General features: G+C 39.0%; 1 protein-coding gene across 1 annotated transcript; it reads left to right on the top strand.

Moving 5' to 3' along the window:
* The first annotated feature begins 23,578 nt into the window (after positions 1–23,578).
* TSPAN8 (tetraspanin 8) lies at positions 23,579–55,797 on the top strand. The gene is made up of 8 exons (XM_006732346.3): positions 23,579–23,989; positions 36,534–36,596; positions 40,996–41,133; positions 43,015–43,089; positions 43,187–43,294; positions 47,517–47,651; positions 50,450–50,533; positions 54,440–55,797. The coding sequence occupies exons 1-8, from the start codon at positions 23,930–23,932 to the stop codon at positions 54,491–54,493; spliced, it is 717 nt and encodes a 238-aa protein (XP_006732409.1). The 5' UTR covers positions 23,579–23,929; the 3' UTR covers positions 54,494–55,797.
* Positions 55,798–72,089: the final 16,292 nt, after the last annotated feature.

Genomic DNA, 72,089 nt, shown 5'->3' with positions numbered 1-72,089 from the left:
TTTTGAAAACCAGGCAGAGTATTCTGAATGTCTAGAAAGACTCACATGCCGTAATTCACTGGGTTTTGAGAAGTCAGGATTAGAATGTTGTGTATTCCGTTCTCCTTGCTGCCAAGATCACTTCATTTTGTTTGTCTCCAAGTGCACTTGGCCCTCCTTGACTGGAGTTTCAGAAGAAGAGGTGTCCCCTCTCCTGGGCAAGGTTGTGCTATCTGGGTCAGTTCTTCGCCTCTGTCAAGGCCAGGACCCTGTTCTCTCATTGTTTCCTCTCTCATCTGTATTTTCAACCTCTCTTGATCTTCTGACCCTGCTGTTATCCCTGGCATACATGCTCAAGCCTCTCATAGATAGTTAAAACGCACAAAACCAGTGTCCTTCTTTACCTACCTCTTTGTCTTTTACCTTTCCTTTCTCAGCAAATTCATCCAAAAATCGTGCATGCTCATCTCTCCATTCTCAACTCCTATTCACTTTTAAAAAATTTAGTCTCTATTTTTACCAAAATATAAAATTTGATAAAAGTTTCAGTTTAAATGGTCAATACCCTTTCATTTTCTTTATCTTTGTATTCCTCATAGCCCTTAAAACATTCTACTCCTTGATTTTTCCATTGTCAACAATACCCGTCGATCATTTCTGTTCTATGAAAGATGAGGATTTCTCTCTTACTAACACCGTCCTTCGCACATATACTTCCAAGAACTCCCTTTCCTGTATGGTTATCTTTTAATTTTGGTGTCACATGACGGTAACTGTTAAATGTCATTCCTAGGAGAATCACATGATAGTCTTTCCTTTGCCGCACACCTTTTTTCTATGTCCTGGAGTTAACAATTTTTCTTTCCTTCATTTGCTTATTCTTCTCTGTATTTATTTAACCCCTCCCCAGTTGTCTAAAATTGCTCTCATTGTGTTCCAACACATCAGGGAGTCTATCCATTTTACCTTTTGCAGACTTCTCTCCTGGAGCCTTCTTTTTTTTTTTTTTTAAAGATTTTATTTATTTATTCATGAGAGACAGAGAGAGAGAGAGAGGCAGAGGGAGAAGCAGGCTCCCCGCCGAGCAGGGAGCCCGATGCGGGACTCGATCCCAGGACCCCGGGATCATGACCTGAGCCGAAGGCAGACGCTTAACCATCTGAGCCACCCAGGCGTCCCTCTCCTGGAGCCTTCTGACCTGCTCGAGTTTGGGCTGGCTGTGACCCACACCTGGCACACAGCTGGCCTTCTGGAATCTCTCTTTATCACTCAGGACTTCCTCTGCGTCGCCCTTGAGGTGGATTTCCCATCTCCACACCCTCATTTTGGTAGAATACTCCCAGTAATTTCCAGGGAAAGGATGCATGGGGGGTGGAGGGGTGCAAATATTTTGGGTACTCGCATGTCTAAAAATGTGTGTAATCTATCATCATGCTTAATTGGTAGTGTGGCTGTGTATAGAATTCTGAGTCAGAAATCACTTTCTTGGGGAGCCTGGGTGGCTCAGTCATTAAGCGTCTGCCTTCGGCTCAGGTCATGATCCCAGAGTCCTGGGATCGAGCCCCGCATCGGGCTCCCTGCTCGGCGGGAAGCCTGCTTCTCCCTCTCCCACTCCCCATGCTTGTGTTCCCTCTCTCACTGTCTTTAAAAAAAAAAAAAAAATCTCAGAATGTTGAAGCTAAGAAACCCAAAGCCATGGCTAATTCCTTATCTTTTGCATGTGACTTAATCTTATTTATATTTCAATTAAAAATTTTTTTTCTCTCTAGTTGCTTTTTAGGAACATAGATTTGTCCACAGTATTCTGCAGTTTCTCAGGATGTGCCTGACATGGATATATTTGTACTTGGGGTATTTTTTTCTGGGCACTCTAAGGTTGCTTTCAAGGTAGGAAATTTTTTTTTTAAAGATTTCATTTATTTATTTGAGAGAGAAATAGAGCAAGCATGAGTGGGGGGAGGGGCAGAGGGAGAGGGAGAAGCAGACTCCCTGCTGAGCAGGGAACCCTGCTGATCCCAGGACCCTGAAGTCATGACCTGAGCTGAAGGCAGAAGCCCAACCGACTGAGCCACCCAAGGCACACTGTCAATGTAGGAAATGTTCTTTAATTTATTTGATGATTTTCTTTCCTCTGTTGTCTCTATTCATTCTTTTCCAAAACATCTACTATTTGAATGTTGGGCTTCTTTGATCAATTCTCCAATTTTCTTTTCTCTCTTATTTATCTCTTCATCTTTTGCTCTACTTTATAGGAGATTTCCTGAATATCTTCTTACCTTTTTCCTATTTTGTTTCGGCAAACATTTTTTTTTTCCTGTTCTTCGATGGTTCCCTCTATTTATAACATTCTGTTCCTATTTCAAGGGCATTCCACTTTCTGACTATATTAATGGTAGTTTTTTAAGGTTTTCACTTCCCTGCATCATTGGTTATTTGTTGTTTGTCTTGTTTTCTGTCTTTCATATCAGAGGTTTTCTTTAGTTGTTCGGGGATTCTTGACTGTCTGTTCATGTTTAAGGTAGCAGCACTAAAAAACTGATAGGAAATTCTAAATTCTCAGAGAAGAGGGTACATTCTGATTGTGGACCATGGGCACGGTGGCGGAGAGCAGGTTGGCCTGCTTCTTTGGAGAATCCCCCATGTCAGTATTTTTAAGGTCTCTTCTCTTAGGCTGGCTAGAGTCTCTGAAGAAGATTCTTTTAGTCTGAAGATTACTCATTATTTCTATCCCCACTGTGTCCTGTATAAACCTTTATAATAACCCCCCTCGCACCTTCGTTGACCTCATTTGTTTGCACATAAATTTTAAGCTTTTTGAGGATAGGAACCATGTATGATTCATGTCTCGGTCTCCAGAGATTAGCATTCCATCTGGCATGCAGAAATATTTCAATATACATTTGTGGATGAATAGATATGGGAATAACAGTGGAAAGCATATGTGCCATTTGCACTGTAGGGGAGGATTTTTATACAGCGGAAAAACTTCAATGCTTCAATGGAAAACTCTGCTTTGGTTAGAGCATTCCCTTCTGGGTTACCTAGTTCTGATTTTATGGAAGCTCTGGACCTTTTATTGCCTTTGAGCTACTCTACAATCCTGTAAATTGTAGATAATTGATAGTCATGAATAATAATTCTTGTTTTGGGCATGCAGATAAATTCAGCACAGTAGAGATTCAATTGACTTTTCTCCCTCACTGTGGAAGTAGCTAACTAAGCCTCCATTTGCACATTCATTTCAATATTCTTGACCTACGGATTGTCTTTGGAGTCTTCTTTAAATCACTTATAACTTCTTATCAACTCCTTCATTATTGATGAATTAAATAAAATCTTTAACACATATTCATTTGATATCTCTGTGGCCATCATGACTTTATCTTTTTTTAAAAAAAAATCCTTTCACCGTGCCCCAAACCTGTCTAATGATGATCTTGGATATTTTAAAATATTTTGTGAGATGGTCTGAATAAAACACATCCTAAGATAATCTGAAACCATCCTTCCTATGGGACATCAAGATTATCACTGAAGATTAATAGAACACATTAGTCATACAGGGTCAAGTTTGAAGCCTTTTGTCCAATGGGAGGCCTGACTTCAGGACCTCTGTGCTAAAACTTACACAACTTTCTGATAGCTTTTCTCATCCCATGAGGCAGAGAACAAAGACAATTTTTTTTTTAAGTATGTAGAGAATCATATGGGGCCCTTATGGGGCTCTGGGCATATGGAATCAGAGATGTGGGAATAGTCTTGAGGATTATAGAAAGGAAGATTTGGCAGAATAATAAAGAAAGGAAAATTACGTCTTGAACACCCTTTCAATCTTTATCAAATTGTAACTATTACAAAGATTATTTAACCGTAAAGGAGCCCACCTTAATTGGATCCACTGACTTCTGGGAAATGCAACATATAAATTATGAAACACTACTAAAGGAAAGCAGGTCAATTTAGGACTGGCCATACAGAAAACTCTAATTTGGACTAATTGAAGAAAAGAATCAGAGTTAATGGCATACCTTATTTATGGCAAACTTTGACAAGAAATGTAAGTTTACATAGGTCAAGTGTTACAGAGTAAGAGCTTAACTTGGCTTGCCTTAATGAGAAAATTCAAGTCATTTGTAATCAGCACATTGATTGTATGCAAATGCATGTGGTTAAATCTGCTCAGAAACAACAGGTTTCCTTAATTAAATTAAGCATTTTTGCCTCACATTTTGATTACGTTATTTGTTTCCTTCACAGAACAAATGCAAAATCCCTAATTATCAGCATATGAATTAGTGAGGTTTTGTCATAATACAGAAATCCAGATGAAGGACTAATCAAGGGAAGGAGAGGAAAAAGATGCTAAATTTCTCATTAGATTTTTCTCTATGCTTTATAAGTTTTTCGATATATTTCCTTCTGGATTAAAGATGTAACTAGTGATGTATATTGCTTGAGTGTCTGCTAGAGTTTGAAAGACCTCTCAGTGATCCGTAGGCTTTTATAGGTGGCTACCGGGCATATACAGTCAACAGCCATAGCAACAACAAGAAGGATCACTTGCTGAGAATTTACAAAGGCCAGTTCTGTGCCAAGCAGAACTCTTACAAGAGCGTCCATCTTGTGAGTGAAGCAAAATACCTTTTTCCTCTCTCTGATTAATTATTTCACCCACACTCTTTGTATAGCTGGCTCCTTATTTTTCGTATCAACTAACTCATTACCTCCCCAGAGGTTTCTTTATGGTAGGTTCTTACGGTCCTTGATGCTCTTGACACCCATCTTTTTCTTCATAGCACTCATCATCATTTGTAAGTACAAATTGATTTGTTAGTTTATTTGCTTTATGTTTTTGCCCTGCTAGATTGTGAACTTTACCAGGGCTGAGACCTATATTTGCTCTATTCACTATCATATACCCAAAATCTAGTACTTTATGGGCACTTAAAAAATATTTGTTGACTAGACAAAAGAACAAAGGTCTCTGAGCTGGTAAGAAGCAGATTCTTACTTTTCAGCTCAGGACTCTGTGAAGACAAAACCCCTGCTTTTGCCAAGAGCTTTTGGCTTCCACCTCCCTCTCTTTGGATAGCTCATCATCCCCACCCCACTCCCCAGCCTTTTTTTTTTTTTTTTTTTTTTTGCCGGTTTACTTCACAGTCTCTCTGATGGAGACTTCTTGTCTTCCTTGCAAGCTGAGCTGCCTTGTATGTTACTGTTTCTGGAAAAAAAGTTGTGAACCTTTCATTCTTGAAAACGTTGTGTTATTCTGATGTCAGTGGACACTGTTTTTAACCTGCTGTCTGTGAGCTTAATTGGAACCTGCTCTCATCGTGGGAGGGCTGGATTGTGCAAGGTGACTTCATGATGAGCAATGCTAACATGAAAGCACTCAAAGGATGTCAAATAGGAAAGCTGGAGAAGGATTTTAGTTAAGAGATAAAAGGGATTAAAAAGAGGGATGTTGACAAGTCAGAATGCAGTTTTTGGTTTTGCTTTGCTACTTTCACATTAGGTTAAAATATTATAGCATGTTTAATAAAAGGAAACACTGTGTTTTGTGCCAAAACAACTAGAAAGTCAAAAAAATATCTCTAATTATGGTGATCATGAGAAAAAGTTGGTGAGTTGGGGAATAGTTGTTTCATTGATAAAAGATGGTTGTTTTTAAAAATCATACCTTCTTATCTCCTTAGAAATCCCTTAGGAAAAACAAAAATAAAAACGTTTATTCTTTCATTCATTCAGTATACACTAGACACAGTTCATGGTATGACAGACACAAAGTTGAACAAATATAGACCTTGGTTACCTGCATGCTAGTAGAGAGAAAATACAAATAGACAACTGAATCGAATAGAGAATGCTTAAATTGAATTATGGGGGAAAAGTGCTCTAAGAATTCAGGAGAAGGAAGAGATCTATTTAAAAAAAAAAAGTCTTATGCGAGAGGTATCATTTGAATTAAGAATTGAACAGATCTGGGACGCCTGGGTGGCTCAGTCAGTTAAGCGTCTGCCTTCGGCTCAGGTCATGATCTCAGGGTCTTGGGATCGAGTCCCGCATCGGGCTCCCTGCTCACCAGGGAGTCTGTTTCTCCCTCTCCCTCTGTCTCTTCCCCCTGCTCGTGCTCTCTCTCTCAAATAAATAAATAAAATCTTTAAAAAAAACAAAGAATTGAACAGATCTGATTGTATCATTGAAGTTGTTGATATGGGGAGAGCACTTGAGACAGGAAGAATGGGAGGAATAAAAGGATAGAGCTGGTAAAAACAGGAAAAAGGCAAAAAGTCCATATTGGTTGGCATAAGTGGTACCTGTTGGGAAATCTTAGGAATAGAAGATTAGAAGGGGAGAAAGGGTGATTGGTGTTGAAGGGCCTTGAATGCTCTGCTAAGGAGTTTATATTAAATATTTATATTAAAGTTATTTTTGTTAAACATAAGGAACTTTTTAAAATTGAATTCTTATTCTGACTGTCCACCATGAGAGATGAAAGATTATTTTGGGAGAAAATTCTTCATGGGTCTCACATTTCTGCACAACTTCTGAGCAAAGACATTAAAACGTTTGTTTCAAATATATTTTCAAGAATGTCCTTGGAAGATAGAGGTAGAGGGAAGATTTTAAGGGAGATTGAAATTTGAGAGATTGGAGTTTCTTAAACTCAGAGTTCGTCAGTGTGATATAAAGTCACTATGTACTCAGCATCCATCTGGGCTGCTGGGCATTTCCACCATGGGACACAGGGAACCAAAAAACCCTGCTATAAACATGAAGCTCATAGAACTTGCTGTGCTGTGACTTATAAAGTCATTTGTCTCTGGCCTGGGAGCCTCATGTCTTTTGACAGCAACCATTAAACTGTAGCAACTTAACTTGTTATTTTGAAAGTGGAGTAATATCTCATAGCCTTCCAAGTTCTTGACAGACTAAAATCCTGAAGTTCCAGGAGACAGTTATTATAACAATAAAAAATAAGGCACAATAAGGTATTGGTAGTGGACTGAATCTAAAGTTTTCCAGAGATAAAATTAACAAAATGTGTCTGTAAACTGAGAAAACAATTCATCAAGAATAATGGTTTTTGAGCCTCAGTTTCCCATGGGATGATGCTTATCTCATTAAAAACAAATAAGATTAAGAGAATGAAAAAGCACACCACAGAATGGGAGAAAATATTTGTGAAACATCTATCTGATAAAAAAAACTGAGCTCCAAAAACTTAGCAATAGGAAAATAATCCAATTAAAAACTGGGCAAAAGATCTGAAAACATCTTACAGAAGAAGATATATGGATGGTAAATAAGCATATGAAAAATACTCAAATCATATATCATTAGGGAATTGCATCTTAAGCCAAGAATAAGATATCACTACACACCTATTAAAATGACGCAAACCCTCCCATTGCTGGAAGGATGTGGAGAATCAGGACCTCTAATTCACTGCTAGTGGGAATGTAAAACAATGCAGCCACTTTGGAAGACAGTTTGGCAGTTTCTTACAAAACTGGCCACAAACCATACAATTGCTAAATAGCCAAAGCAGTCTTGAGAAAGAAGAACAAAGCTGGAGGCATCACAATCCCAGATTGCAAGATCTACTACGAAGCTGTAGTAATCAAAATAGTATGGTTACTGGCAAAAGATAGACACCTAAATCAGTGACACAGAATAGAGAGCCCAGAAATAAACCCACACTTGTATGGTCAATTAATTTACAACAAAGGAGGCAAGAATATACAGTGGGGAGAAGACAGTCTCTTCAATAAATAGTATTGAGAAAACTGGACAATTACATGCAAAAAAATGCGGTTGGATCACTTTCTTACACCATACACAAAAACAAACTCAAAATGTTTGACCTCAATGTGAGACCTGAAACCGTAAAAATCCTTAAAGAAAATGTAGGCAGTAATCTCTTAGATATCAACCTTAGCAACATTTTCCTGGACAGTGTCCTCAGGCAAGGGAAACAAAAGCAAAGATAAACTATTGTGACTATACTAAAATAAAAAGTTTTTGCACGGAGAAGGAAACCATCAACAAAATAAAAAGGCCACCTACTGAAGAAGAGAGAATATTTGCAAAATATACACCCGACAAGGAGTTAATACCTAAAATATATAAAGAATGTATAAAACTCAACACCAAAAAATAAACAATCCCATTAAAAAATGGGCAGAGGACCTGAGTAAACATTTTTCCAGAGAAGACATACAGATGGCCAACAGACACGTGAAAAAATGCTCAATATCACTAATCATCAGAGAAATGCAAATCAAAGCCACAATGAGATGTCACCTTATCCAAGACAAATAACAAGTGTTGGCCAGGATGTGGAGAAAAGGGAACACTTGTGCTCTGTTAGTGGGAATATAAATCAGTGCAACCACTGTGGGAAATAGTATGGAGGTTCCTCAAAAAATTAAAAATAGAAATACCATATGATCCAGTAATTCCATTACTGTGTGTTTACCCAAAGAAAATGATAACACTAATTAGAAAAGATGTATGCATCCCTATGTTTGTTGCAGCATTATTTACAATAGCTAAGATATAGAAGCAACCTAAGTGTTCATCGGTAGATGAATGGATCATGATAATGTGGTATACATATATATATACACAATGTGATACACACACACAGTGGAATATTACTCAGCCATAAAAAAGAATGAGATCTTGCCATTTGGGGAAGACAATGTGGGTGGACTAGAGGGTATTTTGCTGAGTAAAATAAGTCAGACAGAGAAAGACAAGTACCATAGGATTTCACTTATATGTGGACTACAATACAAAACAAAATAAGCAAAAACCAAAAATGCAATCATAATACAGAGAACAAACTGGTGATTGCCAGAGAGGAAGGGGCTTGGGGAGGTGGGTGAAATAGGTGGAAGGAATTAAGAGGTACAAACTTCCAGTTATAAAATATATAAATTGGGGGATAAAAATTATGGCATTTGAACATAGTCAATAAGACTGTATTAACATCATGTGGTGACAGATGGTGACTATACTTCAGTGAACATAGCATAAGTGTCGAATTGTTGAATCACTGTGTTGTACACCCGAAACTAACATAATGCTGTATGTCAACTATATTTCAATTAAAAAAAATAACAACAAAAAAGAACTTGCCATAGCCAACTCAACCTTTAGCAACCAGCACCCAGATCAACAGCAGCCATCAACATCGAGGCAAGACCCTCCACCAGCAAAAAGACTTGGACCTGCTGAAAGCTCAGATAATTGTTAGCATCTTTTAGCAATAATTTTTAAATTAAGGTATGCATGTTGATTTTTTGGACATAGGACTAGTGCACTTAATAGACTCCAGGATAGTGTAAGTATAACTTTTACATGCACTGGGAAACAAAAAAATTCATTTGACTTGCTTTATTACAATATTCCCTTTATTGTGGTGGTCTGGAACCAAACCCACAATATCTACGAGGTATGCCTGTATATAAATTCTGGCTGTAAATTTGGGGGTTTCCACATTCCCTCCTCAGTTTTGATAATTTGCTAGAATGAGTCACAAAACTTAGGAAAGTGCTTTATTTATTATTATTGGTTTATTTTAAAGCTACACATTAGGAACAGCCAAATGGAGGACACATAGGAGAAAGTATGGTGGGTGGGGGAGTTGCCATGTAGAGCTTCCACGCCCTCTCTAGGTATGTCACCCTCCCAGCATGTCAGTGTGTTCACCAACTTGGAAACTCTCTGAATACCATTGCTTAGGGATTATTATGGAGTTTTCATTACTTAGGCAAGATTGATTAAGTAACCGGCCATTGGTAATCAACTTAATCTCCAGCCCCTCTCCCCTCCCTGGAGGCCAAGGCGTGGGGCTGAAAGTTGCAATTAAGCCTTGGTCTTTCTTTCTTTCTTTTTTTTTTAAGGTTTTATTTATTTATTTGACAGAGAGAGACACAGTGAGAAAGGGAACACAAGCAGGGGGAGTGGAAGAGGGAGAAGCAGGCTCCCTGACAAGCAGAGAGCCCGATGCGGGGCTTGATCCCAGGACCCTGGGATCATGACCTGAGCCGAAGGCAGGCGCTTAACGACTGAGCCACCTAGGCGCCCCAAGCCTTGGTCTTTCTGGCAATCATCCAATTTCCAGAAGTTGTTTAGGGACCCCTAGCTACCAATCACCTCATTAGCATACAAATGACATTATTATTCCTCCTGAGATTCCAAGGGTTTTAGGAGCTTGTATGCCAGGAACCCTCCCAGAAGGGACAAAGACCAAATATATATTTCTTATTATGCCACTGTACACACTGTATGATTCCAAGTATGTGACTTTCTGAAGAAGGCAAAACTACACAGTAAAAAAAACAGTGGTTGCCAGGAGTTGGAGTGGAGGGAGAGAGGGACGAGTGGGTGAAGCACAGGGGACTTTTAGTGCCACGAAACTGTTCTGTATGGTGCTGTAATGGTGGGTGCATGTCATTATACATTTGTCAATACCCATAAAATGTACAACACCAAAAATGAACCCTAATGGGAACTATGGACTTTAGTTATGAATAATGTATTAATATTGGCCCATCAATTGTAACAAGCGCACCCTACTAATGCAAGATATTGATAAGGAAGAAGCTGTGTGGGGGCAGGGGAGGGAGTATAGAAGAACTCTACTTTGTGCTCAATTTCTATAAACCTGCAACTGCTCTAAAAAAAATGAAGCCTATTAATTAAAAAAAGAAATAAAGAGGAAGATGATGATTGGGAGAACAAATTAGTTTAAATTGATGGTTTTGAGATTGAGGTCCTGAGATACATAAAGATATCAGTATGGTACATAAAGCAATTAAACTAGTCAGGGGGAAAGATTGACCCGCCAAGGAAGGCCAACAAAATGCTGGGGAAAACAGCAACAAAACTGGTAACAGTAATTTATCCTGGTGGTGAGAATAGAGGGACCATCACATTCAGAAAACAGCTAGTATCTGGCTGAACCACCTCTCGAAAGATGAAAGATATAGGGCTCAAGCCCCCAGCATCCTGGAGAGGAACGAGCCCTCTCCCTGTGGTCATCATTAGCTTCCAGTTTCCGTAGAATCCACTTTATTTTTCTTCTGGAGAGTAATCTAACGTGTACCGAATTGGTCTTTATTCTCTGAGAAAAGCATTGAATTCAAAATATGGCGCAAAATAGCCTTGTCTCAGAGTAGATGCTCATAGAACATTGTTCTTTTATATATATCTGCCTGCTTACTGTCTTGCTTACATCTGCCTGATGTAATTATGCTCCCTTTCCCTATCCTGAAAAATTTCCTAAATATTTGATTGGTCCCTGATCTCTGACTTCCCCTTACGTATTTAGACTCTGTCTCTATCCAGCAGGCGATTATACCTTTCAGGTTCTTCTCTGATAAGACCCAAAGCAGATCTTAACCACCATCGCCAGCCTGTCTGCTGAGATCTGTTCAGTTATCTGTCTCCTTGGCTTTGAATTGAAACTCAAATTTTTAAAAAAAAATTTTTATTTATTTATGAGAGAGAGAGAGAGAGCAGGGGGAGGAGCAGAGGGAGATGGAGAAGTAGACTCTGCTGAGCATGGAGCCTGACACAGGGTTCCATCTCAGGACCCTGAGACCATGATCTGAGCTGGAACCAAGAGTCAGACGCTTAACTGACTAAGCCATCCAGGCGCCCGGAAACTTAAAATTAAATTAAAAATTTAACTTTCTGGATAGCTAATGCATTGGTATAGTTCAAAAATCAGAAGAAAATAAAAAGATATACCATGAGAAGTGCTCTGCATTTATGATTTCCTATAGACTTTTATAGAATCAATGAAGAGCTTAATTCTATGTGATAAAACATCATAATTTTAATGGTACATATGGTAAGAAACCCTCTAATTTAATTTACATGGGAACATATTTTCACATCCCTCTGAAATTCCCAGTGGACAGTGGAACTATATAAGCCCACGTTACTCTGGCTTCCACATTCTGAGTGCTTCCCTTGAAACTTGAAATAATGGTCTAAAGGAAATGATTTTGCTTTTATACTTCTCATTCCTTCTTCAACCCTTTCTATTTGGACTCTGTCTTTACTATGTGACTAAGACTGGTCTTCTCTCAAAGGCAGCAGTAATCTCCATGCTGCCCAAACCAGTGGTGAGGGAAGTTCTCATCCTTCCAGACCTCTCAACAGCACTTGACATCTGCCCCATCTCTCCTTATGACATTTTCTTTTTCTCACTTCCTGGACACCACTCTGCTAGTTTTCCTCTAGGTCACTTTTCACTGATTCTTAGTCCTGTGTACTTACTCCTTCGTTAGACTTTAAATATTGGTATGCTGCAGGAATTGGGCCAGGCTTCTGATGTTATCTATGCATGCCCTCTCCTTAGTTAATCTTACCAGTACTTTGGCTTTAAATATCGTCCATGTGGCAGAGATGCCCAAGTTTATATCCAGCTCTGACTTGCCCTCGGAATTCCAGATTCATATTCTCAGTTGCCTACCTAACGTCCCCATGTGGATATTTAACAGGCATCTCAAATCTGAGATGTTCAAAATGGAACTTCTCCTTCTTCCCCGTTTTCTCCATCTTCATGGCGTCATTATCCACCAAGTTATTCACATTAAAATCTTCATAGCATCCATATTCCTCTTTTTCTCTCCCCCTCAAAGTTCATCTCCCTTCTACAGCATATCTTGAATCCAATTTCTTCTCTTCCTTTACACTGCTATCACCCTCAATCAGCCACCATCATCTTCTGCCTGGATCACTGCATTGTGTTGCTTTAAATAAGAAATTAATCTTCTTGCAGTTTTGGAGGTTAGAAGTCTGAGATCAAGGAGTCAGCAGTGCTGATTTCTCCTGAGGTCTCTCTTCTTGGCTTGTAGGAGACAGTCCTCTCTTTGTGTCTTCACATGGTCTTTCCTCGGTGTGTGTCTGTGTCCTAATTTCCTCTTATTATAAGGACATTAATCATATTGGATGAAAGCCCACCTAATGACTTCATTTTACCTTCATTGTCCCTTTAAAGGCTTTATGTCCAAATATAGCCATGTCCTATTTATTTATTTATTATCTTATTGTGATTAAAAAAAACATTATTATTGAAGACAGGCATAATATTATAAAGCAGATCTCTAGAGCTTATTTAATCTTCACTGAAACTTTATGCCTGTTGATAAATAACTCCCCATATCCCCTTATCCCCCAGACCCTTGTAACCACCATTCTGGTTTCTAATTTATGAATTTGACCATTTCATTGTATTTTTTAAAAAGATATACCTATTTATTTGAGAGAGAGCACACAAGTAGGGAGAGGAGCAGAAGGAGAGGAGAGAATCCCAAGTAAACCTTCCCCCTCCCACTGAACATGAAGTTGGCATGCCCAATCCCACAACCCTGAGGCCATGACTTGAGCCAAAATCAAGAGTTGGATGCTTAACCGACTGAGTCCCCCAGGCACCCTGAATGTGACTATTTTAGATACCTCATCTAAGTGGAATCATGCAGTACTTGCTTGTCTTTCCGTGTCTGGCTTATTTCACTTAGCATAATGTCTTCAAGTCCATCCATGTTGTCACATTGTGCACAGTTTCCTTTTTTTTTTTAAAGCTGAATAATATTTCATTTTATGTTTGTATCACATTTTCATATATATATTCATCTGCTGATCAAAATTTAGGTTGTTTCCTCATCTTAGTTAATGTGGATAGTGCTTCAATGAACATGGGAGGGCAGATATCTCAGTGAAAACCTGATTTCAATTCATTTGGATATATGCCCAGAAGTGGGATGGTTGGATCATATAGTAGGTCTATTTTTAGTTTTTTGAAGAACCCCATACTATTTTCCATAGCCGGTGAACCATTTTTGCATTCCCAGTAAGTGTGTAAATGTTCTAGTTTTTCCACATCCTTCCTTGTTGTTTTGGGTTTTGTTTTGTTTTTTTTTATAATAACTGTCCTGACAGGTATAATCTCATTGTGGTTTTGATTTCCATTTCCCTTGTGATTGGCATTTTTTCATATACCTGTTGGCCATTTGTATGTCTTCTTTGGAAAAATGTCTACTCAATTCCTTAACACATTTTTAAATTGGGTCTAAGCTCCAAGACTGGTAGGATCAGAGTCAATCAGCTGGGGAAGCCCCTCAAAAAAGTTGGAGCACTGGATGGACAAACCAACCCTTCCTTTACCCTGGGAGAAGCTGGGAGCCAGGAGGTCTCTTTTTGACCATGTGGTATGGAACCAGGGGAAATGACTCCAGGAAGAGGTGTCCTGAATCTCCGTATTGGCTTCAATACATCTGTTTTTGTGATTCGCCAGCATTCAAGAGCCTTTCACTTAGTTTCTAGATTTCCCATAAAGGGCATTTGTTCATGAATTTCTTAACTGGTCTGTTTGTGGACAAAAGGATGGTCCAGGGCTTCCTACTTTGACATCTTGCTGATGTCACTAATACAGTCTTATTCTAACATATTGGGGATGAGGACTTCAACATGAATTTGGGGGGGCACCATTCAGCCTATAACACCTTACACTTCCAGTAACACTTAAATATATCTGTTCTCTTTTCCCTATCTCACAGCAATCTATAGGACCTGATCTGAAGAGCTTCCTCTGATCTCATCTCTAACCATGCTCCCCATAACTCTTTATGCTACACACACATCAGCCTTTTTTCTCCAGAATGCCAAGTTTGTGCTCCCCTTAGGGTCTTTGCACTATCTGTTGTTTTGTCTGGAATTCTCTTACCCTACATCTTAGCATGGCTTGTGCCTTTTTCTCATGCAGGACTCTGTTTACAGCGTATTCATTTTTACTAATAAGGATATTACTCGAGAGCTTACTTTGCATGAGGCAAATGTTGATAGAAACAACAGAGTTGTTTCTCCAACATAGAGTTTGGAGCTAGACTGCCTGGGTTCACATCCAGGCTTTATTACAAACTATGGGAATTCGGGAAAGTTGTTTAACTTTTCTGTGCCTCAGTTATTTTCCCCTCAAGAGACCATTTATTTTTATTCCAAACAATCTCAAACCTACAGAAAAGTTGCAAGAATGATAGAAAGAATTCCCACATATCCTTGCCCAGAGACCCCAATCATGTTGGTTGATTTCGCCAGTAACGTCTTTTATATAGCAACAGACCTAATTTAGGATCCTATTTCCCCAAGTTGCCTTGTCTCTCTCCAGCCTCTTTGAATATGGAATAATTCCTCCGTCTTTCCTAACTTTCTTTGTCTTAGCATTTAAATGACTTAGGCCAGTTGTTTTGTAGAATACCCTTGATTTGGTGCTTCCTTGTGATTTGACCCAGGCCAGGACTCAGTTTGAATGTCAAGCCCTCGGGGTTCCATCTGATGAAAAGTAGTTGCCTCAGTTACTCTGCCACACAGGATCCTGCTGTTTTTCTCTTCCTGGTGTTTTCTTGCATACTTATTTGTATATTTGTGTGTTTGTTGTCTCACGTTGGTGGAATATAAAGTTCATAAGAGCAGTGTGGACTTTATTTTTCTTTTGCAATGTTGTGTCCTCGCACACGTGCTGATTATAATCTGCCAGCCCCTGTGCGAGGCAGTAGGAATGTAATGGGGAACACAAATAGGTGCTCCTTGTTATTACAAAAAATAAATTAGGAAGGATAGTTAGATAACTTGCTATTTAGACATTCGTTCAATAAATATTTATTGAACACCTACTGTATTCTGAGCCCAAGGGATATGACAGTGAACAACACAGAAAATGCTCCCAGGCTCCTGAAATTTACATTCCAGAAAGGAAGCAGACAATAATACAAATAAATCAATATGTAATACAGTGAGTGGAGATGATGAACCATCTAGCTCTTGTAGATGAAGAGGATTCCAGAGGAAGAAGAGGTAGTGGGAAGGCCTTGAGTTGGGGATACACTTGGCAAGTCCGAGGATCTGCAAGGAATCCACTGCGGCTGGAGCAGCATGAGTGAGGGAGACAGAGGGAGGAGATGAGGCCAGTGAGGCAGCCAAGGACCCATCTTGTGTGGCTTTGGATTTCATTCTAATTGTGATGGGAATCCATTAGAGGGTTCAAAGCATGGGAGTGACATAATCTTTTACTGCACAGAAAATTGCTTTATGAACCATTTCCTTCTCAGAAAGCTCCTGAGGGGATTGGCTGAGAATCTGTGATTCTCAAAAGACTTGAAATCGCTGGCTGATACTGCTTATACATCAGGCCCTGAACTGGTAGCTAGAAATCCTGGAATGTGTTCCCAGATTTGCACATTCCTTTTTGAGGGGCCTCGGCACGGCCAGTCTTCCTGGCTTTACAGTACCTCTTCACACTCAAGGATTCAAGAAAGTGTGAAGAGTGAAGAGGAAAGAGAGCAGAGCACTTACGGGAATTCTCTGGCTATCTGAAGCCTCAACTATGAATATGGTATAAATAAATTAGTATGCAGAGAGAGTCTGGGTCCATTGCACAATTAAAAAAAAAAGTCAGTGAGTGCTCTTTTAGGATATTTTCTTAAGGTTTAATGATTTGTGTAGGCTAAATTAGAGGTCAACATGATTCTGCATAAAGCAAAACAAATCCTCAGCTTTCTCTTACCCATAGACACTTGAATGACCCCAAGAGTAGCTTATTTAACATTTTTTTGACTTCCTCACATGATTGGCTTATGGACGGAGCATTTTCTGAATCAATCAGTGTGTTAATAGTAAAATAATCACTGGGAAAGTTTAAGGAAGGATGCTTTAATACCTGAGTATAAATGAAGAAAGGAACTAGAAGAGAATTCTAGGAGAAATGGTGTATTCCATTTCTGGAAAGATTACATTTAGATATTATATTCTTAAATATGTGTTCTTTTATTTGCTATGGATTGAAATTGGGGTGATCCATTTATACGGGATGATAGCGAAGAAAATGCAGCCAGACCCTCTTGTTTCAGGAACAATGGTGTAGGTGTTTCAGCCATGGGTTTTCTGGTTCTCTCAGCTTCATTTGCCTTCTTGCAGTAAGGGAAAATCAAGTTTTCAAGTGCTCAGGGAAAATCTAAATAGGACTCTCTGTGGTTTAAAAAAAAAAAAAAATTCAAGACAGAGTCTGAGTTGTTTTCTACCTGAGCTTAATTTGGGATACATTTTGTTGCTTCTTATAAAGGTGTGAAATGGAAGTTTGGGATTTCCTTATAAATGACCTTCTACAGTGACTTTCTGTTATTTTATTTTCTCCTGGGAACCAGAATAGCCATGCAATACATTCCCACTGTGTGAGGTTGAATAAACCTTTCTAATTTAGAATCAGTCACTTGTGAGATCCTAATTAGCATTTTGAGTAAAATGTCTATGTTTATTTCTGACCAGTCAGGGGATAAGCCTGTGTTAAATTCAGTGTAACATTTTGTTGGCTCCTTCAGTTTGAGAAGCTTGTGTCTGATATAAGCATTAAACATCCCCACCCTCTCATTTTTTCTTTTTCTTTTTTTAAATTCTGTGTTGGTGGCCTCTACTCATTTCCCTGCCTCTTAATCACTGTCACCTCAGAGCCTAATCATGCCTGGCAGCGAATGTGTGCCTTGTGAACCGACCAAACAAAGGACTGATTCAGAGAGAACTCAGGGCAAAGCAGGTTGGCATTTACAGTTTAAACTTAAAAAGCAAACAGCCAGGCAAATATGCAGCACAAAAATAGAGTATCCAGTGATCCTGGGCTGGTGATTACAAAGCTCTGTTTTGTATTCTTCATTCTCCTGTTGAGTATTCTAGTCTGTATGTGGGCACACGTCCCGATTTGGAGAGAAGGAAAATAAGATTGATCTCTGCGAGATCAACTAGGAAAATCTATAGGCGTGGACCAAGAGAGCCGTCATTTTCAGGTGAGAAATTTTAGAAATATCTAAAATGCAATTCAAGGGGCGCCTGGGTGGCTCAGTCGTTAAGCATCTGCCTTCGGCTCAGGTCATGATCCCAGGGTCCTGGGACCGAGCCCCACATCGGGCTCCCTGCTCAGCGGGAAGCCTGCTTCTCCCTCTCCCACTCCCCCTGCTTGTGTTCCTGCTCTCACTATCTCTCTCTGTCAAATAAATAAAATCTTAAAAATAAATAAATAAATAAAATGCAATTCAAATGCCATCTTGGAAGCAGGACTGAATGGTAATTATGGTCCGGTAAGTGGATACACAATGGTCACATCTCCTTGCCTGGGGATAGACTGTGATCACAGAGAAAGAAAGCACAGACTGAACAGGGTACAGAGAGGGCCACCTGGAGGAAAAGGAATTTGTGATTTGTCATAGCAATATTCACAGAGAGGCTGCTGCCGCCACCAAGAGTGTCATTTGGTGGGTTCGGCTGTTAGATCCGTGACATGGTTCTAGACTCACCAGACTATCAAATCTCATCAGTGCATCCACTGACTCCTTTACTGAATTTACCCTCCAAGAAACTATCTGTGTAGGCTCTGGCTTCTGCTGCTTTCTTACAGGGAGATGAATTTCTGATCAGCCACTATCTACTGCTGGATGGCTTCATGGGTATGTTTCTCATGATAATCTAAGAAATTGACATTCTGGCTCCTGTGAGATCATCTAAAGTGTCCTAAGAAGTAGATCATTTCAGGAAAGGTTGGAAAAGCTGAGCTTCAGGGGCTGCCCAGCCAAGGACCTGACCCTGGACCCCACCCAGCTGCTGGCCTGTTTTCATCTTGCTCCAAGCATGAAAGAAGTAAAAACACTGCAGTGAGGTCTAACAAGAATTCATGGCATCTCTAATCCATCATGGTCAAAAGCTGCATTTTTTAATCACTGTACCATTTTGCCTCAGTCTTCACTAATAAACACTTAAAAGTAGATTTTGGTGTGGCGCCTGGGGAACTCAGTTGGTTAAACGTCCGACTCTTGATTTTGGCTCAGGGCATGATCTCGGGGTCCTGGGATCAAGCCCTGTATCGGGCTCCGCGCTCAGTGGGGAGTCTGCTTGAGGATTCTCTCTCTCTCTCCCTCTCTCTCTGCCCCTCCCCCTGCTCACATTCTCTCTCTCTCTCAAATAAATAAATCAATCTTTTTAAAAAATTGATTTTAGTGACCTAAAGTCTATTTTCTGATGCATATTTTCATATTTTTATTTTTGTAACCTATATGGTTAGTGACTTTATGTCTAGGTACAAATCATGACCATTTTAGAGTAAAAATATCTGTAAGAGAGGAAGAATACTGGATATCCATTGTTCATGAGCACTGTCTTGCTACTTCAGGAAGACAATTCCAAGTCACACTTTATTTCTGAGCTGGAATTAATGCTATAAATAGGTATCATTGTTTCAAAATGTCCTGCAAGGGAAGGAGACAGATCATTCTCACACCAGATGCTTCCCATCCCCAGTGGGAACATGCAAGAGGTTTTTATGAGCTAGGCTCCGTAAGCACACGGGATAGGAAGCATAGAGCATTATGCTCAAATGAAAGCAGAAGAAAAATGTTGGTCTTGGGAATGCTGGAACTGGACGAGAGGACAAGAGCCAAGGCTTTGCTCCTGTAAAAGGAATCATAAAACCTGTAAATGAGCAACCTCCATTTTCGGAAAATAAGAAAAAAGGGTTTTCAAAATGAGAAATGCTAAAGAGTACCAGAACTTTCTCTTCACTCTAATTGCTTAAAATGTATGACCTCTTGTCTTCATGTACTTACACCCACACCTAAGTGGTCATAAGGAAGAGAAACTTCAACATCATTTTTCTTGCTACTGCTATCAGCCTTTGAGGAAATGAATATCCATAATGCCATTAAAAAACCCTTAGAGTGTACAGTGACAGTGATAATGGGAGAATATATAAGATAAAATAGCATAAATCTTTTCTCTAAAACACATGATGAGGGGCACCTGGGTGGCTCAGTCGGTTAAGTGTCTGCCTTTGGCTCAGGTCACAGGTCATGATCCCAGGGTCCTGGGATCGAATCCCGTGTGGGGCTCCCTGCTCAGTGGGGAGTCTGCTTCTCCCTCTCCCTCTGCCTCCTCCCCCCGCCCACCGCCCCTGGCCACCATGCATGTGCTCTCTCTCTCGCTCTGCTCTCTCTCTCAAATAAATAAATAAATAAATAAAATCTTTAAAATAAAACAAAACACATGACTTGATTTTTCAGTACCTACTCCAATGACAAATATATTGGGTAACTAGATTTTGGAAACAAAAATACAAAGGGGAAGTCATCTCCCTTGCTGGAGTGCAAACTTCAGGAGATCAGGAGCATTTTCTGTGTGTTCATTGCCATATCCCCAGGGCTCAGAATATAGTAGGTGTTCAATAAGTATTTGTTGAATGAATGACTAAGAGGCAAGTTATCTGAATATGCTATCAAATTTATCTTTAAATAATAATAAAGAGCATCTGTTTATATTCACATTGTAGTGGGAAGATAACTTCCTCTTTATATTTTTGTTTCCAAAATCTAGTTACCCAATATATCTGTATGTATATTGTATACAATTTCCCATGAGGACTGGATTTTTATCTTGTTTTGGAAACTGCTGTATCTCCAGCATCTATATAGGACAGTGCCTAGAATATTGTATGCATTCAATACATTTGTTGAATGAATTATTGCGTATATCTTGTAGAGGGAAACATGATATCATGGTGAAAATGAACCTCCTTTCTATGTCTGCTTTCTCGTTCAAGTCCCAAATGTATGCCTGATTTGCTTGATGACCTAGAGAAAATGCTGCATTTTATAGAGGGTACCTGATGGTTTTATTCATGCCTTTTTTCCTACTCTGAACACAAGGAATCCCTCTCTCTTTTCTCCCTGCCAGTGTCCCCATATTGCTATCAAAACCTAGTTTACTATGACCGCCTTGTAGAGTATTTTCATGATTAACTGGATTTGAATCCTCATCTAGTGTTAGTTACCCTGTGCATTTACTATGAGTGACAACAATTGGCACAATGGCAGCATTAGGAAAACGTTATCTGATTTATTAGACTTTTCTTCAGCTCTTTTCTTCAGTTGTCATTTCTTGTGATAGCCTACCCTCCATTGCCTCTCATTCCTGGCCTGGCATTTCTCTGGGTCTAAGATATATTACTGACACTCTCCAGCCCCTCCCTACCTCTGCCCTGCCTCCCCCCACTGTTAAATACCTGATATAGAACAACTTCTCAAGATCTAAGGTGGTAACTGATTCATAATCATATTACATAACTCAAGACATAGTTGGTGCAAGTGGACAGAATACTGATCTGATCATCATGAGACCTCCTGTCTAGAGCTAAAGAGTTCTGCCATTAGCCAGTTTTGTGGACTTGGGCTACTCAATCTCTTTGGGCTTCACTTTTTTTTTTTTATGTGTAAAATGTGGATGTTTGTCTAGATCAGCCTTTCTATAAGTAAGTGCTGTAACACTGGTTCAAGGATCTGTCTTTCAAAAATACTTTCTGGGGTCACATTCATTTGGGAATTGCTATGTATTTAGAATAGAATATCAGCGGTTTAGGATTCTGACAAATCCTGAAATAAAGAAACTATTTTTCCTTATTTGGTAATTGATCTTTTGAGAGGGGCGAAGGGTAACATGTTGGTAGTTCCCTAGAACTCTGACATGGCACAGAGTCATAAAATCCCAGGATGTATTCTGGTCCTGTGAATCAATCTCATGCATATGGAGCCTAGGAGTAGAGGCCGCCCAGGGAGAGAGGAATGGGAGAAAGTTCTGGGAGGTGGGTAGAGGCTTGCCTACGCTGTGCTATCAGTGTCATTCTAAGAAGTCTGGAACGTATCCTGTAGGTGATAGGAAACCATCCTTAGATTGGTTTTTTAATCAGGGGAATTACATAGTCGATAAGTATTTGTGAAGAGAATTATGGAACGAAAAAGAAAATCCTGGAGTGTTAAGGCAGATGGAGGGGGAAGAGACTGGCAGGGAAACTAATTAAGATTCTGGTGGAATGAGAGATGATAACAGGTTGGATAATGACAGTAGTTAAACGAGAGATGGAGGAACCAGATTTGAAGGAAATTTAGGAGCTCAGCGGATTGTGAGAAGTGACTGGATACCGGGCAGGAAAGAAAGAGGAATACAAAGGGACTCCACATTATTAGCTTGGGTAAATGTTGTGTGATTATAAAATTTACTGGGATAGGAATTCAGAGGAGTGAACTGTTTCATATTGATTTCGAATTGGACTGTGAAATCTTCTATGAAAAGGAATTTTTCTATAAAACCCATCCATTGATTTTTGTGTTTCAGGGTTCCTTAACGATTTAACTAAATACCATATTTTTTTTAAAAAAATGTATTCTAAACTGAAATTTGGTAAGTACTCGATACATTCTTGTCCACAAAACAGCATTTTTATCTATATATTTCTTTTGATTTTTACCTCTAACTGATAATCATTTCTAGGACTTCAAATCCATTTGGTTTTTCACTCAATCAAAACCACTTTATTCTTTCAGCTTTGGATAATCCTATCCACATTAATATCTCAGTAGAAGTTTGTGAGATTATTTCCATTTTCTAGAGGAAACAACATAGAACACCAACAATTTTCATTATTTAAATATTAAGCCATTATTTTTGCACTAAACCTAAATTTGGCCTTCACACTAAATATGATTGATGCCAATACAATAAAAATACATTGTGTTTATAGTCAGAGAGTGGGATTGTTTCAAGAGCACCTTTGTATGTCAGTGAAAAGTAGAAAAATATTCTTTTAACTGACTCAGTTTCTTAGAGGTCCACGCTTGCTTATTGTATAGAACTTAACAAAGATTTTAAAGAATTATTTTCCCCAACCACATTTTGAAGTATAGGGTTCTTTTCTTTAGGGAGAAAAGAACTCTCTTTTAGACACAGGATGTAGAAACTAGCATAAGCCAAATTGTTTATACAAAAGCAGTCCACACCTCCCTGATTAGGTCAGAGAATTTTGCCTTTTACCTGCCACAGCTGCCTTCTATTAGCACTAGAAACAAATTGTACAATCTATGGTCACTGAACTATGACCACCTTCTCATTTTGAATTTTTTGTCTAAGAGGACCAGGAATCCAGAAACTGAATTGGTGGAGAGGAGCTGTTGCTGGATGTAACTTATCAGGGGAAGGGAAGTTCCGTGCCCGCCTTATCAATAAACGAGCTATCAACATGGCTACACATTATAAAATGAACACAATGAGGCCGTCAGAGAGTGGCTCCTGAGAATTTTATGTTTTTCCCCTTTACACTGTAAAGAAATAAAGATAAACGCTGAATGGTCTTGTAATAGGCAGGGCAGCCTCTCACTCCTCACTTCCCCTATCTATGCTGTATTCATAGCAGCTTCGTGGACTTATTTTGAAATAAATTTAGAAGCTTTGGAAGGCAGGTCCATGTCATGGTGGTTCCCACTACTCTGGGGTTCAGGATGAAAGGTGACAGGGAGTAAGCCTTCAGATTTTACACATTTCTAAACGCATTTTATTGCCCCTGGGAGAAATTTTGCATTGTTGACAACTCATTTTGCATTGAGACACAATGTCCCTTTATCTCAGAGCAAAACAGTCTTGCTTTCCCATAGTGGAAACGGAGGGCAGGGAAGTCAAGTTGTGGTTTCTGAAATCCAACAACCCAGTATCGCTGTGCCACTCTCTCTCCGATCCAGCGCCACTCCTTAACTTGATATCTGTTTACTTTAGAGGAGGCAGTTTTTAAGAAAGGATCATAAATATCCTGGCCCAGTGCCCCAGGAGCCATGACAAGCAAAAGAACATACTCGCCTAGTGATAGCCCTTGTGATATTTAAATGTGTGGTTAATTTTTTATCCACTTTAATAACTGGATTATTCCCCTCTACCCCTCCTTTGCTTTCAATTTCTGCTCCGAAGCCTTGGGCACAGAAATCTCTGCAGGCAAATTACTCCAGAGAATATTGCAGGACAGTCTTACAAGGAACAGTTCCATTCACGGCATTTGGATTCCTGATCTTTTTCTGACATGGCAGGTGTGAGTGGCTGTATAAAATATTCTATGTTTATCTTCAACTTCTTGTTCTGGGTAAGTGTTTTGTTTTTTTTCTAATTATCAATTTTAGGCAAGAAAGGGGACCTTGATACAAATACCATAAACGAGAACAGACTCTGCACTAGAGAAATAGGAGGAGGAGGAAAATGTATTTTCCATTTACTTGTTTGGATTTGTTTGTTCTTTTTTTGGTTATGTCAGTAATTGAAAATGAGCCAATGACTCAAGAAAGTGGACTTCAGGATCTGTGAGGATAAACATTTCATAAATGTTTTGATATTGTTGCAAAACAATCACAGAGGGAAAAAAATACCCCTTAATTAAAGGACAACTATTCTTAGTTGTATATCATGCAGGCCTCCCTAGTTTAAGGACTTTGTGGGAAAAATTTGGTCTGATTCCACCGGAGCCCAGCCCCTGAATCCTAATCTTTACATCTGGGTCTGAAACAGGTGAATGGTGGGGTGTCAGATGAGAAAGATGAGGAAAGGATCATTTTCAGAGACCCAAAGAAGAAACAGTGGGTCATAAAAAACTTGAGAGGGAAACAATACAATTATTTAATCATGGAAAAATGAAACTTAGTAAACTAGGTTTAAAAAGTTACTTATTTTGATGTGCCATCACCCCACCTCTTAATCAACAGGGTTGGTATTTTAGCAGGTCGTATGGGTTTTTTGAAAAGCCTATTGACATAAGACAGTAAATAAATTGATAAGTAGCATTAAATATTAGAAAATGGAAAAATAAGATATGGAAGGCAAAAGGTAAAAGGCAGGCTGGGATGTTGGACAATTGACATTATTTTCAGTAATATAGGGTGCAATTAAAGATTGTTCAGAAGTAAATCAGTAGAAATAGCCCAAAGTCCTTAAATGAAAAAATCATTTTGTATGCTGGATTTAAAAAATGGCTCCTGGGGGCGCCTGGGTGGCTCAGTCGTTAAGCATCTGTCTTGGGCTCAGGTCATGGTCCCAGGGTCCTGGGATCGAGCCCCACATCGGGCTCCCTGCTCGGCGGGAAGCCTGCTTCTCCCTCTCCCACTCCCCCTGCTTGTGTTCCTGCTCTCGGCTGTGGGCTGTCTCTCTCTCTGTCAAATAAATAAATAAATAAAATCTTTAAAAAAAAAAAGAAATGGCTTTTGCAGAATGGGCAGGAGAGAGTTCTGGTTTTGTTTTTTACCTGGTTACCTTAACCAGGCAGCTGGTATCTCTATGTTGGTAAACTTCTGTCCTGTTAAAACAAGGATGTACCTAATTAAGTTTAACTATAGGAATACAGTCTTGTTGTACAGAATGACTTTCCATTCAATGTCAGCAGCCCTAATGAGTACAGATGAAATATTGGTGAAGTAAATGAGTATGTAAATAAATAAAATAAAATAAAGAAGATCTGTCCCTTTACTTCCTCTTTTCCCTAGAAAAACAGGCTGCTTTTGCAAATATTAAGTATAGGTCATGAATATATGCCAGTTTTTTAAAGTTAGTCCTGATAAATTTCTTCGCTTGAAATATTTAAAATTGGGGGCGCCTGGGTGGCTCAGTCATTAGGTGTCTGCCTTTGGCCTGGGTCATGATCCCAGGGTCCTGGGATCGAGCCCCACATCGGGCTCCCGGCTCAGCGGGAAGCCTGCTTCTCCCTTTCCCACTCCCCCTGCTTGTGTTCCCTCTCTCGCTGTCTCTCTGTCAAATAAATAAATAAAAATATTTAAAAAAATATTTAAAATTCGTTAAACCTTGAGAGTAGAATGTAAACAAAGGAATGCCTATGTACTTTGATTGATTTTGTTTGTAGCTTTTTGTTATGGAGAATTTTGAACATTCACAGAATAGAAAAGGGTGATCAACCCCATCATTGAGCCCCAACAGTGAGGATATCAAGGCAATTCTGTGTGCATGCTCTCATTCACTTTCTCCACCCTATATCAATTTGAAGCAAACCCCAGATACATCATTTCATCTGTAAATATTTTAGCATATGTCTCTAAAAGAGAAGTAATTCTTTTTTAAAAATATAACCATAATGTCATTGTCACACTAAAAACTTAATAAGACTTCCTGAATTGATTATCAAATATCCACCTAGGGATATTTCAGAATCTAAATAAGGTTCACGCCTTGCTATTGGTTGATATATCCTGTATGTCAATTTTCATCTTTAGGTTCTCCTTCCATCCTCATCTCTTTTTTCCCCCCTTGAAATTTTATGTATTGATGTGTGTTGTCAGTCTTACCACATTTCCCACAGTCTGATGTTTGCTATTTGCACACCTGTGGTATAGTTTATCATGTTCCCCTGTCCTCCGTATTATCTCTAATCTAGTGATCACATTTGTCAGCTTGAAGAGATTCAGATTGTTTTTTTGGGGGGAGCACAACTACTTTAGAAGTGATATTGAGTTCTTTCATCAGGAGGCACATACTGTCTGACCGTGTCACTTTTTGTGATGTTAGTTGCCACTCAAGAACCTAAGAAACAGTCCATTAAGAGTTCCAAATTGGTGATATTCTATTTCCATCACCTTTTGTTCATGTATGAGCTGGAATACTTTAAATAAAGAGAAACCCAGCATTTATTGATTGGTTACCAGTAGTACCCAGTTTTTATTAAAAAAAAAAAAAGGCAGCATAAATGCTTCTTACTTTTTACTTAACTGATTTCAAAATGATGAGTTAATTTTCTGGTATCATGCAACAGTAATAAGCAAGCATTTCTTATCCTTTTCTTTGTTGATATGCAATTTATTTTATCTTTGGCCATTGGGGAGCATCTTCAAGTTGGCTCCTGAGTCCTTTTGACGTGATCTTAATAGCATAACTTCTTCCCCATTGGTATGACAAGATGTTCCAGGCTTATTTCCCTAGTTCCTGTTGTATAAAAACAGCATACAAAGTGCATTCACAAAGATTGTGAATACATTAGAAGTCAGTGTTTCATTAAGGAGCTACCCAGGAATTTGAAATCTGAATTTTAGGCTGAAATGACAAAGAGAGATTAGGCAAGGGGCATGTTATAGGTTCAGGATTATATATTTAAGATTAGAGATCTGTACCGTGCTGTACCCAGATATTGTCACTGCTTTCCCCGGATTCTCTGATTATTTTATGGTCCCCATTATCTCTTTGTTTTTCTGATAATGAAGACAAAGTCTTTCTGATGCATTAGATTTCAGTTAGATATTTCTAACTTCCCTGGGGTAAAAGGCCTTGTTCTTCCCATCCGCATATCAGTGTGACCTACAATCTCTATATGACACATCTCGAAATGGAGTCTTTGAATAAGAGCAATGGCGGTAAAGAACAGTGATGACTTCTCAGCCAACAGGTGACATCAATAGTTTTATTCAAAATTTAGACAGCAGGAGTCCCTGAGGTTAGGGAACCTCTGCTATTTCTACTCTCTCCTCTATCCCAACCCAGAGTTCTCCATTGGAATTTTATGATCCTTCATAGGAAATTAGCAATTTGTCACATTCCTAAAGTTTACTTAAGCAACGAGTTTAACAGTCCCACTGTTGTGGTTTCCTTATAGATATCCATGGCCTTATGTGTTCAAATACATTCTTTCCGGTGTAACTTGCAAAACTAAGCCTTTGCAAAGTTGGGCCAGATGTTGAAATATCTCTGAGATATGCATATGGTCATGTAAGCTAAACATAACAGTTTCTTTTGGGAGAGAACTTGAGATGTGTCACATAAATATGCAGCAATTTCCATTTGTCAGAATTAGCAATTGAAGAAAAACATGTGAAAGTGGAAATCGTTCTTAATCACCGAGGCTAGCGTTTGATGTGAGTCACAGTGAAATTGGAGGTTTCATACAGATGAAATATTGGTGAAGTAAATGAGTATGTAAATAAATAAAATTCCAGGTACAAAATCTATTCTCCAAGTCTTGTGTCAGAACAGATGAGCCGCCCGTTTCCTTATGCTCCTCTCAGATAGATTAGGCTGGGGAGTATTGCAGATGCTGGGGTATGGCAGTTGTTCTGGGTAAGCACTGGACACAGAGCCTTCCGCTGGCCCAGGGTTGCAGTGGAACCGCCCGGAGAGGCGAAGAGCTAGCTACCGAGAGGCCAGCCCCGTGGGAAGGAAGGAAAGCGGAGTGAGGTCACATGACTGATCCCAAATGCGGTAAGGCGAGAAGAAGGAGCCAGGTTGTAAAAGCCGAATGTATCAGCAACTGCAGGATGCCCGTGCCTGAAGCCCTCTGAAGAGAGCAGAAGGAAGTCAGAACTTGGAGAGAGAGTCCAGGAATCAGAATTTTGATGTTCCTCCTTGTATTTTATGCCGTGCCTGGGTCGCCTGGGTCGCCTGGGTGGCTGGGCCGAGAGCAATGAAGAGAGTCAAGGCAGACATAACTGAGATAGGGGAAGCTGAAAAAAAAATCAGGCCCAATGATACTTCATCTTGTCGGTTGATGAAATCTCCCAGGACAGAGACCTGACTATGACTGTAACGTGTGAACTTGATAAATACAGTGGTTTCCCTTCACTCTGCAGTCCGTGTGGAACTGTAACCATGACAAAAGGCATCTAAGCCCAGGGGTTGAGAGTTCAGGCTGAACCTCCACTCCTTCCTCACTAGCTGTGTGACCTTGGGGAAATGTGTTGATCTCTCTGTGCTTTAGAGTTCCTCATCTATAAAATTGGGGTAGTAGCAATATCTACTTCACAGAGTTGTTGGGAAGGTTAAATGAATTAAGGCATAGAAAAGAATTCAGAATAATGTTAAAGAAATGTTTAAGAAACAGACATTTCCACCAACATTGTATGACATTTTTATGAGACAAAAATATGAAACTACAGTGCATAGTGAGAAATCAGTTCCAATGTTGAATTCTGAAATAGAGGAGGAAATAAGATGGCAAGAAATATGATGGAGGCAGAAATTCTTCTAGCACAGATGAGGGGAATGGAAAGAAGGAAAGCGTATTTTGTAAGCAGACAGACTTGAGATCCAAATCCTGACTTCACTCCATATTGCTCTGTGGCCGGAAACATGTTCCTTGACTTTTCTGTGCCCCAGTCTCTGTATTTGTGAAATGAGGATGATAATTTTATCCAGCAGAGTTAATTATGAAGATGAAATAAAATACTTTCTGAGAGCCTATAACCAAGGACTCACATGCAATAATAGTTCAGTTAATGCAATTTCCCCCAATTCCAACCATCATATTGCTTTTTAGTTTAAAAGTATTAGAGTCCGGGGCGCCTGGGTGGCTCAGTTGGTTAAGCGACTGCCTTCGGCTCAGGTCATGATCCTGGAGCCCCTGGATGGAGTCCCGCATCGGGCTCCCTGCTCGGCAGGGAGTCTGCTTCGTCCTCTGACCCTATCCCCTCTCATGTGTTCTCTCTCTCTCATTCTCAATCTCTCAAATAAATAAATAAAATCTTTAAAAAAAAAAAAAAGTATTAGAGTCCGGGGTGGTAATATTTTATACGTAATTGGCTTTAAAAACTGAAATATAATTTTAGCCCTACTCCGGCCCTCCTCTGGCCTCATGGGTCAAGGAATCTGTGGGGCTAGAGAACTGTGTTCACCCTGAGCCTGGCCTCCACGCTGTGGGACTTGAGACCCCCAATTTCCCTGCCCAAATGGCTCCAAACCTGTTTCCAGGGTCTGCCCAGACACTTCTCCATGGTATGATCAAGGGGGCACTGTTTGCCGGAATGGGAGCAGGTTGGACCAGGGCTGGCTTGCAGGCTGACGGATCCACAGCCATTCCTGTTTTATCCCTCGGAGTTCAGGACAGAGCCTGGAGTGAGGGCCAGTGGGCAGGCTGGCTCTCCCCAGGCCTCCCCCTGCTGATAGCAGACTCCAGACTGGAAGGAGTCAGAGAATTCAAAAGCAAATCTTGTCCTCCAGGTCATTAAGTGGGCACATTTGTCAAGGTCGGATGATAGGAAACATTTTCTATATGTTTATTACCATGAATGATAACTTCTCAATATAGAGACCTGTAGTCTGTGGACTGTTTGTTCTTTGTGTCCTTGCCCCAGGCCCTGCAAATGTATGTACAGGTCTGCAGGTTGTACTTTTGACTCAAAGTGATAAAAACATTCCTGAATTTGCATCATTTTTTTTTTTTTTAATTTGAGAGAGCGAGAGGGCACGAGTGGGGGAAGGGGCAGAGGGAGAAGGAGAAGCAGACTCCCCACTGAACAAAGAGCTGGACATGGGGCTCCATCCCAGGACCTTGAGATCATGACCTGAGCCGAAGGCAGATGCTGAATCGACTGAGTCACCCAGGCGCCCCCTGAATTTGCATCCATTTTATGATTCAGAAACATTAGGATGCTAATCAAATGCTGAACATCCAACTCTCTTTCCCTAATTTGAAGTTATGTACATTTTAGTGATTTTATACTTTAGTGCAGCAAAGATAACCTGAAGCACATTTACCCAGACCCTATTTATGTCAGAAAGAAATGTGGTTGATTTCTTTCTCCTAAATTTAGAGCTACTTAAAATTAGAATTTGCAGCAGTTGTACTGGGTGTTTGGCTTACTTACTGGGTTCAGAAGAGACACATGAAGGCAACTATAGAGACACTTCGCTGTGTGCTTACCACTCACTGATACAGCAAGTAATCAGTCATTTGGGGCTGAAAAACCATGAGGGCAGAGCCTGCTGAGAATTGAAGTTTTTAATTAACTCCACTGGTGTAGAGCATCAGAAAAGCAGATAGTGTGTGAGTGCTAGGAGGCCAGGTCAGTAAATCAGCTGCATTAGGCCATACCTGTAGAGAGAAGGCCCAGCAAGCTCTCCTCCAACAGGTCTGAGAATCACCGTCACGTCATTGAGTGAGGCAAAGTGCAAACCCTACTCTCCATGAATACATCAGAATGGGTCTCATCTTATTCAAGGACGAATAAGAGAAAATCCAGCCTAAGTCCTAATAAAGACTGCTGAACAGTGACAGGGAATGTCACTCTGAAACCTCAGAGGACAAGCACACATCCCTGAAAGAAACATTCCAACATCATGGAGCAAGGATCTGGGAATTGGCATCCGCAGTGCAATGGCAGAAAACAACTCCCTACGAAACAGAGGATGGAGACCGGGAGAGAAGAAAAAGCTAACTGGAAAAGCACAGAATGGGATGAAAAGAAAAATGGGTAAACTAAAGAAGTACCTCATATAAACCAGAAACCAAATGATAGAGTTAAAATCCACTCCAGAAACATTAAATGGAGACCGTGAGATAGAATCCCAAATTGAGAAAACCTCCCAGAGGAAAATCAAAAAGAGATAAGTGAGGTGGAAGAAGGTAGAGCAGAGAATGGAAAACCAGAACAATTTGTATTCCTGAAGAAGACACAATAAATGGAAAAAAAAAAAAAAAGATAATTTAGTATAAAAAACAATTCTCACAGGCAACAATGGCGTGCTCTGCTTCATCTTACCACAATGCCATGGAACTAGACTTTCAAATAAATGTTTATTAAAAAAAGAAACTTGAAAATCAACAACAGTAGTACGGTCCTAAATTGTTAGGGCTCTTGGAATCCTTCCTTCCTGCATTCATGGCCAGAGGTGTGGTGGGGTTACCATAAAAACAAATCTTGGAGTTATCCAGGTTATGCATTTGGATATTTTCTTATTCTTTTATTTTTTATTATTTTTTTATTTTTTATTTTTTTAAAGATTTTATTTATTTATTTGACAGAGAGACACAGTGAGAGAGGGAACACAAGCAGGGGGAGCGGGAGAGGGAGAAGCAGGCTCTCCACGGAGCAGGGAGCCCGATGCGGGGCTCGATCCCAAGACCCTGGGACCATGACCTGAGCCGAAGGCAGACGCTTAACGACTGAGCCACCCAGGTGCCCCTTATTCTTTTACAACCTTTCAGGAGCAGTACAGGAAACTTTCCCTTAAGCTTATCCAAAAAGTGTCCATTCTGGGCCAATAATGATAGAGCTCATGATCCACACTTCCCCCTAGCAGAGTGCTACGCACTTTCTTCCATTTTCAACATCCTTCAAATACACCGTGATAAAATCAAAGGATAGAATTGAGAGGGAGGGAGTAGGGATGATTGGCGGACGCCGTATCCAAGAAGAGGACAAATCAGCTGGTTCTATACCTTTTATCTTTGCTCTAGATGGTGCTTCCCTTTTTCTTCCTGACACTTTATAGTTGTCAACTTGTGCCCTGTCTTAGACTGCTTGGGCTGCCCTAACAAAATACCCTGGGCTTGGTGGGTTAAACAACAGAAATTTATTTTCTCCTAGTTCTGGAGGCTAGAAGTCCAAGATCAAGGCACCAGTCGATTTGGTTTCTGGTGAGAGCTCTCTTCCTGGCTTGCAGATGGTTGTCTTCTTGCTGTGTCCTCACATGGTTTTTGTTCCATGCATTGTGCAGAGAGAGAGAGATCTCTTCCTCTGTTATAAGGTCATCAATCATATTGGATTAGGACCCCACCCTGATGGCCTCATTTAATCTTAATTACCTCCTAAAAGCCCAAACTCAAAATACAAACTGCAGGTGGGGCTTTGATTTGTAAATTTAGTGGGGATGTAATTCAGTCCATAGCATGCTCATAAGCAAACATCAAAATTATTGCCTAATTTTTTAGAATGTTGGCTCAGACCAACTGCATCCTAATTCCATAAAAAGAAAGATATAGGAGCTGACTGATAACCACAATGACTGCCTTCAAGGAGGAACCGGAAGGTAGGCCTTGGGGACAGTAGGCCAGGTCAGTTCTGCAGTGTCCACTGTCTGCTGAGTTGGTGGCCCAAAGTATCAACTCATTTCCTTTTACAACCTGGTCAACAGAAAGTAGGACAGAGCTAGATACTTATATCTTAATTTATACTCTCAATTATTTAAACAGTATAAGTAGGCTGGGCGACAAGGACCTAAAGCCAAACTGGAAAAGGGCTCTGAGAACCATTATGATAGCCAGTCTGGTAACAGTTGGGATAAAATAGGTTAATATCAATCATGACTCTAGAATTATTATTCTAGATAGAAAATCCATTTACTTTTAAAGTCAGTATAACATTTAATAATTTAAATTAAGACTGATTTTTATACTAAATTCTTCATTAAGATGAGAATGGCATATTCTAAACATGCATTTCTTTTGTTTTTAAGATGAAGTTGGAAGAAAAGATAGATAGGGATTGAAATGAGAGTTTATCCAACTTGAAAATTTCTAAGAAAATTTAGCGAATTGTAAAGATTGAAATTGGACAAAATATTCTTGACTTCTAAAATAATTGGATATTCTTTATTTTTTTTCCCTTTCTTTCTTTCTTTCTTTCTTTCTTTCTTTCTTTCTTTCTTTCTTTCTTCCTTCCTTCCTTCCTTCCTTCCTTCCTTCCTTCCTTCCTTCCTTCCGTTTTTAGAGAGAAAGAGAGCATGTGAGCAGGGTGAGCTGAAATCAAGAGTCGGGACGCTTAACCAACTGAGCCACCCAGGCGCCCTTCTTTCTTTTTCTTTTTAAAAATTAATTTTTAATTACTAAAAATAATTTTAAAATAAATTGAATTTTTCTAGAGCAGTTTTAAGTGTACAGCCAAATGGAGAAGAAGGTACAGAAATTTCCCATATACCCTACCCCCACACATGCATTGCTTATCCTGTTATCTCTATCACTCACCAGAGCAGTACATGTATTTCAACTGATGAACCTCCATTGACATATCATAACCACCCAAAGACCATAGTTTTCATTAGGTTTCACTCTTGGTTTTGTACATTCTATGGGTTTGGACACATGTATAATGACATTGACATGTATCCAGAATTATAATATTGTATAGAGTATTTTCACTGCCTAAAAATCGTCTGTGCTCTATCTATTCATTCTGTATCCCCTCTGGCAACCCCCAATCTTTTAAGATCTAAAACTAATCCATAGTTTGGCCTCTTCCAGATTGTCATTGAGTCATAATCATACAGTATGTAGGCTTTTCAGATTGGCTTCTTTTACTTAGTAATATGCATTTAAGGTTCTTCCATGTCTTTTCATGGTGTGATAGCTCATTTTTTTTTTTAGTGCTGAATAACGTTCCCTTGTCTAGATGTACCATAGTTTATTTATCCATCCATTCACCTACTGGAGGAAATCTTGGCTGCTTCCAAGTTTTAGCAATTGTGAATAAAGCTGCTATAAATATCCTTGTGCAGGTTTTGTGTGGACATAAATTTAGATAAATACCAAGGAGCATGATTGGTGGACGATAGGGTAAGAGTATGTTGGGTTTTGTAAGAAACTGCCAAACTGTCTTTGAAAGTGGCTGTACCATTTTGCATTTCTATCAGCACTGAATGAGAGTTCCTGTTGCTCCACATCCTTGTCAGCATTTGGGGTTGTCAGTGTTTCAGATTTTGGCCATTTCGATAGGTGTGTAATAGTGTGTTGTGGTTTTGATACTCCTTCTTTTAAAGTTAGTGTTACAGATGACATTGGTGGCTGAGAAGACTAAAAGTTACCATTTGAAGGGAAAATATGGTTGATTTCATTGAAGTCAATGAAATATGACTTTGAAGTCAATGAAATATGACTTTGAAGTCAATGAAATCAATGACTTGATATCTGAAAGGATTGAAAAGTTAAACTAAAGCACACAGAGATGAACAAAAAAGTTAAGGGTTTAAAAAACCACAGCCTTAGTCTCTAGGAGTTTCTACAGTTTTCTCACTGATAGTCTCATAAATAAATATCGGATGAGGATAATAATCATAATAGCTATTTGGATAATTAGTGCTATGTTCAGTTAAAGCTAAAAGCCAGAGCTACTATTAAGATAATCAATGTAAATATACTTGAGAAGAAAAAGAAAATACCAGTGAACAAATGAAATAACAAACAAAAATCCAACTGCTGTAAATTCTGAAAATCTCTGGGGGTCTCATTATCATTCAACATAAATCCTTACAGACTTATTTATTAACACAGAACTACTAAAATGAGCATTTATCTCCATCTGCAAGTGAAATTAGGATTTAGTGGAAAGGGGGAGAAAAACTGAGGGTTTTCAGGCTCTAAAGCTGTCTTTACAATGGTTTGTATTTTATGGTGTATGCCAGTGTGTGCTTATAAGATAATTAAATTGTGTAGGTTATTTTGGTGATTTGAGAAAAAGCTTTGGTTTTCCATTGCCTTTGTTATTTTGTAAGAGTTGAAGCATGTTGAGGGGCAGGATTGGATTAGGAGTGGTGCTGGATTTTCATGACGGGACTGTTATCTCTCGGGGTTCTAGCTCCTTTACCTGAGATGAAGGGTTTGAACCTAGATGACTTTTTTGAAATCTTTTAGGCAACACGGATATTCTCTGATTTTTCAGCTGCTCATGGTACTCCCTATTCCTTAAAAGCCTTTGACTCTACATGCACGGCAGACTTAATGAGAAGCCGTTAAAAGTGAGCCGGCCGTTTTTGTTTTTTTTTTTAAAGATTTTATTTATTTGAGAGAGAGAGAGCAAGTGCATGAGCAGGGGGAGGGGCAGAGGGAGAAGCAGGCTTCCCGCGGAGCAGGGAGCCGGATGTGGGGCTCGATCCCAGGACCCTGGGACCATGACCTGAGCCGAAGGCAGACGCTTAACGACTGAGCCACCCAGGCGCCCCTGAGCCGGCCGTTTTGAGATGGCAGGCATATCGCTCAACCAAGCACAACAGCAATGATACGATAAGGTCAGCGAGCTTCCGAGGACTCAGGAATTTCTCTGTCAGAGCACCCCATGGCCGGAACAGTCTAGAAAATCTTGCAAGGGCTGCTGTGTCTGCTGTTATCAAACTTGTTCTCAACATCTCTCTTTAATAATAGATCTTTTATTTTTTTTTTTTTGAGGCTATAACATATATATGTCTGAAATGAAACAAAACAAAATCAAATCTTGAAAGACAAGGGTTTTCCTTACACAAAAGTAAAATGTGTTTCACATTTTATGTGCTGGACTTGGTCCAAATTAAATAATCTGGGAAAGTCATTAAATGCATTTAAGAGTTTAAATACTGTTGCCCATTGTTCCTCCTCTCTGGGTAAGCTTTACGACCTAAAAGAGCTTATTTTTAAAAGAGTTTATTTGGGTACAAAAAGTGTTGTAAACCCTTGTTGCTTACCTGCAGATTTTGTCCAATGTACTACTGTTCCCTGTCTATCCCAACTTCTTGCTTCTAGAATCTTGAAGGAATGTTTGATAATTAGTTTTTTTCTTCCTGTTTGGTCCAAGACAGCTTCTGAGACAAACCCAGGGGTCTAGTAAAGATATTTTGTCTTTAAACTGTTGTAACTTATCTTTCATATATTTTAATCTAGCAAAAACACAGAGTTAGCATTGAAACATGAAAAATCATTGTTCCCCTCCCCCGTAAGGGTGATGACTTCTTGTCTGTAGACCCATGAATGGACTGTGGACGGGAAACACAATTATTCTTAACCAATTTACCAATTTTAGTGAAATGCTTTAGCAGTTACCTACACATGAATATGCCAGATTTACGTCTTTTAGGTGGTAATGTATAATAAATGGTAAGCCACGGTGACCAGACGTCCAGGGATGTGTTCAGAGTCACAGTTTGTCTCTGTTGTCCTCTAACATTTTTTTTTTTTCTTTCTGCAGCTATGTGGCATCTTGATCCTGGGAGCAGCAATTTGGATACGAGTTAGCAAAGATGGTCAAGAGGTAAATAAATAGATAGAAGCTTCTCTGCTCCCAAAGTAGTTTATTTCTCTTATAGTGATGAAAGTAATGACAATAATAATATAAATATTTCCATAGCCTTTTCCTTAACTGCCTGATGTAGTCCTTTGTGCTGGTATATGATTTTATAATTTAATTCAATTTAATTAATCAAAATTACTCACTATGTGCCTGGCACTCTGCTAGGCATGGATCAATCCTTCTGGAGAATGGAGAGGTGTTATTTCAAAGATAGGAAGATTGCCATGAACGTGGAGGTCAGAAGGGGCTAGAGTGGAAATCCAGCTCCTTCGTTATTGGCAGAAGGCCGGCCTGAAGTGTAGCTGGAGGATACGGGGTACCATTCCTCCACACCAATGTCTCTAGTACGAGGTACTGACCATCATTCGGCTGATCCCAAGGTGGGAGGGTGGTCCAAAAGTAAAGAAGATGAGAAGTTCTCTTGGAGAAGAAGAATTTGAATCTGTGTTTTAAAGGCAACAAGGTACAAAGATGGTTGGTAATTACCTGTGCCAACCGGCATCGAGGGTGACTCCTCAGAACAGTAAGGGGCTGGTCCCGCTAGGGTGACTCATTGGCTGGGGGTGTCCAGCCTCTTGCTATCGATTAGCACGAGCCCCTTCACCACGCCCCATTCCATGCCCTTGGCAAAGCTCTCACCAAGATGTCACAGGTCAGGACGAAGTTTAGTTCAGAGAGTTAATTCTGGCTCCAGTGTTTGGATCGCACGCGTGCGTGCTCTTTCTGTTCTGCACCACATACACCTTTGCGGACGTGAGAGAGTGCCTGAGGGAAAAAAGGGGAAGGCGCGAGCTTCTCCTTTGGTTTTACCCAACACAACAGCTGGCATCATTTCCTGGCTCCCCTGCTTCCGTTCTACTCTCCCCCTTCTTCTCTGGGGCACTCCACCCCCCAAATTATTATTCTTAACCGCATGCACGGCACTTCCCTTATTCTCTGTGGTCTGGGCCCTTGCCGCTATTCAGGATCCCATCTTCCACTGCTAGAGCCTTTTCAAGGTATTTATTTGCCCAAATAAAGTTTCTGCCTCTAAGAGGAATTTTGATCCTTATTTGATAATTATTAAGATATATTAAGCCAGCAATTAAAGTAATGTATTTTCTACAAAAACTTATTATGCCGTGATGAAGCTAAATGCCTTTGGAGACAGCCTTGTTGTCAGAAAGATTAAAAGCAAATTAACATCTATTCTGATTCCTTTCCTCAACTGGGTGGCTTTTCTGCCTCTTCCTCCCTTCATGCCTGCCTGCCTTCTTTCCTTCTTTCTTCCCTCCCTCCCTCCCTCCCTCTCTCTCTCCCTTCCTCCCTCCCTCCCTCCCTCCTTTCCTTCTCTGTCTCCTCTTCTCTTTTTAAAATCGGCTTTCTACCCTTGGAGAACCCAAGGAATCACAGTAGCCGTTACCAGCTTCCTCATTGTGCGCCTACCCACGGTGACGAAATTGGGTGGGGGACAGGTGTGGCAACTAGTTGCTAACATCCTAGCCCATCTGGATTTCATTTCTGATTTTGTACTGATAAATGTTAACTGTGACTTCCTGGTGGCCTTGGGCTCTGGGTTTGAACTCAAGAAGGGTATTTGAAGATGTGCTGAATCTCTGGTGTCTAGAAGCTGATGTTTGACTTTCGGACGCATAATTAAGCATAGACATTAAACAGCCACCTATTCAGAGGGTGCTTTGGCCTTTTTAAGATATGTGTGCAGCCTGTCTTTTATTTTATTTTATTTCTGGTTGATATGGGAACACTTTCTTTCCCCCAAGTGCTTCTGGTAAACAACTTTGGTGTTTAGTCTGTTAAGAAATTCCACACATTGAACGTATTAAAGGAAAATTGTTGTCCTTGAGAGGGTGGGGCTCCACGTCTGGGGACATGGAATGAACTCAGAGTGAGGAAGCATCTTCGGGTGCATTTTGACTCTTGTGCTCTGTCAGCCTCGAGCCCTGGATGAAAGTCTGGATCTGCTAGGACACCCCTAACCAGCTTGACTTCTGTGAAATTGGCTTGATTTATCTTTATCTGAAGTCAGTGACAAAGAATCGAGACTGCAAAGAACTGAATTTTAGTAGTGGAGAGACAGAGGCAACAGTTTTAGAGGGAAAAGCATTGAGCATGAGGGCAAAAAGAAAGAATGTCAGGGCGGTCTTTGTGCACAACTTTTAGCATATCTCTTTGTGCTGAAAGGGTCTCTCATTAGGACACTTTGTTTTCCCTCAGGGAAACTCAGTGACCCGAGGCAAAGCCTTTGGCGCAGCCATTCTAGTCTCAGGTGATCTCTTAGAATCCACAGAACACCCTGAGCCCTCTCCCTCAAGGTTCAGCCATTAGAAATTCTCCCTTTGTCTTAACACACACAGACACTGTTCATCCAAGACAGCTTTTAAAACTCTGCTGTCCTTTTCCTGGAGCAAACACCTGAACTCAGATTTCCATTTCTTGCCTGTTGGGCTGGGCTTGGAACAGCAACCGCCCAGGCATCCAACACACTGCCTCCCGGCCAGTCTCTGGCAGGGGATCACGCTGCCCACACCAGTCTTATAGAACTGCCTCATTGCCTGGCTGCACTCTGCTGTCCCACCTGTCGGTATTTGACCTGTTATTTCTGTGTGGCCTGTAAGCCAAGTTCTGACAACGCACACAGTGACTTACCCCTCTCAGACGCCTTCTGGTTTACCTGCAGTGGCCATGACCTTCTAGGGCGGTGTTTGATGGTGAGTGGGGAGAGGGGGTTTCCTAATGCTGCTTTTTTTGGTCATTATCTACTTTGACCCAGGTGCCATGCATGTTTATTAACAAAACCGATTTCTTAGCTCCAATATGAACAAGCAAACAGCAATCAAATAAACAAAAAACCTGAAAAACAAACAAAAAATCTTTAGGACAGAACCAAGCTTTCTAAATATGTAAGTTGAAGCATTACCTGTAAGTATAGACTCTTAGAGACAAAGGGGGCCTCAGCGATTACAGAGGGTGACCCAGTTTCCTTTCACAGGATTAGTTGACTAGTCCAGGGTTAGAACCTTAGTTTATATATAAGGACGCTGACTAGAGTATAAATCTTTGTTTTAATGCTTTTACAGTTTCAGCACATTCCTTCCTATTGATTGTTGAATGAAGCTTTCCTCTAGGCTATGAGCTGGTTTTTAAAGTCTTTAAAAACGTACACATCATTATTAGTAGTTTGTTTGGTTTTTTTAATGTATTTCCTGTTAAGGGAGCTGACCCACATGCTGTGCAGCAGAATCTAGGAGGCAGAGTCTCTGAGTTAGTTTAACAACGAGTGTTCTCCCTGGAAATAGCCCAGTAGATAGAGATCAGACAAGATGGATGAGGTTCAAGGAGCGCTCATGAACAGTATAGGCACGAGGCTTCACTTTTCGCTTGTGATTTATCTGGAGGACAAGTGGTAAATTGAGGCTAGGGATCACGAAGGTGATGAAGCAGAGTATGTGTATTGCTGGAGAGAAGAACTGAATTACGCAGGAAGGGCAGCCCAAGCCCATATAAGGAGCCCTAGGATGTTTTCCTCAATATCCCATTGATTAACAGGCAAAATAAAGAGTTTCTGAAGACTCTAAAGACCCTACCTTCTGGGGACAAGGAGATAGAATTCTGTGGAATATCAAGATCTAGACTTATTTTCTTAGTTTAAATATTTTAGTTTGTTTTGACAAATGTATAGACCTGTGTGATTACTATTACAAACAACATGCAAAGCATTTTTATCAACCCATAAATGTTTACTCATATCCCTTTGCAGTCAGTTCCTTCTTTCCTTCCTGTCTTACTCAAAGTCAAGCACTGCTCTGATTTCTGAGTTACCTATTCTTGAATGTCATATAAATGGAATCATACAGCAATCACTCTTTTGAATATGGCTCATTTAGCTCACCATAATGTTTTTTTAAGATTCATTCATATTGTTGGGTCTCTTGGTAGTTTGAGGAACTTGCCTTTCTAATTTAAATAATTAAATTGCCATAAAAAACACATGCTTTACTATGTGACTCTTATGTATAAAACACAAAATATGCAAACCGAAGGTCACATCACGGGTGAAAGTACCTATCCTTCTAAGCTTTTAAAAATAATTGGCATTTTAAAAGCCTATTGCATTTCTTACATACAGCATCCAATATATCATCTTAGAAAAATATAAGTTGGAAATGTTATTCAGGTAAGTAACACCCCAATAGAATGTAAGTTCCTTGAAAGCAGGGATTTTTTTGCTTCTGTAGATCACTGAAGTATCTCAAGGTGCTAGAATGGGGCCTGGCACATACTAAGTACCCAGTGTATATTTGTTGAACAACTGACATTGAAGAAAGGGATTTTCTGTCATTAATCTCTTTTTTATTTTCAGATTCTCAACTCTGGGGATTTTGCCACTAGCCCCTATATTTCTGTGAACATCTTGATTGCTGTGGGGTCTATCATCATGATTCTGGGTTTCCTGGGATGCTGTGGCGCCGTTAAAGAAAGCCGCTGTATGCTTCTCTTGGTGAGTTCTCCAGACAAAACGCAATATCCAGCCTTCGGACTTCTGAGGATGGTCTGCCATTCCCATTGTCTGTCAAAAGGACTTGCCAAGATTGATGAAACTCTAATTTTCATTTAGGGAAGTTGATTATAGAAGCTAATATTTTTTAGCTTAGATTAGAGGATGCCCTGAGAAATTTTAGTCCTTCCTTCCTTCCTTCCTTTCTTTTTTCCTTCCTTCCTTCCTTCCTTCCTTTCTTCTTTCCTTCCTTCCTTCCTTTCTTCCTCCCTTCCTTCCTTCCTCCTTTCCTTCCTTCCTTCCTTCCTTCTTCCCTTCCTCCCTCCCTTTCTCTCTTTCTTCCTTTCTTCCTCCCTTCCTTCCTTCCTCCTTTCCTTCCTTCCTTCCTTCCTTCCTTCCTTCCTTCCTTCCTTCCTTCCTTCCTTTCTTCCTTCCTTCCTTCCTTCCTTCTTACTGAGTACCTGCTGTATATCAGATACTGTGCTAAAAAGATACATAGACATTAAGACAATTAGAACCCATTAGGGAAGACTGACAAGCCAACTATTAGCTACAGTGTGAATGGCCCAAGAAGAGGAGGACAAGGGGAGAGGAGAGAACTTTCAAGCTGGAAGCAGAAATGAGAAAGGTGTTTGTGTGGGTGAGGGGGTGATGGGCTTTCCAGCGAGCGAGGCTGGCCGTATGATGCTGGCACGTTTAGGGTATGACAAGGCCTTGGGTATGGCTGGAGTGTGACAGAGGCTGTTTTTAGTAAATGATGGGAGATGGGTCTGAGTATGGATGGCGCCAAATCATATTCCACGTTAACAAAATTGTAAGAGGGAGGTAATCAGATTTGTCGCTTAGAAAGCTTCAAGGAAGATGGATTGGATTGGGATAACCCACAAACATTTACTTTTAACATGTGCAGTAGAAAATAATAAATGGATGTAGAAAAAAATATTAGAAAAAGATCATGACATATTTATTAGCTAAAATCTAACATTAGCATTTACAGGGCTCATTTAAGCTTGTTTCTCTCATAAAATAAGTATTATTGTGTCTGTCCCTGAAAGATATTTTGTAACAGTTTGTTTATTATGAGGGAAGGTAAAGACAGAGCTTAACAGGATTTTAATAGTATCCCTAGTGGTTGCCTTTTGGTCTATAAGGCCTCATTTCTAATTTGGGAGATTTAATTACTCGAGGAGCTTGTTTTAAAGAGAGAAAAACCAATTTATGGGCTGCATTCTTTAAAGTTATAATTTGGTAGGGTGGGAGGATGGGTTGGCCCGGTGGTGGGTATTGAGGAGGGCACGTTCTGCATGGAGCACTGGGTGTTATGCACAAACAATGAATCATGGAACACTTCATCTAGAACTAATGATGTAATGTATGGGGATTAACATAACAATCAAAAAATTTTTTAAAAGTTATAATTTGGTAGATCTGAGACAGGTTTCAGGAGTGTACACTTATAACGGGATCCCAGGTGATTCTGCTAGCCGTAGAAAACTTGTTTTGAACTCACTCTGAAGTTTGTTTTAAAGTTTGTGCGAGTTTGTGTTTGATGAAGAGAAAGAAGTGGAAAGATAATATTCAGATAATTGCATCTAAATGTTCAAACTTCCCTCCATTCCACATCACATTGATGCCTACAATCCTATCAATAAATTTTTGTTCTAACCACTTGGCTTGGTCAGTGTTTGAAGCAAATGTTTTTGACTACTAATGGCCCCCAAATTGGCTTTTTGAGGCAAAGGGTAGAATAAATGAAGAACGCGGTTATTATTCCAACTGTAATACAATCCCGACTGCAGAAAAAAGCGCTAAGCCCAAATGTCCCAAGATGTGACTGAATGCCCTGGGGATAATATGTATTCCATTTCTTTTTTTTTCTTTCAGTTTTTCATAGGCTTGCTTTTGATCCTGCTCCTGCAGGTGGCAGCAGGTATCTTAGGAGCTACTTTCAAATCTGACGTATGTACACATGATATTTGATAATTTTGGAAAAGTCTGAAAAATCAAAATACTACCTTCTGGCACGAATAATTTAACAATGCTTTTCAATTTTCAGTCTGAGCGCGTCCTGAATGAGACTCTCTATGAAAATATAAAGCTCTTAAGTGGAACAGATGAGGAGGCGCAAGTATTCCAGAAAGCCCTGATGAAATTTCAAGAAAAGGTAATTGGAACTTATAGGCCATCTGGGTAATTGGGCGTCGGTTTTATGTTTACTTAATTTTTAACAGGCGTATTCCTTAACATAAAAACATGTCTCCATTTTGCAGATTTTGACTGACTATTCTGTCACTGTGCAATAAAAGAAATCCAAGAATATTTCTAACTTTGTTTCCAGCTTCTTATAAAGTTCTGAAGCAGTTTAGAAGGACAGAGATTAAGAAGATATGTTTATGACCAATTAAGCCTCAATTGGACCAAATCAGTAGTTGTTTCATATTTACCATTTAGCGGGGTAGTGTGTTTGGGGCATTTGGAAAGTCTCTCTCTTTCTCTCTGCCTCCGTGTCTGCCCCCCTCTGTCATAAAAATAACTACAGGTATCATTTATTGTTACTTACTATGTACTGGGCCTTACATTCAGTAGCTCATTTAATTTTTATGACAACTCTTTGAGATGGATCGTATTATCTTTACTATCCCTCTTTTATAGATAAGGAGGTCAGGTCTTGGAGGGCTCTGACAGCTAATGAGTAATGAGATTGGAATTTGAAACCAGTTGTCTGACTAGTTATTTTTTTATAATTGGTATACCAGCCCCTCCCTAATTTACTTATTGAAGTTGCTTCTCTGTCTTTAGGGTAAAGTCAAAACTTGGGCAGGCGTTGAAGGTATTATACTCTCTGGCTCTTACCTAGTATTTTAATATTAGTAAACACTACTCCATAAAAATAAAACAAACAAAAACAAAAACAAAACAAAACAAAACAAAAACCCACCACTCTAGTCCAGTCAGGTTCCTCTACTCAAGATCCCTTAAACAGTTCTGTCTTCCTATCTTGGCATCATTCTCTATTGTGGAAAATACTAATACTTTTCTCTTTCTTCCCAAATACTACATGTACCTCAAGACTTGACTACAATATTACTTACTCTGTGAAACTCCTAATCACTCCTTCTTTATTCAGAATTCCCATCGTATGAACTACATGTAGCATTCAGTTCACAAGTTAGGGAAATTCTCAGAATCTTAGAGGACAGTTGGACTTTGTAGGGCCTTTAACTTGACTTCTCACTGATTGAAGTATTTTATATTTATGTTCATCCACTCTCTAAACATTGAGGAATTGAAAGTTCATCAATTTTTGCCCATCCTATCCCATTTATATCTAAGTCTGATGATTAGTATGTTCTTTCTTAATTTGAAACAAAACCTGACTCCCTAGGATTTACATCATTTAGTCCTAGTTCTTCCTTCTGGACTTTCAGAGGAAAAAGAAAATCTACTGATGCTTCAGCACATTGCCACTTTTACTTTGACAGTGGCTATCGTATGACTTCTAAAAGCTTTGCTTTTTAAGTTGAAACATCCTTAGTTTCTTGAACTATTTATCAGATGACTTTTTTTTTTTCCAGAGCATTCCTAGTTCCTGTTTGAATAGACTCCAGCTTGTAAAAATTCTGCTTAAAGCATCATTTCCAAGAGCTGAAACCTGATAGGAGTCAGTCTCTGTTTCACTTCCTCTGTGGTGTGCTTTTCCCAGCTTCCCCAATAGCAGCATTTCTTGATCCTCTCCCCTCTAGCATCCTACTCTGGAGCCCAGATCAATCGAGGTTTAAAGCAGGAAGAATTTAAGCAACTCAATTCTTCCCCTGGGTGGGACTGAGCATCCTTGATCCTCCCTGGTGGTTGACCTAAGACAAAATGTACTATAGGTGACCACTGGATCTCTGGACTGAGTCCTGAATCACACTTGCTGCACATTGTCCCTGATATCCAAGGTCTCAGTACCAACCACGGAGTTCTAAATGTTGTTTATTGTAGCACAGTTCTGAATTACTTCCATTCTTGTACACTAATTCTATGCCTGAAGCTTCCTATGTTCATAGAACTACAGTTCTTTTTTAATGTCCATTTTGAGTTCCTTCCTTCCTTCCTTCCTTCCTTCCTTCCTTCCTTCCTTCCTGCTTTCCTTCCTTCCCTCCCTCCCTCCCTCTCTCCCTCCCTTGCTTTCTCCCTCTCTCCCTCTCTCTCTTTCTCTCTTCTTCTCTTCCTTTCTTTCTTCCAATGCATGGGGTCAGAGTGGGAGTGACAGGTGGGTAGGGCGCTGGGCTCATTTCTACAGAGCTGAACCATGTGCAGTGAGAAAGCATCCCGGATTACATCCGCTCCTGATGATCCGCTTTGTGCATCCCCCTCCCTCCGTCCCTCCCTTCTTCCTCTCTCCACCAGGGCTTTTCCTTTTTAGTAATGCTTTTTTTTGGAAAAAGAATCCTACACCAAACTCTGGCTGGATGACTTGGGGCCCCACCACACATGGATAGAAGTTGTAGATACAAAGTGGTTTTCTCTTTGGATTTCAGAGAATTCCTCCCATGAATTCTCTGCTAACATACTAATGGAATGTGCTCCTCTTGGATTCTTGGTGATGACTCTTTGTCTAGAGGTTGTTGTATTATTCATTGCACAGTGCCTTGTTCATCCAGCTGTGATAACACTTTCAACAAATCCTGACCAACTTCTTCCTCGACTTCTCTCACATCTGATCCGGTGACCAGATACCATACCAAGTTTAGCCTTTCTACCTCCTACCATGTCTTCTGTTTCTAGGCCTCCCTAAGGAATCCTGAGGTATATTGGGTGTCAGATATGGACTGATCTGTGAGTGCATATAATGGGACTTTAAAAAAAATCTGGCTGTCTATATCAATTAATATTATTCAAGATTATTTAGTCAGAAAGCATGAGCAATTAATCATGTCTACCATGGAAACAGGAAAGGAAGTTATTTCAAGATTGCCCTCTTTGCTCATATTGATTGACTCTGGGGCCAAATGAAATCTTTCACTCTTTGTCATATGAATGTCTGCTGAGTCATGTATTTGTATAATTAAGGCTTTGAGCCGAAGTGCAAGACTTTATATCTGCTTCCACTGAACTTGTTGGTTTGAGTCCATTGTTTGAACTAACTTTGGAACTTGATTCCATTCCCCAAAGCGTTAATCATCACTGCCAGCTCTGTATCAACTACAGAGTTGAAAAGGTACTTTCCAAATATTTATCTGAATTATTCATATCAGTGCTGAACAGAGCATAATGGAAATGGCAACAACCACCACAAAATAACAACGACAATAGCTAACACATACTGAGGACTTTCTACAAGCCAGGCACTGGGCTAAGCCACTTCATATCTTCACAAGAATTTTCCCATTTTTTTTTCTTTACAACAAATCTACGACTTACATATACTGTGAGCAACTACTATTATCTGCATTTTACAGATGAAGAAACTGTGGCACAGAGAGGTTAAGTAATGGGGGTAATGTGGTCACCCAGCCAGTAAGTGGAAGTTTTCTCAATATCCTGGCATTATAATGCATCTGAGCCTAGAAAACCATGTAGTCTTGGTTCTATTTTCTCCAGCAATTTTTTTCTACCTTTTCTTCATGAAGAGTTGTCTTTCTAATAGATTAAATAGAACAAGATGAGGGACAGTTACTTCTTTCTTTCATCTAATCATATGGTGTGCCATATACCCTGAATCATGATGTTTATTGCTTCCTTGTTTTTCCTTCCCAAAACATGACCATAGATTCCTTAAGTGTTTCCCCACATTTCAGTATATTCTGGGCCTTCCTTGACATTATTTTAAGAGTTTCATCCTTCATTTGCATCCCTCCCCCATTTTGCGGATGTCCATGTAAAATCCAGCTTTACGGGAGGCTCACTAATAGGCATCTTCTCTGGCCTTTGAGAGACCTCTCACTCTTTTCCTCCTCTCCTCCAAAAATGATCAAAGATCATGAGATGGAAATTTCATCTTTTAAAACCTCTCATCTCTTTTGAACAAAAGTTCTTTAAAGAGAACTTGATTTTCTCATGAACTCTTTGGAAGCTTCTTTCCCCAAATCTAGGATACATAGATCTGATTCATCCCCTCTCTTTTATCATTTAAAACTAGGTGAGTTTTTCATCTTTTCTCCAACTTCCTCAGACTTGTGCATCTGCAATCCTATTTTTCCTTCATTAATATTAAGACCAAAATGGAAGATTCCTTCATTTTTGCTTCTACATCCAGAGAAGTTGGTGAGGTGATTTACACGACATTTTAGTATAGGAAACATCTTAATAATGGTTCCAGAAAAATAGGATTCAATGTATTGACAATGTTTTTTTTATCTTCTTTGGTGATTGTTTTTTTATATCTACTTTTCATTAAACAGTTTAAATGCTGTGGTTTGGTCAATGGAGCTGCTGACTGGGGAAATAATTTTCAAAAGAATTATATGTCATGTGAATGTCCAGGTCCGTCAGAGTCTTCTTGTGTGATGTATGAAGGCAAATATGTTTACCAACAGGTGAGAACAAATCAAATTTGACACAGTAAATAGATCTGTTAATTTTTTTCCACAATGAGTCTTTACAAAAAAAATTAAATTGCAAGCAATTACAATGGGAATAATGATATAAGCGTCCCAGGAATTTCCCCCCGCCAAAAAAATTTAAAGATAAAAGCAGATATAAAAAAGTGAAAGTATTTCATTTTTTTCTATGAGTCTGATATCATTTAAAGTCAACATTAATAGATCAAAGAAATCCACTGCAAGGAGAAGGAAAGTACAAGCTAAGTGATGAAAGTTATCTCATCCTCATTAATAATGATTAATGACTTTAATCATTATTCTTCTCTATTTTTTCTATTTTAACATAAATCCTAGAAATCTATATTTTCACTTTAGTTTGCAAAATAAAGATTTCTTTTTCTTATCAAAGGTTCCTTTTCTCAAGTAATTGTGTAGGTATAAAGACTTGACCTTTAGGGATTTGGCTCTGGATGTTAAGTGTATCAATCAACTTGCCTAATTATTGCTCCAATTGAGAAGTTGCCTCAGACATTTAAAGTCAATTGAAAAAGCTGGGTTTGTCTTTTATGTACTGTAGATGTCATATTTATGTCACTTGTAGATGTCAATATGTGAATGTTATATTTCTTGTTATTGCTTAATTCATCAAATATGACTGACCACCTCCTATGGGCCAGGCCTTTTACCAGCCACTGGAAATCCATTCCTGACAGGCACAAAGTCTGCACTCATGGAGCTGTTGCTCAAATAATGAAGAGAGAAAGAAAACTAGGCAACTTCATTTCAACGAATTATTGGTATTTCTTAGATAGGGACAAGGTATTACGGGACCCTATCTAACACAGTCTTCAGGGTTCACGGATTTAATATCTGTCCCTTACCACAGGGCTTTACATAAATTGTTCCTTCTGCTTGGGAGGAATGCATAGGAAAATGATAATTGATATTAATGTTTCATTTATTTGCTGTTATTCTTCAGTGCTCACTATGTATCAGACAGGCCCTTGCTAAAATCACACATACTTCTGGACCCTCCAAGAGATTATAATCTAGTTGAGAGAAAGATGCGTAAAAGCTATTATATGTCAATGAACTAATTTCTGTAATACCTGAAGATTATTTTCATTTTGACATTGGTGTAGTAATGGCTATTGAGGTTAATTATATAGTAGGAAGTAGAAAGTATCTTGGGGGATATCTCTCTCCCGCTGGCTGTCACATTCCTTTTGCTAATCTCATCAAAAATCAGGAGACTCTGTTCTAAAGGGGAATTGCTGTTACTAGTACTTAACATAATTCACGGGGAAAAGTTATCCCAACCAGACTACAGAGCAACCATGTTTTTTATTGTCAAAGTAGTATCATTAAACAGTTTCATTCTTACTTTTTATATTCCTTCCGACCTAGTTTAGAGATGTGATATCTGCGAGGAAAGAGGGGAAATAAATATGGTGTAAATGAATGCAGTTACCACTTAGGGTGATGAGGACATTAGTAAATTCAGTTGCAGATTGTTATCTGTTGCCTGTTAAAGATTCCAATTTGAAGATGTTTTTCCGCAGGATAGATTTTTTTATCCTAAAGAGTAATAGACATTCCCTCCAAATTCACACATAATTCAGCAGAAGATAGGCTGAGAGCTGCACCAGTTTCCCAAAAGGAGGGTCATAAATTCATAAACGACATCCATCTGCCTTCTGTCATTTGCAAGAAGTCTGGAAAAGTAAGAAATCTGGACTGGCCATAATTCACATTTCTTCCCCCCCCCCCCCCACCCTTTTGCCAAGATAACCTGGTTATCTGCAGGGGAAAGGGGGAGAAAACTCCTCAGATATAATGAATGTGACTCAGTAGATAAGATCATTAATCTCATGGTTAACCCTAAATGACATAATAATTTACTCTAATATTTACCACTTTGGATCAGATGTGAATGGAGAAACCCATTACATTCAAGAATGAGAGGGAAAAGACTGTTTTACTCAGCCTTATGGAGAACTTTTATTTTATTAACCATAGCAATATTTTGTTAGCCCTCTGTGCATGTAAGACTATCACAGGGATGATCTATTTTCTGGCAATACAGATAATACCACTATTACATTGTGTAGTATTTTTCCATTTTGAAAATTATCCATATAATTTACAATTGTTAGAATTTCTAGGTCTGGCCTGAAATGTTATAAGCTTGACATTGCATGCTAGTTTGACTATATTTCAACAAATGTGGCAGAGAGGCTACTTTCTAAATTCTCGTTTTTATCTGAAGTAAAGACAAAATAGCGGACATAATAATTTCTTTCTTTTTAAAGTAAAAATAACCCTGATACAAATTATTAGGGGATTTTTTTTAAAAACCTTGTTTTAAAAATGAAAATTTGTGCTACAATTAGCTGAAACCCCAACCAGGGAACTCTTTGCTGCAGATTACAAGCCTAAAAATACACAAAGTGATAATAGCTCTAAAATGAATAATTGAAAGTTAGGATAAAATTATTACTTATACCTAAAGATCCCTAGATTTAGCAATGAGATAGTTGAAGCAAAATTTTACTTCTTGGTGCTTTCTAACATATGAACAAGCCACAATTAACAACCTTTTGGAGCAGGGTGGAGTGTCACATGGTGGAATGGCAGAGTGGAATAAGCCAATTCCTTTTTGTTGACTGTGTTCCTCTGTAGCAATATAAAAAGTCAACCCAAAGTGTGTGTGGGGGGGAAATCTTAATTAAAATAAGGTCAAAATTTTGATTAAATGTAACTTTTTCTGTTTTGTTTTTTTTTTTTAACAGCCATGCATTTCTTTCATAAAAGAAATAGTTGCAAAACATTTTCTCATAGTTATTGGAATAGCATTTGGACTGGTGGTTATTGAGGTACAGTATAACCTTGCATTGTTGACTCTTCATTCATTCCCTTGTTTATTCATTAATTAATTCCAACAAATATTTATAGTAAGCCAAATATAAACAAGGTGCTTGAGAAAAACACTGGGTGCCAACTGCGCAAGGTCTAGCATCTTTCTCTAGCAGTCTTCGGTCTGGGGCGAGGATTATAATCTATCAATTCAGCAGGGCTGAAACCATTATTTATGAATAATCTCTCCACTGGGAAACAAAAATTGAATTAACTTCCACAGTTCTTAGTCCCAGATATCCTTTTCCTGTTGAAAACTAGCCCAAGAGTTAAAGTTTCCTGAAGTTAGAAGAAAAAGTACCAAACAAAACCAAAACATGAGCTTTACAATTTCTTATCTCTCTTCCCGATTTTGAAGCAGAAAATAAAAATTCAACTCAAGAGTGTGGGGAGCTCTTTTCCCGCTGTTCCGTCTAGAGAAATCTAACAATTTTTAAAAACTAGAGACATGTGCCTTAAAGACTATGGGCTCACTTGAAGAAGTTTTAGAGGAAATTTGAGATTTATATATTTACTCTCATCATTTTGATTATTGGTGTTGAAAAAAAGTCCCGTATAGGATTTTTATCTTGATGGATTTTCTTGACATGACTTTTTTAAGAACCTGAAGATGCTTTCTACATGGCCTAAAATTCTTTGCTAAAAAGATGAAATAAAACTATTTCAGAGAAGCATTTTTGGAATCATTCCAGATCTTGGCTAATTTAGATATCAAGTGAGTCAATTCACTCTTGATCCCCTGTCAGGACATTGGCAAGAATCCTAATGACGTGTAAGGTGCTTTCCTGTTTTTTACCCCTGAGGGCAGGTTAGGTCAGATGAGTTAACTTCTGCTTCACTCTCGTAGATTGCTATACAGTGTCCTCCCTGGGATTTCTGGTAGCTTTCTACCTCTTACTTGTGCTACTTTACCGAACAGAGAGGAATTTTAGCTGGGATTGAAGCAATTTAGTGTTCTAAGTGGTCTTTTAGGTTACTAGTAGAGTTTGAACAGCAAGTTGGGCTGTTGAGTATGACTTCCTTGCAGTCCAAATTAATAGGTCTAAGTATGACACATTCTGTGTCAGTAGATATGACTAACTTTCTTTTTGTCTGATATATGATGGACGTCAAATGGCGCTATGCACAAGGTCTGTTTCTCTTTTGATTCTGCCTTTTGTAAAATGTCCTTTGCTGCTTTGCCTTGTATTTTGGGTTCATGCAAGTTTAGAAATAATGAGCTAATGGTTGTAGAGATGAGTAAGGAATCACACACAGATGTACTCATACATTTATAAGCATAAAACACATGTACGTATATGTTGGTGGAGTATACTTTAAGTGACTGAAAGATCAGGCTTTGAATGAGGTGTTCAGTGTAAGTGTCAATAGAAGTGTCAAATCCATGTTAGACTTGAATTCAGACAATTGACTATGACTGGCTATAAACCACTGATGCTTTTAAGAAACTTCTTGGAAGCAAATCTGGAGAAAATAAGGACATAATCAACTGGGAAGATCAATGTCTCTCATATCATAGCCAAAGGCATTGCCAAGAATCTAAGTACATCTAATGGAAAATAAGATTACAAGAGGAATAGCATTTCAGTATTTTGTGAAATTGGTATATTCCATGTGTTTGATACATATTTAGATATTTTACTGGTTGTTCTAAAGACATGTATAGGAAAAGACCTTAGTAGAAAACTTCCATTGAGTAATTTATAGGTATGGAATTTATACAGTAGTATATAGCAAAGAGTTGGTTCAAAGAACTGTTTGCCATTTTGTGTGGTTCACTCCCTCAATCTAAAACCTGCCTTCCCTCTAGGATTTGAAGAGAAAAAAATCATTTTATATTCCCTCTCTTTTAATTCAAAAAGGAGCTTTGAACATATCCACTCTATAAAACTATATCCAAAAAATGTGCATTAGTCTGTCTTATAGGCATTAATACTAGTTGCCTAACAGGCCTTTATCCATTCTGTTTCCCAAATTCAAATTCAAGAAAACACAAATATACATAGAGAGAAAAATCCCTCTAATAACTATTTTTGAGAAGGAAATAGAAACAAATATCTTCCTGCAGAAAATATATTCAAACTATTTCCATAGACAAATATCACACACACAAAAAATCACCCTCTGACATTTAGACCTCTGATGATAATCTGCTTAGGCCCAGGCTGGGCCAATAGTTATTTTCAAGGCTCTGTTAAGACCACGTCCCTGAGGGATTTTTCTCGGATAGGATGTCAGGCATCTATGCAAAATGCTTTATTTTGTAAGAAACTTTTATCTCTAGGCACTGGAATTCTCATTATTCAGCATTAAATAACCAGACTATCGTATGTCTCCTAATTTGACTACACAACTTAACAGCACAAAAAATGAGCAGCCTTCCACTCCTCATTTTAATTGCGGGGGGAAAAAAAGACATTGACAATGATCGTCATCACTGTGTAAGATAAACATTATCTTGACAGGAGGTCCTAGGAACAGAGAGAGAGAGAGGGAAATGAGAATTTTATAACATTTTTTGGACTGCCTCAGAATACGGAAACTCATGCACACTACTTAGCACGTTTATCCCGAGTCTTAGCATACATCACTATGTGATGAATCTCTTTTAATTATTTCTGTTTTTATGAACAGTGGTAAATTATCTTTTCCAATGCAAGAAAGTGTGATATTAACTGTCTACTCTGCTGATGAATGGTGGACTTCTATTTCAAGGATGTGACAGTGAACGACAATAGAGAGTTGCCTTATCCCAATATTTTGGCCATTTTCTTTCTTTCTTTAATTAATAATTAATTTATTTATTTATTGCCCATTTTCTTTCCTCTTTCCTGATACTTGTCTCCCAGACTGAAGGCTTGGGACCAAGGCAAAAAAAAAAGAAAAAGAAAAAAAGAAAAAAAAAGAAATTTCAGGGCTTTTCCAGGTCATTCTAAAAGAACATTATGGATGAAACTTATTATTTTTGCAGAGAATTGGTATCTACTGTTTTATTTTTAAGAAGGAATAAATATTGGGCAGCAGTTCTAGTTTGAAATGCATTTCCAGGAAAGAATTAGTAAGCAGGATGCCTCAGTACAGTGGGAACACTCAGGATGACTCAGCATAAATGGCGCCTCACTCCCTCCTGCCTCTGGTGGGGAGGAAACTTTCCATCTGTAATACACACGGGTCCTTTCCATCATTTCTGCATCGAAGCCACAGCAGGGCCAGGCACTGACTGCAGAGTCAAGGAGGGCACGTTTTGGGGCCCCTCATTCTTGGGAGAGCCGTTTAACGAGATGGAAATTATGCCCCAGGTTTTCAGCTGTGCTTTTTCACTTCAAAGGAAATTCCTGAATTAAGCTATTCCCCATAGATTTAGAAGCATTTTAAGAAAAAAAAGTGACTTTCTTCATTCCTCTTGGCAATGCCTAAAAATATGGCAGGAGAAATTCTAGACTCCTTGATTTTATGCACATGATCTAAACCAGATGATCATATAACCCTTTCATGGAAGCAGTAGGTATATTTAGCCCCCAGAGGCCTGAGTTCTCCAGAGCTCCAGGGTAGATGCCCCACAGAAGGGTGTGTGTTCGAGAAGGATGGGGTGCTCTGGGGGCAGCCAGTACTGCCCAAACAGGGCCAGTTAGAAGTGGATTGGCTAGCTAAAAACTCTGATTAAAACACAAAGATACTCAGAGAGCTTTCCCAATGCTCTTTTGTCCCACTGGAGGCTCCAGTTTCCCAAGCAGAGAGATGACTTAGATAAATAAGATTAGAACTGTCAGGAGCCAGAATCTTTTCATGTGTAATGTTCTTTCTGTCTATTTATAATGTCTCCAGCATTTTAAATTCCATGTTAATCTTGTTCCTTTATTTTCTAGGTACTTGGTCTGGTATTTTCTATGGTCCTGTACTGCCAGATTGGGAGCAAATGAATCTGTGGATGTGCCGAGCTATCATCCATCAAGCCCCTTTAACATTTTGCTTTGACTTTGTAACTTTGAATATACAAGTGCTGTACACATTAGGAGCAGCTGTCTTATTAAAATGTTTCATTTAGATATATCACAGGTATCTTCCAGACATACTGAACATATTTAAGATGTGAGTGACACAAGGAAAATTATATGAATGTGATTTTTACTTAAGATAAAAGTAACCTTGTTTATGCTGGTGTATTTCTGTGTCTGATCATTGTGTTCAGGTGGTACTGTGCTTAAAACATTCATCTGGGGCCACCCAGTGGATTAATCTTCATTGTTAAGTGACAGATAGTGCCATAGTTAGTTAAAGCAGTGGATCTGGGCTTTTCAGAAGCAACACTCTCTTTTGTGTGGTATATCAGCCATTGGTGATAACATTAAGTTGAACCTCAAGTTGAAAAAGTTGAGAGTGGCCCAGCTGAAAAAGTCAGCATCTCTTTTCTATTTGTGCTACTGTTTACTAATGGTATCTCTTTTTTCTCCTAGCTATTGAGGCAGGGGTGGGGCAAGAAGATCTGAGTGCTGTCTTTTAGTCTTTGAATCTCTGGTACCTCTTTGGATCTTTCTCTGGGACATGGATATAAGTGCTTTTATCTTTCTAGTTCTTACAGGCATTTTTACATTTTACTTTTTATTTAGGTATAATATACACACAATAAAGTGAACAAATCTTAAGACTCCAGCCGTGCAAGCACTTTCCAGATCAAAAGATAGAACATTTTCAGCACACCAGAATGCCCCTTCATTCTGACATGCGGGAGCTGGCTCACACCAGCTCTCCAGGGCAGATTGTATATATAACATATGCTCAGTGACATCACGTTGGTAGCTTGAAATCCACCGTGGTGGGAGGATTGATACCATGGAAATTGGAAAATGCTGTAAAATCAGGATTTTTTTTTCTTTTTTTTGAGAGTCTGTTGGTAATCATTTACCAGTATATCACTGCTCTCGGCAAATACCTCCCCAAAGGTAACCACTCTTCTGATTTCTATGGCCATAGATTCATTTTGCCTATTCCTGAGCTTTCTATAAATGAAATAGTAAAGTAAGTAGGTACTCCTTTTACTCAACATTTTGTTTGTGAGATTCGTCTATATTATTGTATGCAACTCTAGTTTATTCTCGTTGCTCTGTAATATTCCATCGTATATGAATATAATTACAATGTATTTACCCACTGTCCTCTTGATGGGTGTTGGGTTTGCTTCCAGTTTGGTGCTAGTATGAATAAAGTTGCTGTAAACATTCTTTTATATCTTTTGGTGCTTATAGGTACTGATTTCTGGATAGGTATGCAGGGGTAGAATAGCTTTGTATTTGTATATTTAGATTTAATAGGTTCTGTCCAAGAAATTTTCTGAAGCAGTTGTGCTTATCTATACTCATACTAGACAAGTAGGGTAGACTTAATCTCCTCTTCTGAGGAGGAGGAAGGGAAAAAAAGGCAGTCATTATCAAATGGATCAGAGTGGGGAAGGAGTGGGAAACGGGCGGCAGGGGGTGCATAGTGGGCTGGGTTGGGCAACCTAATTCTGTGCTCCCCTGTTGCTGATAAAGATAACTATCCTTTTCTGAGCACCTGTCATCACCTGAGAACTATAGCAGAAACTGTACTTTTATTGTCATATTTCTTCTTAACCACATGCTTATGAACTAGATACTATTATCCTCATTTGGCAGGGGAGAAAATAGAGACGTCTGTGAAGTTAGGTAACATGCCTAGAGTAAAGCCATTAGTGATCAGCAGAACTGGGATCCCAACCTTGACAGTTGCCTTCCAAACCTCCCAAACAATTGCCTCCCAAATGGATCATGCTCTATTTGGCTTTCCCATATGTCTATTAATGTACTTGCCATATTTTATTTTAATCACCTGTTCATGTGTTTGTCTCTGTTAGTATACTGCAACTTTTTGAGGGCATTGATTGTTTCTTATTTTGTCTTTATGTCCCCTGTACCTATCACAGTGCTTACCACACAATAGGTGCTCAGTAAATTATAGCTAAAACTAATACTTAGATTTATTGAGAGCATGCTGTGTGCCTAAAAATAATCAAATCACCTTGCATAGAGTAATTCATTTAATCCAGAACAACCCTCGTAGGTTAGTACTATTGTTTGGCCCACTTTACAGACAAGGAAACCAGAGATGAATGGGCTTAACTAACTTTTCTTAGATCGTGCAGCCAGCAACGGCAAGAGTTGTGATTCAGGGCGCCTGGGTGGCTCAGTTGGTTAAGCGACTGCCTTCAGCTCAGGTCATGATCCCGGAGTCCCTGGATCGAGTCCCGCATCGGGCTCCCTGCTCGGCAGGGAGTCTGCTTCTCCCTCTGACCCTCCTCCCTCTCATGCTGTCTCTCATTCTCTCTCTCTCAAATAAATAAATAAAATCTTTAAAAAAAAAAAAAGAGTTGTGATTCAGTCTAAGTGACTTGAAACCTGGGCTCCTTATGTCATGTCATTTTGCCCAGTGTTGGGAGAAATAGATAAGGAAATGAATATGGAAGTGCCTTTTGCACAGTGTCAGGCACATATTAGGATATTTTATGGTAAACTTTTTTTTTATGGTATCAGTGATATAAAGAGCTGTGTCAGGGTAAGCAGGAAAGCATAAAACTCTCTTAGCTATTTCAAACAACGGAAATACAATGCAGGGAATTGCTGTATTAGTCAGCCAGGGCCGCCGTAACAAAATACAACAGACTCAGTGGCTTAAACAATGAATATTAGAGAGAGAGAGAACTCTCCACTGTCTTCTTTCATTAAAACACTAATGCTAGCAGATCAGGGCTCCACCTTTCTGACCTAATTTAACCTTAATTACTTCCAAATAGAGCCACACTCAGGGTTAGGGCTCAAACATATGAATTGTGGAGGGGGAGGGACGGGGGGTGTGTGTGTGCAAAATTCAGTCCATACCAATTGCTTACACAGATGAAGGAAGAAATAAGCAGCCAAATGGGAAGGCAAGGTAAACCAGAGATTAGCAACTGTGGGGAGTCATTACCACCTTTAGAACTGGAGGGCCAGAGATGGTGTTACCAGATGCCGGGATCCAGAACCACCTGGCAGAAGATGGAACCATGGCAGGGACCGCAGAGGAAGGGCTGGTTAGCAAGAGTCAGAGCCACGGAGGTGACTCAGCAGCTATCATCACAACAGAGAAAGGCAGAAGTGCCCTGGATTCTTTCCTCTGGCCCACTCTTTTGCCAGTACCTCCCGTTGGCTGACCTCATCTAGAAACCCAAGAACAAGGGAGCCTGGGAAATGTAGTTTCCTCTGATACAAAGCCAAGCTAAGAATGGCAAGGACTGGATTGAGCAGATGGAGAAGACTGTCATAGCAACTGGACATTTAGAAAGCAAGCACAAGAGGCCGAACTTTTTGATGAGAGGGTAGTACAATTGTGCAAAGTATAACTGACATTAAAATTTTCATGAGAAATGGTACAGAATTTCCTGATTTCTTTCTGTTTTGATCAAAGTTCAAAGCATTTTAAGGATAGGGAGGACTTCAGAGCAGTTGTTCCTTACTGGGGGCCATCTGTCCCTCAGGGATTATGTGGCAATGTCTGAAAACAGTTTGGGTTGTCACAACAGGTGGAGAAGGGGAACATTACTGGCATCTAGTGGGCAGGGGCCCGGGTTGCTGCTAAATATCCCATAATGCACAGGAATGTGCCCCATAACAAAGAATTATCAGTCCGAACTCCCCACAGTGCTGGAATTGATTGAGAAAAACTGCTTTAGAATCACATCTGAATAACAAAATATCCTCTTTCCAGGGGACAGTAAAGTGCGTGTTACCATGGAAAGTGAACTGGAGTGGAGTCAGGAGTCATCCTAGACCAGGCTCCAATAGGTTGCTGGCTTTGGGATTTTTGCAAATCACTTAACTTGAAGTTTCCTCCGTTGCAATTAAGAAATTTTATCTAGAAGAAGATATTTATCTGCTTGTGATAGTTCATCAGAGTTTTAATTTTGGTCTTTGGTACTGAAGGTGATTATGAGGGAAACTTTTATTCTCTTGTAGTATATTAAAATTAGTTTTAAGAATAAGCTCATACTTTACCTTCATTCCTCCCAGAACAAACCACCATATTCAAAGACATATTAAATTATTTAACAAACATAAAAGAATAAAATAAAAGATAACTGTCGTCAAACTGATTATTCAATGTAGATGGAAATGTTTCTTCCAGTTAAGAGAAATGTAGGAATTATGTTCGTTATGCTTAAGACTCTACTGTTGCACTTATTTAGATACAGGTAATTATATTAGATTTTGGCAGATGCTTCCCAAATCTGTCCATTTCTCTGCTTCCCTGTTGCCACCATCCTATGTGATCTTTCTTACTGCCTCCTGAAGTAGAAACAAGTAATGGTCTACTCAACATCCTTTGTTTCTTTGTCTACCTTACTGGTATATCTTGACTTTGTTGGTGTATAATGAACCCAACTAAAATATTTTGTTTCCCATCACCTACTGTAGTGAAACTCCTCTTTCACACACCTAGCAAAGACACAAACTAAGAACACACATAATTAGTGAGTGTTTCTCATTTTCCGTGGTAGCAGCCTGATCCCATTTTTAATTATTCTTACAATAATGTTAAGAGCATCTTTCAAGAGACTGAATTTACTAGACCAAACTTAGAGCATTAAAGTAGGATTTTATCATTTTGATAAAAGAGATACTGTCTGTCCAGTGCCTATAATCTAAATTGACCAAGAGTCACATAATTTGAACTGTGAACAGTTGGACAAGTGTAACAGGATGACTGTCTTGGGTGATAATGCAAGTCTTTCCCAAACACTTTTCCTTAAGAGCTAGCTCTCTACTAGACAAACACAGCCAGCTGGCAAAGGTGGGATATTGTTCCAGATCATCTCAAGGTCTGTTTCTGGACTCTTCGTTTGGTTCTGTCCTTGGACTGATACCATAACTGTTGAATGTTATAAGCCTTGATATAAAATAGAATAAGCTCTCTTACTTTGTTGTTCTTCTTAAATGTTGTGGTTATTCTTTGCCCTTGCATTTCTGTAGAAATTTTAGAATCAGCTTGCCAATTTACACACACACACACACACACACACACACACACACAGAGAGACCTACTAGAATTTTTATTGAGATTGTTCTGAATTTATAACTTAGTTTAGGGAGAATTGACATATTTATAATATTAAGTCTCCCCATTCGGTATAGCTATCCACTTATTTAGATTTTCTGTAATTTCTCTTAATAATGTTTTAGAATTTTTCTGTTAGAAACTATTCAATTATTTAAATTAAAAGTAATGTTAGCAAAGTTGTTGGATTTAAGGTCGAGACACACAAAATTGTATCTCTGTATAACAATGATAAAAATTACACATTGGGAAATTTTTAAGAAGGTATAATTTATAAAAGAATCATGAAACGTCAAATACGTAGGAATAAATCTAATAAATAATTGGAAGACTTCTAACAGAAAATTCATAAAACATTATTAAAAGAAATTAATGTATATAGAAATACAATTTTTGTGCATTGATCTTCAATCCAATAACCTTGCTAAACTTATTAATTAATTTTAATAATTTACCTGTAGATTATTTTATTTAAGGATTTTCTATGTACACCGTGTCATTGGCTTATAATATACAGCTTTGTTTCTTTCTTTCTTTCTCTTTCTCTTTGTCTTTCTCTTTTTCTTTCTTTCTTTCTTTCTTTCTTTTTTTTCAGTATTTACACATTTTTATTCCCTTTTTAAAAATTTTATTACATTGACTAAACCTCCAGTGGAATGTTAAATAGAAGTGGTATCTTGCATGGGTGTGCAATGTAGATACATAGGCTTTTTACACATTCTAGAATTAAGGTATACTTCTGCTGGTTTTGTAATTAACCAAAATTATGCTAAAATTCAGCATAGCCCTACGGACTTATGTAAAGAAAAAACCATTTTAAGTAACATTCTTGATCAGATGGCTCATAAGAAAAAACAAAGAGGATGGTTTGAAAGAACAAAGAAATTTGGAGGAAGAGCTTGGATGGAGGAAAATAGGAACTAACGACATTGGAGTAGCAACAGGGGCCAGCTCCCCAGACAACTATTTTTCCCCAAGGAAGATGGTAGTGGGCATTGGACTAGAGAGAAACACATGATCCTAGACACATTTATATTTTATATTAGCCGCATCCACATTTGTCATTACATGAGCATTCAACCACTTGCTAAGCAGCTTGAGTAGGAACATGACTTCCAAGTAAAAAGAATCAGGGTTTAAACTCCAGCTCCACCATTGTGTAACCACAGGCCATTTGCTTCATCCCTTGAAGCTCAGGTTCTCGCCTGTAAACTGGGGATAATGATTCATACTTACTGGGATCTTCATGAAGACGAAATGAGGTAATACATGTGTGTCATTGGTTATATAAAAAATGTACAATAGATGTTAGTTTTCTGCCCCTTTCTTTTGGTTTAAATTCTTTTTTCTGTTGTGTTCCATACTATTTTCTACATCTTAAGCTATATTTTTTTATCTTGGTCTTTCTCTCTTTACTGTCTCATCACCACCCCCAAACGTCCACACTATTCAGGCGCATAGGACCCTTGAGGAGGAAGTGATAAGGTGGAAAGCAGAATAATCTGCCATGCTTCTAGCTTTTGCATTCAAAAGCTTAATATTTTAAGGCAGATGGGTTATATTCATGAGTTCTGGGCCTCTTTGCCTTCAGATGTGTTTTGTATTTCTTCACAGTGTTTAAAACATTTTTAATAGCTCCTAGCAGTTAAAAGTTGGGACACTTACCATAAAACTCTGGAAGATCTGCCACAGCTGGATCTGCAATTCCAAATCTGGAATTTGCTAAAACACTACAGTGCCTGCCCATTGAGATGAGCTGCTCGAGCTCCAGTTTGGCAGAGCCACCATGGGCCTGCTTCATTCATCTACATACCCTGTCAGCTGTTGTAAGCAGTCAAGTTTGTGTGTCCTACCTGGGGACATTTTATGTATTTGGAGTATAGGCAAGTATTTGGGAGAAGCAAGGGGGAGAGATTGGGGCACTGTTGACCTCTCCCCATCTTAGAAGAGGTGTCTCCCAGACCCCAACTGAAGGCAAGAGAGAATGAGAGGAGAAATATATGAGTGTGACTGTGTGTGACTCTGTGTGTACGTGTGTGTGTGAACCTAAGTAAGACTTGGCTAAGCGTCTGGGGAGGCAACAAGCCCTCAGAGAAGAAATGGCAACATGGTGTATGTAGTAGGCATGTAAATGTTCCGAACAGTCTCATGACCAATTTTGGGACCAAAGTAATGGGAAAAATCTTGTCCTCTACCTCAGGTATGGATTTGTCTCTAAAGGGGCCATGAGAACTGAAACAAGGTCTTTCTCATGGTGTTCTGTGTGCAGTTCTGGGGCCTGGTGAGCTATCATCAGATGGCTCCTCCAACATCCTCATGATATGCTGGCACTGAGGCTTCCAGAAACACGCTTAGATGAAGTTTCTACCTCTATACACTCACCAAATCTCTTTCTATACTCCTCCTCACAGCAGGCACTTAAGTAGAATTTGGTTACATTTCTTTCTATTCATTTCTATGAATTGAAAGGACTGACTTCTACTCTTCTTGACCTCTTTGCCCCCAGGTCACCACAACTTTCTTGAAATCTTGTCTTGTAGCTTCCACAATCCTACTGTCGCTGTTTCTCCCTCACTCTATCCTTCTGCTTCCAACTCCCTCATCATTCCTCTAATGGACACAGTCAGACACTCATTGCATGGGCTGCTCTTTCTATGTCTGTTCTATATTTTATTACTTATTGTCTTTCTTCTGGACACCTCTTTCATTTGGGACTTTCCCAGGTTTCTAGTCTTATTCTTCTTTTCATTCCACTCCCCTCCTTGCTAATGGTAACTATTTCCACAATTCCTAGCAGACTCCCAGGACTTCAAGATCCATAGCCTCATCAGGACTGCTCCCTGAGCCCCTGAGTTGAAATTTTTAGGTGCTAAATAGAGATGGTTTAGACAAAGCTGCTTCTCCTTCTGCCTTTCTGATTTTGGTTATCAGGATTAACAAATACTTAGTCATCCAAGCCAGATAACTCAGAGTCATCTTCAACACCTCCTCTTTATCTACTGTATCTAACTGGTCACTCCATCTTATTGACACCTCTACTGTACCTTCTCTCTTCCTCATCCTTGGTCATGGCCCAGGCTCAGGCCACCTGCATTTCTCTTTAGGATCATTGCAATAATATTTTGATGTTTTTTTTCTACCTTTATTTTCATTTCAAATCTATTCCCCATGGTGCCACGGGAATATTTCTAAAATGCAGATGTTACCATGTTACATTACTCTCTCCCAAGTTTAGAATTAACTACAAAGCTCCTTGTAAGAACTAATTTCATTTTTCCCTGCACATCTCTAGATACTCTTCCATAAGCACTTCACAAACCTTCAACTTTCTGTTTTCCTCTTATCCCTTTATATCTTTGCCATATTGCTCCTTATGACTGGAATGGCCTTGATATTTATTTGGTTGGATTTTTTCAAAGTCTGGCTCAAATGTGACCTCCTCAATAAAGGTTTTATGGGTCCATGGGGACTGAATTAATTTTTCCATTCATCTGCATTTTCCCATAGTACATTAAACTTAAATATTACTTATTCTAATGTATTGTGGCTAGTTTTGGTTGCCTCCATTTTATTACAAGCTCCTTGAGTATTCCTGAGCTCTTGAATTGCATTTGTTCCCCAGGCCCTGGCATGGTACCTAGAATATCTTAGAGGCTTAACTATATGTTGTTGTCATTAATATCATCTGGTCCATTTGAAGAAAGGTATCCATCCTTACTTTATAAAAATCTTTCATTGAATATCAGTATTTTTATTAACATTATAATAACAATAGCTAATGCATATAGTGCTTATTATATATTAGGTATTGCTCCAAGGAATTCACATATATTAACTCATTCAATTCTCACAATGACTCTATTATTAAAATTATTATTCTTGTTTTATAAACAGGGAGGGAGGTAAGTTGCCAAAAATTAATGGAGTCAAACTTTAAACCCAGCCACCCTGGCTCCACAGCTTACATTCTGAAACCACAACACTATAGTATATCTCTTGGGAAAAAAGCTGATTTGTTTAAGAAACAGAGTTTTAGATTTTTTTTCCAGGGTAGCTGAATTGCTGAGGGTAATACTTGAACATTAGAGTATGTTGACATATTGCCATAAGTCTCCTTTTCCCCACCCTCATACTTTGTGTACACCTCCATCAGAACCTTTATCACGCTATATTTCAAGGCTTTGTTTCCATGTCTACGTCTTTAATCTGGTTGGGAAAAATTTGAGGCAAGAAATGTGTCTTTTTAAACTTAATGCCCTAACCACACATAGCATGGCACCTGACTGATAACTTGCTCAACCAATGTTTATTGAATGAAATAATAAGAAATAGTGCTTACATTTTTAAAGGCATTAAAATCGCCACATCCATAAATGAAAGTTGACAAGTCCTATGACTTACAACCAATTAGCTTGACTCCAAGAAATATCTGCAGATTAGAATATCCTGTCCCTTTTAATGAGAGGAGTTTGTTCACTATGACTTTGATATCCTCTATCTATGGGTGGTGATTAAGATCTATAGAATCTGGAATCAGATTTGTCTGGGTGTCTTTACATGACTGCTATGAAATTAAACGAGGCAATACATGCAAAATATTTTGAACATACAGTACAGTTAGTACTCAGTAGATGTTAGCAGCTATAATATCATCGTTATTATAAGAATGAATAGACAGCATTGGTATTTAAATATTCACTTATCAAGTTTTGGTTTTGATTATGAAGCTTCTTCGCACTTCAAAGAAAGCTTAAGACCATCAAAGACTTCATCTTCAAAGATCTGAATTTTTGAAATGGATTTTGACACCAGCTCCCCCACAGAATGATAAATCTTCTCAGAATCTCCGTCCAAGATTGCTTTCCAGCAATCATGTTGAGCAGTGAAACCAAAAAGACAGGGAAGGGAGAATGGGCCAGGAACTGAGCCGCATGGAATGAAAGACAGTAAATGAAAAGGGATGTAATCCGGGAATCATCGTGATGTTAAACAGCATGCATCAAGCCAAGTGGAGAGACAGCTCTGTCGGCGTTACCAGCAAGGTGAGACCCTAATAAGTCATGTCTACTTAAAGAAATCTGAGCATCAACTGTGGCAAAGCCAAGAGCAATAACTAACCAGGGTGAACACGACATTGCACCTGGATCATGCTATCTCCAAGAGTAATTTGTGACACTATTTCAAGTGATTCCAATAGAACATGTTGTTCTCTGCAGAAATTATGATTTTGGAAAACAGGTTAGGGTTCATGGCAAATTTTGAGATGGAAATAGTCAGGAATGTCATAAACAAGCAAGAAATCATTAATAAGTTCATAACTGGAAGCCATAGTAACTGGCAATTGGACTTCTTTTTTTTAATAATCCCAAAAATGCTTAATATAGAAACAGGCAAGTCAAGAAAACTAAGCCTAATAACTACTCAGAAATAAAATGAGAATCAAATGTGTATAATCATTAGGATGTGGTGAGTACTTGTTGACTTGGGAAAAGCAGAGTCTCATGGGTCTGGAAGCTGGAGCCGTGGTCTGTAAGCCAGGCTGTGCGCCTGGCTCTGTGTGATGCTGGCTAAACTCCCAATACCTTTTTTATCCTTGTTAATTATCCCTCAGTGGCTTAAAATTCTGGACTTTGGAAAGCACTTTCCAAAGATCTAAAGATCTAAAAATCCTTAGATAGAAAGAGCAAATTTCTGATGGAAGAACCAACTTTCTTTCCTGGGAAGCATCCAGCCATAAAACGTCTAAAAATATCTTGGATGGCATATATTTGAGAAATATAAAGCAGAAATTCTGTTTTCCCTATGACCCAAATTATTCTCATATGCAATTATCCTATATCTTTACAGTTAAATGGTAGTAATGTGTGTCTGGTGAGAGAACTGAGAAACTTACATTTTTCACTTCAGGGGAGCAGGGAAAAAAAAGGAATAGTGTTCGGATTGTGAGACTTTAAGTCTCCAAAGAAAAATGACTATTCGAATGAGCTTTTCTGAGACGGCCGGATTAAATTGCAATGTTGGATGATCCGTTGTGAAAATAAAATGTTGATAACATAATTAAGATTCCTTAGGTAACTTATCCTAGGACAATGAAAGACCGCATCATGTACAAGAGGAAACTGGGCAGGGTGCCAATATTTATTGGCTAGATCCCAGCTCTTTGTCAGTCTTGAGGCTAGATACCCCAATTTAGTATCTCAATACCAATACCTGGGTCCCCTTTCTAGAGGTATGTATGTATTTATTTATTTTCGAGCTTATGAATAATTGGTTATTACAATGTGCACCTGCAGCTGAGAACCATACCCTCAGAGGAGTCCAGAGAGAACTGGTTCTTGCTCCCCAGTAGCTCTTTCTATGGTGCTATTGAATTCCATTAATTTTCTCAGGCATGCTTCCTCGGAGTACCTGCATGATAACAGGATCACCCTGAAACACATCAGGTAATTAAATATTTTCCACCCTTAAGCCTGTACAAACATAAATTCAACATTGGGCCTTCCATGGGTTCCATCTTGGCCCTAAATTCAGAGTGGAATTTGAGGCAGCTGATGCAGACCTGCCTTTATAGAGACTGGCTCTAACAATCTTTCACCATTATCTCCCCAGGGTTCTGTAGTGTGCATAATATTCAGCAGTCTTGCATTGAAAGCAGCCAACATTGTTCTTTTTTTCCATTGTCTAATGTGGAATTGTTGTCTTTTCTTTAGACTTGAATCTGTGCTTCAGATGTGCCTGCGGAGTAAGATGCAGTGGCCAGAGTGATAGAGCCTCTGCCATCTGGCTTGGAATGGTCTAGAGGCACCACCTTTCCTGAGATTTGAACTGTACCTCTGCACCCTCACCCAGGTCTTAACCACCCCCATGCCTTTGTTGAGGCCTGAGTGGTCCGAAGATCTGTGTGATGCTGCCCACATATATAGTCCTGCCTCTACAAAACAGCAAATGCCCTGTGGACAGAATGGCCAGGAGCAGCAATCACCTGCCAAGATCAGGCTACGGCAGTCACATTCCAATCACACAAAGTAAAAACCCTCTTGGCTTGCTATGATCCAAGTGAGACTTTATGAATCACCAAGGGGGGGGTCCCCCCTCCCCACACATTCAAGTCCATGGTCTGCTAATCCAAGCCTTGTGAGAATCCTCTTGACAGGCTACTTTGGTCTATCATTCTACTCCCAATTTTATGTTTCAGTGTTCAAAGCACATACACCAAATGTTGCATTTGAGATAATACTCCCTAAACTATAAAATCCTACCCTAGAGTGAGCTACCCAAGAGATATATTGGCTTCCCAAGGGTAAAAAGGAGGAATTAAGCCAGGCAGGCCCAGTTTATGGCAGGCTCCGACTTACCATCAGATAAATCATTCTACCTTCTCTGGGGAGGAGAAGACCACGGGATAGCGAAACCTGGGGAAATTTTTTTTTTATTAACATATAATGTATTATTTGTTTCAGGGGTACAGGTCTGTGATTCATCAGTCTTACACAATTCACAGCGCTCACCATAGCACATACCCTCCCCAGTGTCCATCATCCAGCCACCTCATCCCTCCCACCCCCCTCTACTCCAGCAACCCTCAGTTTGTTTCCTGAGATTAAGAGTCTCTTATGATTTGTCTCTCTCTCTGGATTCATCTTGTTTCATTTTTCCCTCCCTTCCCCTATGAACCTCTGTCTTGTTTCTCAAATTCCTCATATCAGTGAGATCGAATGATAATTGTCGTTCTCTGATTGACTTATTTTGCTTAGCATAATATCTTCTAATTCCATCCATGTTGCAAATGACAAGATTTCATTTTTTGATCGCTGCCTAATATTCCAGTGTGTGTGTGTGTGTGTGTGTGTGTGTGTGTATACCACATCTTCTTTATCCATTCATCTTTTGATGGACATCTAGGCTCTTTCCATAGTATGGCTATTGTGGACATTGCTGTTATAAACATTGGGATGCACGTGCCCCTTTGGATCACTACATTTGTATCTTTGGGGTAAATACCAAGTAGTGGCAATTGTTGGGTCATAGGGTAGTTCTATTTTCAACTTTTTGAGGAACCTCCATACTGTTTTCCAGAGTGGCTGCACCAGCTTGCATTCCCACCAACAGTGTAGGAGGGTTCCCTTTCTCCACATCCTCGCCAACATCTGTCGTTTCCTGACTTGTTAATTTTAGCCATTCTGACTGGTGTGAGGTGGTATCTCATTGAGGTTATGATTTGTATTTCCCTGATGCCTAGTGACGTTGAGCACTTTTTCATGTATCTGTTGGCCATTTGGATGTCTTCTTTGCAGAAATGTCTGTTCATGTCTTCTGCCCATTTCTTGATTGGATTGGGAACAAATTTTTTTTAAAATGTATTTATTTAGAGAGAGAAAGAGAGAGCATGAGTGGGGGGAGGCGCAGAGGGAGAGGAAGAGGGAGAACCTCAAACTGACTCCCCACTGAGCACAAAGCCCAATTCGGGGCTTGATCCCAGGGCCTGAGATCATGACCTGAGCTGAAACCAAGAGTTGGACACCTAACTGACTGAGGCACCCAAGCGCCCCTGGGGAAAATATTTTTAAAAGGACAATAATACTAGCTTATAGACTGGTACAAAGTTGAATGAAATATGGTTGTAAATAAGATATTTATTGGATAGTAGATTTCAGGTTTTCTGCTTCAAATTATACCCAACTAAGATTTTTTATTGAGACTTATTTTTAAAGAATTATTTGGCATTAATTACATACTTGGAGTAAAATGGAGCAAGGCAACTAACTATGGAAATCTCTTATCAACATGGGTTTGGCTTTGATTTTCTATCCTTTTTGCTTTGTTTCAAATTTTATAATTTAAAGCATTTAAAACATACAGACAAGAAAAGGACAAAACAGACTCTTATGACTAAAATACGTTACTTGATTCAGCTGTCCCATACAAAAAAGAAAAGATATAAATCTTACAGACACAGCTTAAGTCTTATTTTCCTCTGCCTCACATAGCCTCTCTCCTCCTTACCTCCTCCGAAAAAAATACGTTCTTCAGAGGTTAAAGTTTAAAATTCTCATATATTTTTTATGCTTTAAATAACCATATAACTTGAGTTATACAATTTTATTTACTTTTTTTTTATTTAGTTCTTTTAAAACTTTATTTTTTTTGACACAGAGAGAGAGAGAGCAAGAGAGCCCAAGCAGGGGGAGAGGCAGAAGGAGAAGCAGACTCCCTGCTGAGCAGGGAGCCCAACGCAGGCTCAATCCCAGGACCCTGGGATCATGACCTGAGCTGAAGGCAGACACTTAACTGACTGAGCCACCCAGGTGCCACTTGAGTTTTAAAACTTTAGGTGAATGGTGTCAACCTGCCCACATCTTTTTGTAATTGACTTAAAAAAAAAATTGAACACTGTGATACTGAGACTTGTTCAAAGGGAGCGAATTCATTCTATGAGATGCTGCATTCTTGACCCCAGTTTATTCACCTCTTGAGAAACAGCTCATTCATTTCTACTGCTTTGGAATTATCAACAGGCTCTACTCAGCACCCATGTGCATACTCGTCTCTCCTGGCACACGTATATTATAGTTTCTCCAGGGATGATGCCCAAGAATGGCACTGCAGGGGCACATGGAAATGCCCGTCTCCAAACTGACAAACCGCTTTCCAAAATAATCATCTTATTGTCACACCAACCAATATTGATTGTGTGTTTTGACTTTTGGTTGATTTGTTCTCTGGAATTTTATTATTTAATTTCCTTGAGTTTTTTGAGGTCTCAAATGCAGTCGTGTCTCTCCAAGACAGTTTGTGTTTGCTTCTACTAGTTGCCTGGAGATAAAACCAATCTGAGTGGTTTGGGGTTTATCAGACCTTCTTGGTCACAGGAATTCAGACCATAAACCATGTGAGTGATGACTTGTTACAAATCCTTAGGGGAGATTTTGGTTTCTACTTTCACTCAATGGAAAGTTTCACACAGGTGTAGACCTACTGTATAACAGGTTTATTTCCTTTTCATTTTGATACAGAGGGTAAAAGGCCCTTTGGGTAACCAGCTTTATGCAGAGGGTTTTTGTTAGGTATCCTATATTAGCTAGGCCCAAGGCTTATCCTCTCTCCTTGCCCCATGCAGACATCAAAGTAGAAGCTCAAGGTCTCCAGGACCTACCTAGCCAAATTCTGTAGGATGAAAGCTGGATGTGGTATACATTGTATCACAGAATTCCAGTATTCCATCATTTTTGGTCCCTGTGTGATTTTTTTTTCTTGCCAGCTTAGCAAAACATTCAAAATGATTTTTAATATTTATTGTCTTAGAAATGTAATAATTTAGTTCAAAGTATCTACTCTGTAATGTGCCCAAAACAGAGATCACATTTAGGTCTTTGATCTACCTGTAATTTATTTTTCGTGCGTAGAAAGTAGAGAGACACATTTTTCCTTCCCAAATGAATAGCCAGTTGTACCAGTACCATTTAATAATTAAACCATCTTTTCTCCATTGCCTTGTAATGTACCTCCATCACATGCTAAATTCCAGTATAGATAGAAATATGTAGCTATGTTCCTAAGCATTCTTTTCCATTCATTTAATTTTCTTATCTAACTTGGTAGAGTCTCCCTCTGATTTAATTTCTGAATATTTGTAATTGTAAGATTAGTAAAATGTGAATCTTCCCTTTTAAAATTCTTTCTTTGAAATTGTTCTGTCTATTTTTAGGTTTTAATTCTCCTGGATGATTTATAGAATGAACTTGACAATTACAACAAAAGAAAATTTTTAGGCTATTGATTGATCTTGCATTTAACTTACAGATTATTTTGGAAAGACTTGCTATCTTTATGATATGAAATCTTTCCATCTTTCTCTCTCTCTCAATCCATTTTATATCTTTCAATAAAATTCACCAACAAGACATAATGATTCAAAATGTGTTGGCCCCTAGGGGCACCTGAGTGGCTCAGTCGGTTGGGAGTCTCCCTTCAGCTCAGGTCATGATCCCAGGGTCCTGGGATCAAGCCCCGTGTTGGGCTTCTTGCTCGGTGGGGAGTCTGCTTCTCCTTTCCCTCTGCCTGCCACTCTGCCTACTTGTGCTCTCTCTCTATCTCGCTGTCAAATAAATAAAAAATAAAAATCTTAAAAAAAAAAAGTGTTGGCACCTAAATAACAGTGAAAAATTCAGTAGAACTTTAAAAAGAAATAGACAAACCCATTCAAAATTGCATATCCTAAAACATTTTTTCAGTAATTAACAGAAGAAGCTACAAAAGATTTATAGAGAACTCAGGTAACATTATTACTTATCTTGCATTAATTGACATTTATAGAACATCACACCCAACAACTGCAAGATACACATTTTTTTCAGCCCACATGGAACAACGGCCAAAATAGACCATATGATATATAGTAAATATTAATAAAATTTAAAAGACTGAAATCATACTGTAAGTTCTCTCACCATAGTGAAAATCAACTAGAAATCAATAACAACAGCAAAAGTCCTAGAAAATTCCCAAATGTTTGGAAATTAAGCAACATGTTCTAAATGACTCATAATTTTTTTTAAAAAAGCAAGATAAAATTAGCAAATGTTTTGAACTAAATGAAAATAAACAATATGACATATCAAAATCGGAGGGGTACAGCCATAGCAATGTTTTGAGGGATCTTTCATTTTCAAGGAGCTATAAAAAGAGAGCAAATTAAATTCCAAATGTAGAAAGCAAAAAAATACTACAGATAAAAGAAAAAAAACAACAAAATAAAAACCAAATGTTTAATCCTTAAAATCAACAAAGTGAGAAGTTGGTTCTTTGAAAAGATTAATAAATGGGTAAAGCCCCCCCTAGCAGTATTGATCAAGATAAAGTAGAGACAAAGAAAAATTTTCCAATATGAAGAATGAAAAAGAAGATACTATTACTGATCCTTCAGACATTAAAAGGACAATAAAGATACCATGGACAACTTTATGCTGATAAAAATTTGACAACTCTGTTTAAAAGGACAAATTCCTTGAGAATCACTACTAATCAAAACTACACAAAAAGAAATAAAACTTATAAATTATTAGAACTAATAAGTAAATTTGCAAGGTTGCTGGATACAATATCAATGAAAAATTGTTTTTTCTGTATACTAGCAACAAGCAAATGGAAAATGAAATGAAAAACTATACCTTTTGTAGTAGCATCAAAAAACATTAAATACATAGGGTTAAATCTAATGAAAGATGTGTGAAAATACTATGAGGAAAGTTACAATACAGTTTTGTGAGAAATTAAACAAGTCTTAAATACGTAGTAGGACATACCATGTACATGAATATATCCCTTTGTTTACCGTGAAAAAAAATCAACATTGTAAAATGTCCACTTTTTCCAAACTGATCTGTAGATACAAAGCAATCTCAATCAAATTCTCAG

Source organism: Leptonychotes weddellii, chromosome 5 (assembly GCF_054177405.1).
Source record: "Leptonychotes weddellii isolate Sample4059 chromosome 5, ASM5417740v2, whole genome shotgun sequence".
NCBI lineage: Eukaryota > Metazoa > Chordata > Mammalia > Carnivora > Phocidae > Leptonychotes > Leptonychotes weddellii.
This window is presented reverse-complemented; position numbering and strand designations above follow the sequence as displayed.

What these genes read in the sequence shown, in the direction of transcription:
- TSPAN8 (XM_006732346.3), top strand. Translation starts at nt 23,930, where the DNA reads ATGGCAGGTGTGAGTGGCTGTATAAAATATTCTATGTTTATCTTCAAC. An exon ending in TTAGCAAAGATGGTCAAGAG is followed by an intron (nt 36,597 to 40,995) that starts GTAAATAAATAG and finishes TTTTATTTTCAG; the next exon opens with ATTCTCAACTCTGGGGATTT. An exon ending in GCCGCTGTATGCTTCTCTTG is followed by an intron (nt 41,134 to 43,014) that starts GTGAGTTCTCCA and finishes TTTTTCTTTCAG; the next exon opens with TTTTTCATAGGCTTGCTTTT.